At 38.7% G+C, this 72,089-nt stretch overlaps 3 protein-coding genes and 1 pseudogene across 4 annotated transcripts; 3 read left to right on the top strand and 1 right to left on the bottom strand.

Annotated features, from left to right (window-relative positions):
* The first annotated feature begins 11,038 nt into the window (after positions 1-11,038).
* On the top strand, positions 11,039-17,054 carry LOC104604728 (uncharacterized). Of its 2 annotated transcripts, none has more exons than XM_010269218.3 (8): positions 11,039-11,397; positions 11,859-13,110; positions 13,202-13,292; positions 13,431-13,588; positions 13,692-13,743; positions 14,848-14,927; positions 15,036-15,129; positions 15,266-17,054. In XM_010269218.3, exons 2-8 carry the CDS (start codon positions 11,932-11,934, stop codon positions 15,853-15,855), a joined length of 2,244 nt encoding a protein of 747 aa, XP_010267520.1. In that variant the 5' UTR covers positions 11,039-11,397; positions 11,859-11,931; the 3' UTR covers positions 15,856-17,054. The 2 variants fall into 2 exon arrangements, with proteins under 2 accessions (XP_010267520.1, XP_010267521.1); XM_010269219.3 differs by having other exon boundaries at positions 11,260-11,397; positions 11,850-13,110.
* A 4,005-nt stretch (positions 17,055-21,059) lies between these two features.
* Positions 21,060-21,758, bottom strand: LOC104604729 (nicotinate N-methyltransferase 1 pseudogene; annotated as a pseudogene).
* Positions 21,759-63,422: 41,664 nt separating this feature from the next.
* Positions 63,423-65,522, top strand: LOC148804489 (uncharacterized). Its single transcript, XM_088896142.1, has 3 exons — positions 63,423-63,697; positions 64,019-64,129; positions 64,212-65,522. The coding sequence occupies exons 1-3, from the start codon at positions 63,589-63,591 to the stop codon at positions 64,331-64,333; spliced, it is 342 nt and encodes a 113-aa protein (XP_088752268.1). The 5' UTR covers positions 63,423-63,588; the 3' UTR covers positions 64,334-65,522.
* Positions 65,523-66,116: 594 nt separating this feature from the next.
* LOC104604730 (uncharacterized) lies at positions 66,117-68,196 on the top strand. The gene is made up of 2 exons (XM_010269220.3): positions 66,117-66,433; positions 66,896-68,196. Exons 1-2 carry the CDS (start codon positions 66,301-66,303, stop codon positions 67,627-67,629), a joined length of 867 nt encoding a protein of 288 aa, XP_010267522.1. The 5' UTR covers positions 66,117-66,300; the 3' UTR covers positions 67,630-68,196.
* Positions 68,197-72,089: the final 3,893 nt, after the last annotated feature.

Raw genomic sequence — 72,089 nt, 5'->3', positions numbered from 1 at the left:
AAAAGTCAATAAACCGTTGACCTGGGCAGTCGAACTGTCGACCCGTTCAACGGTTTTTTATCGTTTTTTTTTTTTATTTTACTGTCAGAACGAGCCGTTCATTCGAACCGAATAGTTGGACCATTGACCCAAAAACCGATGGCCATAACGATTCCATTTCTAAGTCATTTTTTAAAACGTTGCTTTTTATGGGATTAATTAGACCTAGGTTGATTCATTATTTGAGCCTTCCTAATACTTGGGAACTTGTCTATTATATGATATTGAATGAGTGTGCATTTGCATTGGTAGGTTATTAGAAAGTTGATAAAAAAATTGCATTGGCATGTCAGATGGTATTTATTGTTATTAGCCATAGAGTGATTATTTTAATTTGATTGATTGTACATGCTACTTGTTTAGGCTCTTACATTGGCTATCTTAGTAATTAAGGCTGCCGTTGTTGAATACTATGATCACAAGACAGGAGCAAAGGTAGACCACAATGCAAAGTTTTGGAGTAAGCAAAGCAGTGCAACTGGAAGGAAAGGCCAATACTAGAGATCATATGGAAGATGCTCTTTTTATCATCTTTGTAAATACTACGTGAGAGTAATGAGAAATCTCCATATTTTCCTTTTGCCAAAATATGTGCACAACAATGTCATTTTCCTATATTAAATCAAAATATACATTATTTAAATAATTTGTAATTGCGCTATTAATCAAAAGTCTTGATTTGGTTTAAGCAAAAAAAGGGACTATAAACCCCAATGTTGCCACACAAATTAACTTCTGATTTTTCATCCAAGGATAATTTGTTTAAGGAAATCTCTTCTTAAATCCGGGACTATGTCATGGAACTTCTCATAATCCCACTCTTCCCCATCCTGGTGATTTTAGATATAGGGTTATCAAAATCCAAATCCTAACTCAAAATCCCCAATACGATCATATTCGAATTTTAGACATCAATCCAATCTAATTCAAATTTTACTGTCTCTAATTTGATTACAACCCTAATTTTAATTTGGACCCTTAACCATATCAATAAGGCATGGGAGAAGATAATTGTGGAAGAATTCTCCATATCAAATAAAGTTCTCATTCACAAATTACATAACTTTTATGACCTAAATTAAAAATCAAAATTATACTCTAAATTCATTGCATAAGCTTCAACCATACTCTAAATTAATACATGATTAAACTCTAATACAACCAATGTGAAATAACTCATACAAAGAACCTATTAAGAAAGAACTAGAACATATAAGAAAGTGTCATTAGTGAGGTTCTGCCAAATGCCTTTTTTTTTTATAAATCTGCTAAATGTTTTTGCTGACGTTCAATCCCCTTAAACAATATATAAAGACCAAGAAAAGAAATGAAAATACAAGTGTGATAATGTGAGAACAAGTAAAACTTTGAAGTTTGACATTTAAATTTTCTTTTCACTTTGTAATTTTAAGGAGAGAAACTTGAACATTTTAGTTGATTTTGAACTATGTCTATTTATTAAATAGAAGGTTTAAACTTGGAATTCTTTAAACAACCAATGGCTAATGTTGAAAATCAAACATCATCTTCTTAGCAAGCTTTCCTAGCTTGTATTCATGGACCTATTGGTTTACAGCAAATCCTTTACATGGAGATCACCCATAATTGTCTAATCGACTAATCCTTGGAAGTATTCTATAGAAAGCTTGAGATAAACAGATTTCTCTTTACCAGTTCATGTCTTAAGTGCACCATAGAAGCACAAAAAATCAAAACAATTCAGAAATCCTGTTATTTAATACCTCAAATGGAAGAAAAGGCTAAAAATGATGGTTATAAGAGCTTCACTTATCAAGCCACATGCAACAAACTATAACTATAAACTCAAGATAACTTTATAAATGTTTCACAAGGTTGTTGGACTAATGACTTTTAGTTGAAGTCCTTCATGATCTTTAATCTATCAAGAGGCTAGAAATTGCCTTGGACTTCATTTTTGGCAAATGCTTTCTATGGTTGTACTTGATTGGAAATAGGGGTTCAAAGCACCTGTGAAGAAGTTGCTCATGACACTACTAGATGAAACACTGTAGTTGTAATTGCTGATTTTTTTGCCTAGCAAAGGAGGGTAGGTTTAAGGTGAGCTCTTGAATTATGTACTGAGTTTACATGCTCTCTCTCCAAGGAATGTTGAGCAATATCAAGCAAGGCATTATACCATGAGAATTCCATACTAATGATGCCTGCTTCCTGTATGAACTAACCTCTTTGTGGTTGTCATTTTCAGGCTAACTTACATGTTTCTTCAAGTTGTTGCTCAAATGAAAGAGATTTTGAAAAATTTTTGGGAATTCTTTGAAAGTCCTTTAGGTTAGATGTTTTAAGATCCATCGGACACTTGTAATTCATGGAATAGGGATTTATGACCTTTAATTTCCTATACTAGATGCAGCAATTTTGGTGTATAACACTGATGAGGGATAATTTGGTCATCCCAATCGAATAATGACACGTGGCCTCCTATTGATACCTCGGTGCTGAGTCAGCAAACCAGCTTGGCAAATTAGCTCGGAGCACCTCGCCCAAGACTGAGCTAGTAGGCCTCGTAAAATTGCGATGACCTGTCCTAGGAGCCGGCCGAGCTATAGAGACTCAAGACGACCTACGAGGGAGAGCTCGCTAACCACCCCAGCAGTATGCCGCCAAGAGCGCCGATGCCCCGATCGTTAGAACGGTCCGCCGTGTCGCACACCTCGATTTTACTCGGGCATACCGTAACCTCTGCGAGGATCTCGCAACTGATGCATTAACGGACCAAATAAAACGAAAACAGCTCCACGAAGAGCTTAGGCCTGTTACCAAGAGGGCCCTGAGCACTGATGCCTATAAAAGGCACCTATTCCCACTTGAGAAGGTATGTGCACTAATACTCTAGAGCTCTCTCAATCTCTCAAAAAACTCTCAAACATTTTTTGATTTAAGCATGGGAGTGCCCTCCCCAGGTAAAAGACACCCGGGCACTCTCACGCTCTTCTCTTTGCAGCATACATCAGCTCGGTCATCTGAACATTAGCTCGGTCACACTTCAACTCGGCCCAGTTAGACAGACGTCTAAGTCGAGGTCCAAGTCACACTTCCAGATTGCGCGACATCAAACACCAAGGAAGCATGACCTTTTGGTTATTGGTTTAAACCTAGAATAGATGAATGATGACCAACAAATATTTTTCACTCTATCAGGTACGAAACTATCCCCCAGAACAATGTGTGTGCAAAATAGCAAGGATCTTGGCCATGGTATAAAGTTTTTTTTTTAACTTCTAGAGTTGAGAAGGAAAATCTCCAGGAGCAGGCTTTTGGTTTGGATGAATGACTTGGGTTTGAATTTTGAAATGCTATAAAACCAGAATATGTAAAGTGTAATTCAAGTAGATGAAAATGGTTTTCTTATTTTGAAGTAGAAAGCATAAACAATCATAATATTGACCTATTTTGTTGTAAAGAGCATACCTGGTCCGTGGTGTTGTCGCCGAATGTGTAAGATTTGCAGCAGTACTGTAGCAACGTCTGGTAGAAGAAGATGAAAAGAACAGGATAAGAGAGAGAGAGAAAGCCGGTGGTAGATGTTGGTGATTACCGGCAAAGACTACTGAAGTAGAGAGCGGGTAGAGGGTGGAGTTGTGGAGGCGGGAAAAAAAACAGGGAGAGTAAGGAGAGGGCTAGGACACGAGAGACGGGGGGAAAAGTAAAAGAAAACAAAATAGAAATGCAAAAGTTTGAAACACTCCCGTCAGCCTCCAAGCACTCCATTAAACCTGCAGTCCGGATTTCCTACTAACTTCTCTCTACTAATCCACTCAAATTAGGTCATCTGTCTTTATTTGCCCAACCTCCCAACAATTTATCCAATAAAGTTAACCCTCCGTTAAATTTATTTGCTATGGATTAAACTTTTGGGAAAATAGACCCCTAGTTACCCACGCCACATTGGAATCCTAAACTGGATAAACGTATAAGTGCTTTGCAAATCTGATTACACTTGCAGACAATACGCACAACGGACAAGACAAAACAAGTCTGATTACAGTTCTTTTCCTGCAGACAAGATCGGTGGATTAGAAACAAGCTTCATCGAGTTTAAAACGGTTACTCTTGCCACAGGTATTTTCCTCATCTTCATCTTCAGTATTTTTGCAAAAAGCGTACGATGCTTGCTAATATAGTGTACTCTTGGCCGCTTATTGCCGCTCAAGAGCATTCACAAGTGGTTGTTAATCACCACCATAATCTGTTTTCATATTTTTTTTTACTCCATTCTTATTTTCTTTTGTTTTTCCAAACATTTAATGCATTTATTTGTTGAAATGGGTGATAAGCCACCCTTATTTGGCCTCTCGAAGGCCCCTGCATCACTGTCGAGCGAATGATGTTTGGAGGCAGGTAAAGAAGGTGACAAATTACGAGTCGGGTCGGGTCGATTCCAGCCCGGCCATTACCACTAATATTAAACATCATTCAAACCGTTTGTTTTAACCGGTTTAAGGTATTTAAACCGAGTAAATTCCCAAGACAATTAATTACTGCTAATTAATAGCGGTAATTAATTACTAATAATAATTACTTATAATTAATTAAATTTTAAACTATTTTCATTAATTACTGATAATTAACAGCGACAATTAATTACTGATAATTAACAGCGATGATTAATTACTGATAATAATTGCTTATAATTAACAACGATTTTAATAATGATAATTATTAATTCCGATATAATCATTTAATATTTATATTAATTCATAATAATTATTACATAAATATATAATTAATGTTATTTACTAATATTATTATTATCAGTAATTATAATTAATAATATTATTATTATCCATTAATTATTTGATTTACTGAATGTTAAATTATAAAACTTTCAATTATTCAATATTGTTAACTAAATTAATTATAAAAGCAATTATTATTTCATTAATTATCTAAAAAAATAATTATAACAAATTTATTACTTAATATACACAAAATAAGTACATACATAATAAGAATATTATGTATGCTGACTCCATCTTCTTTTGAGGACATTCAGCTTGAGCCATCATGTATTCCATTGAAGACTTGAGGAAATTCTATGTATCCACATTGACCGCTCAGCAAACAATACCAATGCCTCTTGTTTGAAGAACTCAAATAGGTGAAATAACCCCCTAGTATATTGTCTTTTAATTCTTGCATTTTTCATTTTCTTGCTCCTTGCTGATAAATTAGTTCATTACCAAAAGAAAGGGGGGGGGGGGTCATGTTGATTTGAAATTCAAATAATGTACAAGAACAATTCTTCCATGAAATTTAAAAGGCTATGATCAATATTCTTTTGGTTGCTTTTGTTGTTTTTACCATTGTTCTTTTTCTTTTAGTTGGTTGTTTTAGTTCTTCATGTGAAACTGAAATGAGAGAGGCTCTAGCCTCCTTGGTTTTATGGCGCAATGACCAAGGATCCAATGAAATATCATGCATCAGAAATGAGCCAAAATCTCTATTTTCCGTCAATACTCTTCAATTGTACAAGTACACTGGTATGCAGCTACAATATGCTATGAATTGGGTGTAAGAAGAAAATCTAAACTTGTAGAATAAGCACAAATACAAGGTATTATATAGCATCATAAGTCTCCTAGTAAAGGTCCAGGGCACCATTAAAAATCCAAAGGGACTAGCTGCATCATACAGTTTTACTGTTTTCATGTGTAATCATATCAAAAGCTCTATTATTTTTATATGCATTTAGAGGAGTTGGAACTTGGCATTATTAATATGAGAACAAATAGATACAGAAACTTAAGCAATACTTCTATGGCATAGTTGTTGATGATGGACCTAGAATTCCTTTACAAGTTTGGTAAATGAACCTAGAATTTTTAGTGGATGATGTATTTGAACCCATTGATTTGGCTATGAGATAAAAACCACTAATTGAAAAAAAAAAAAACAATTGGAACTACATCTCTCTCCTAGTAATAAACAAAAAAAAATCATAAAATTTACAGAAAATCTTAGCATATCTTTAATATTTATATTAATTGTATCAAACAAAGAATGTGTGAAAAATGAAAATTATTATAATTAAATAATTTGGTCGGTGAACGATATTTAGGAGTGATTGAAGGAGCCATCCATGGATATGAATTGTAAAGCTCAGTGCAAAACCACATATAACTGATTTTGACAATATATACATAAAATTAAAAGGCATAAGTCAGAATTAATATGAAGAGACAGGATTAGTGGGTTTAGAGTAAGCAATTGTTAGAAGTTGGAAACATACATGTGGAGAAGGGGTGAGCCCACAAGAAATTAAATCAAGAAAAATCAACGGTTAACAGCCTTTGGTCCGCTGCTGCATTAAGGGTTTTAAAGTTTTAAGAGGAATAAAATATGATGTGGTCTGCTGCAGCCTGCGTGCAACTAGGAGACAAGAATCACGGCCAAACGTGGGAATGAACCCAATTCAAGATTTGTTTCTTCACTGAGAGACAACAACCCAGCCATATCTAAATTTTAATGCACGCTTATTGTTTTATTTTATTACTTCTATTTCCTTTCAATATTGTTGTAAAAATGTAATCCAATCCAATTGAATCCAACAATCATTTACTATGCCACAACCCAAATTTCCTACTCACTTCTCTCTACCCACTACTCATAATATAAGATGGTGATAATATGACGAATCCAGATCTTCTGTCCACATTTTTCTCTACCCACTACTCAAAATATTAACGATTATTAATATTATAAAGTTGATTGGAGCTGAAGAAATAAATAGGATTAAGAATTGAGTTTTTTTAAGAATGGAGTATAAGAGGACCGTCGTCAGCCTGTAGGCTGTAGGATGTGGACAAAGTCTTAAACATGGAAGCGACATTTCAGTTTACTTTTAAACTTTATTGCTATTAATTGTTATTGTTATTATAATACAGTGTTAGTGAATAAATAAATTAATACGACAGATCTAGAGTCCACAGTTCACCAGATTCGCATGAGGTGGCGGTAAGTGGATACCCCATCCCCATTTAGTTCAACGATGTACTACTGAGAAAATCCTCCAATTGAGGTTTAGGTGGTTGTTGGACTTAAACACCTACTTCTCTAAGAAGATTGGAACAAAATTCGGTTCACCATCTTAGGCCCCTCCTAAATTCAAATGCCGTCACCAAACATGCCACATGTCATATGGGTTTGATGCCACGTGTTCCATTAATAAAATATAATAACTTTGACCGTTGGGCCCAATAACATAGGCCCTTTAGAGCGTTTTAGGGGCATTTACTAGTTTACCCACTCTCATGATGATGTGGCATTCCCAAAATCACTCTCAAGAAATCTCAACTGCACAGTGCCAACAGTCAGTTTTTCATTTAATTTCAGATGTAGTGTTGAACAAAAATGGAAGGGTAGGCCAGGGATGTATCCACATGTCACTGTAGTACTTGCTACTAGGAGTAGGATAGATGCTCATCATCAATTTACAATCTAACCTGATATAACCTACTTAATTTAATATTAGTTGCCCTCATGGATTCATTCATTCTTATTCTTAAGTTAATACATAAATAAACACCAACAAATTCTGGGGCACGTTGATGCTGCGTTTGGTTGCTGTGATTGGAATGGAAAAATGAGAATATTTTTATAAGATTTTTATTTTTATACATTTCGTTATTGCGATAGGATGCGAAAATGTGATATATGGTTTCACAAAATTAGGATGTGGGGTTACGTTGATATGGTGTGACTCCGGGCTGTTTCGGCTGTGACTAGAGTCGTCCTCTCACTACCTCAACATCTTGACAACGGTCGAGTTTTCGACGATGTCTTAGGCAATATCTGGCCAAGGTAAAGCCAGATCTAACCCCTAAACCTTGGTGATTATTTCCTTTTTGGCTTTGTCACTCTCTTTCCCGTTCGTTGTAATACAGTCGTTTGCCGACTAAACACCATTGTTCTTGGTGGTATGAAGCTATGTTTTTTACAGATCTGCAACATTGTAGATCTAACATGTTTATCCACTTTTTTTGTTTGTAGGATTTAAGTATTTCCATTCAACTGTGGGAAGGTAAGAATTCCCTCTCTTTTTTTTAAGATTTATCGTTATGGATATTTGATTTACTTATTCCCCTACCTCTCTGGTCTGTATCTGATGCTTCTTCGGTCTATATCGTTATGGGTCTTTGCTCGTGCTTATTTGAATAAGTGTCTTCCAAATCTGGTTGCACATTGGGATGTATCGTTATGGGTCTGTATCGTCATAGATTTTTCCTATTAAATTTTCTTAGAAAACAAATACAAAAAAATGAATTTTGATCATTATGTTTCTTGGAAAACAAATACTGGATGCAAAAATGGAAAAAAAAATATTTCTTTTTCATCTCATTTTTTCTTGACAAACCAAACCGACCATAAAAAAATTGTTTGAATGGATTACTAGTTATTGGGGGCCTCACAACAACTACCCACAATATAAAATAACAAGGTATTTGAAATAACAAGTACGGGAAATCTAATAGTAGCAAAAAGGATGAAATCCAATCAAAGACAAATAAAACAAGAACTACAAAGAACACAAAAATTTATATGAATTGGCCTTACCGCCTATGTCCACGAGAGAAACGAAATATGTTTTTCACTATGAAAGAAAAATTGAGAACAATACAAGTATCTTGTAGCTTGTAGCCAAAATTAGCCCTTACCATATAGCTACTGTTTGTTGAACAGTTTGGGGAAAAAAGTAAAGAAGCCATCATAAAACTTATTTATGTTAGGGTGACTCTTTGGGTTAAACCTTTGAAGCTCTTTGAAGATTATTTAGTAGGAGACATCATTAGAAAGTGGGATGAAGTGGCTTGGTCAGCTCCCATGTTCACAGCTCTTAGATCTGTTTAGACTCCACTAGATTTGGGTTTCATCAAATTGAACTTCGATGGTAGCAGTGAAGGAAATCCAGGTCATTCTGGTATATATCTTCAGGGATGAGGAAGGTAGAATCATTACTATGTTCTAGGCTGGGGGGACTCATTGAGAGCTGAAATCTTGGCAGCTCTAGAAGGATTTAAAAGAGCTAAACAACTGAATATTAGTAAGTTGTTGGTGGAAGGAGATTCTCAATTAACTATTAAATAGTTGCAGAAGGAAGTGTCCAGCTTGTAGAAATTCTCTAATGAAAGAAAGAAAATTACTCAATTAACTCGGAGTATGTTTGTAAGGGTTCAATGGGCCAAGAGGTGCACTAACTCCATGGCTGATACCTTGGCCAAACAGGGGGTGGGAAGAACAAATCTTTTTTGGGCTATAATGTAATATGTTTTTTCAGTTTGTTAGGGAGGGTTAAGTCTTTTTACCCCTCCCTCATGGTTGTAATTTTTATATATCTTTTTATAAAATTTCTGTTATTGATAAAAAAACCTAGCCTTTACCCTTGTACACTCCCTCTCTTTTTCTTTTCAACCCGAAGAACAAAACAAGAAAAAAAGCCCACTCTCACATTGAGACCATTTTGTATTTTTCTTTCACATTTTTTTTTCTAAAAACCTTTACCCTATATACAAAAGAAAAAACTTTTATATGTAAAACCTCTTTAACTTAAAGAATAACCACACTAACCATTAGATTAAAATTAATCTAATAATTATAAAATAAAACACAATCCCAACCCTGATACCCTGATTGGTAAGATTTCCTGCCGGTGGTTGAAGCGGGAGATTTGGGATATAATCAGGGTTGGGGATACCGGGCCAGGATAGAGAAAAAAATGTAAAATGATTAAAATTTAAATTAATAGTGATTGAGATTAGATAATGACAGATTAGACTATAGAGGGTATAATGGTAAAGACAAAGAAAAGCCAGAGTCCAACCCTATGCCCTTCTCTGCTCCTTCCTACTTCCTACTCGACAAGTCAGTAGTACTAAAAGTAGGCGTGACAGCCGACGCCTTCCTACGTCCGCTTGCTACTCTGATCCAATCCCGACCGCTGACCGTCCTCTCATATCTCACGGTTTGCAATTTGCTTGTGTGATCTTCACGTCAATACGAGATCACATAAGGAGCCGCCCCACTACGCCCCACAGCACATTCCCGCCGTATATCGATGATGTACACGGCGGGGATGTGCTGTGGGGCGGAGATGTGAACTCCGTCAATACACCCAAAATTCAATTAATAAACCCGTAGGCCGTATCATAGATTTTTTGTCTCAATCTCTCCCTTTCAGTTATCATCTAATCACAATATTAATTCCAATTTCAATGACAAAAATCAACTTTAATTCATCTTCACGCAACAGAAATTCACGACTAATTAATTGTTGAATTATGGCCGTCAATATAGAAACTATTGGATTATATGCAGAAGCCAGAGTCCAACTTCCGGCGTTGACCCCGTCTTTACTGGTGTCTTTAGGTGCCATCAATACCCCCTAACTCTCAGTTATTTACTCTTTTTCTATATTATTGAAATACCCTTTTACACGCCCGCGGGCTGGAATAGTGTTATTACATACACTATAATGTGGTCAAACAAAAAAACAAAATAGGAGGTATTCTAGTAAATCTAACAGCATGAAGGATGTTCGTTTATGTATGTAGTGGAGTAAAGTTTACGTAGGTCAGGTGGAAGTGGAATCAAGTAGAGGCTATGGTGGGAATAAGATCCAACTTTGTACCCCTCTCTCTTTCTTCCCTATACAGTCTGCAGGTCTGCGTTACCAACTTACAATACAAGACGAGAATAATTTGAAACTTTCGTGGTGTTTGAAAGTGTGGATATATTTTGGGATCGATTTTTAAAAGAAAATGCCCATGCTTTCAAGATCTGTTTTTCATAAAAAAAACGTTTTTGTCACCTAACTGACAGATAAACATTACATAGGATACATATCAGTTAATCATTGGAAAAAACAGTTTAACGTTAAATTTTGTATTTTATATATCAATGGAGTCCTGATTTTTGAAATATGCCCGATTTTTTAATAATTGATTGAACCAAATAATAAGATACATGGGCGTTTGTTGAAACGCCTACGTGAGAGAGAAAGAGAGAAGAGTCCATCAGAGTCGGTGAAGAAGAGGAAAGAAAACCCAAATTGGATGAGATTTCGTTTATTGTTACAGAGAGAGAGAACAAACGCAGAGCACTGTACGCACGCACAAGACACCTCCCCTCTCAATCTCGTTTCTCGGGCCGTCTATTATTTACGTATACCGAAGTCTTTTACTCTTTGTGGTTTATAGTTCTTTTTTAAATTTAGTTTTAGTCTGTCTTTGGTTTCGAGAGAGAGAGTTGCAGAGCTGAAATCCCCGAAAGCCGAGATGAATGGATTTTTCGGGTCTGACGGAGATTTCATGGAAAGCCCAGGTGAGGGCAACAATGAATTTACCTTTCATTTTCCTTTCGGCCTTAACTTTCTTTTATTTTTTTTTCATTATCATTTCTGTCCCTTCAAATGATTAAATCTTGTTGTTTATTGGATAGGATTGTGTATTTGTTGAATTCTCCTTTTGATACCTTTTTAGTTCAAAAGCTATTATCTAATTTTTGTATCTTGTTATACGTTTTTTGTGTTTACTCTGCGGTTTGATTTGTGTGAACTTAGTGTTTGAGATTATTGATGTATTACAAACTAGGGTTTCTATTATTTCCCTTATTCTGAATTGTGATTTCTTTTGTTATCGTAGACATAATTAACTTGGATTAGGATCCGTGTTAATTGTTTATTTTCTGGTCTTCTTCTTTTAGTTTATGGGTCGATGATGGTGGACTAATCTTGATTATTGTGTTTTTCTTTTTTTGCCCCTTCTATCCTGGAGGAAATTTAGGACATAGCCTATGGTTTTAAAAAGATGGCCTTTTAAAGGTAGGCAATAGGCATTCATGGGTTGAACTCGAAGAATGATGGGGAGTTGCAGCGAAGAGGAAGAGGATAGATTCTTTGACTCCCGGGAAGACCTTACGTCCTCCGATTCCGGCTCGAATTGCCAGGAAAATTTTGATTCAAATCCCGGGTTTCTTGGTTTGGCCTCGGGTAGTTTCCTATACCATGTTTGGATTCAGAACCCAGGAAGCATTCACGAGCGCCGTAAGAAGTTCTTAAAATGGATGGGCTTAAGTTCAGATCGGACTGTCATGGAGGACTGTGGACATCCCTCTACCAGCAACATTGAAGTAGAGATGGATAGAATTACAGAAAATAGTGGGGCTGTGCTGAGGTACTCTGGCTTTGAAGATCGGTTCTCATCCAGTCGTTCTTCCATATCTTGTTGGTCTAATGAAGCTTCAGAGTTGTCAGAAGATGGAGTGTCTGAGGCAAATTTAATTTGTAGGATCAAGAACTTGGATGCTGGTACCGAGTTTATCGTGGATGAATTGGGGCGGGATGGTATGCTGAGCAGGCTTAATGAAATGGGCTCAAATCAGGTAGTTGCTGTAAAAGAGTTTCAGAGGGATCTTGGGTTATCCCCTCTGGCCCAGCACTTCATGCGTAAAGAAGTTGCAGGAGCAACCAACTCCGCACATATGATAAAGAGAGCAAAGAATGGCTGGTTGAGGAGATTAGGTGCTGTGGCTTGCATTTTTGATAAAGAGAAAGGTTGTAATTTGGAGCCCAGGGATCCTGATTTGTCTTTTGGAGCAAGGGTTCAAAGAGTTAGGGTTCGTCCTTATAGGAAGCGGTCAAAGGAATTCTCTGCTCTTTATATGGGACAAGAGATCCCGGCCCATGATGGTTCAATATTGACCATGAAATTCAGTCTTGATGGATGGTTTCTGGCAACGGCTGGTGAAGATGGTGTTGTGCGTGTTTGGCAAGTAATGGAATATGAGAGAACAAATGAGGATGATATTGCAGATATTGATCCTTCGTATGTATACTATAAGGTGAATAGTTCATCTGAATTAGCTCCTCTTTTTCCTGATAAAGAAAGATTGGCTAAGCTTAAGAGTATAGGTAGAATGTCAGAATCAGTTTGTGTCGTTTTACCTCGAAGAATCTTTCGGTTATCTGAGAAACCTCTGCACGAGTTCCATGGGCATAGTGGTGAGGTCTTGGATCTATCATGGTCGAGTAATAAGGTTAGTGATTATCTAGAGGCAACTAATTTCCTTCTTTTTTTTCCTTTTTTGACCATGCAGAAATACCTCATTGTCTTTATACTTTGTGCAGCATCTACTGTCATCCTCTGTTGATAAAACTGTCCGCTTGTGGCAAATGGGTTGCCACCACTGCCTTAAGGTTTTCTCCCATAATAACTATGGTGTGTTCTTGATGGCTTCTGTTTGATTTTCACTGGCAGTTACCCCTTGTTGGCATACTGGTTAAGATCAGTTTATTCATGTTCTCCTGTTTTGATATTTTCTCATTTATCTGTTTTGTTGGTTATTATATTGTGCAGTGACATGCGTTCAATTCAACCCTGTCAATGATAAATACTTCATCAGTGGTTCAATAGATGGAAAGGTACGCATTTGGGAAATTCCACATTGTCAAGTTGTTGATTGGACTGATGTACGAGAAATAGTCACTGCTGTATGTTATCAGCCTGATGGACAGGTTTGTCAATTTCCATGCTTTATTATCTTGGTTAATTGAAAATGCAACATGAGAAGTCAGAAAGGGGTTATCACTAAACAACCTGTGCACTTGATCCATTTAGGGAGGAATTGTTGGCTCGATGACAGGCAATTGTCGCTTTTATGATGCATCAGGTACACTTTGTACCAGAACAATATTTTGTTTTGTAACTGATAGAACAACCATGTGGTTACTTATAGTGATTTACTTCTGAAGATTGTATTGTATTGCACTGATAGCATTTATTATTTTCTAAAATTTATTCCCATTCTGTACCCATTGTATTATGAACTGATAATTTGTTTTCTTTCTTTGCTGCAAAATTATACATGGTATATTACTTTTTTGTATCCCCCTGCTCCTTGGATACAGTTTGATAGATACTTCTGCCTAGGCAGTTAAGATCATCGAGGAATGTTTTAGTGTGATGTTTCCATTTCTGTAAGCGAGCACATTGAAGCACCAAACAGAGAAAGGTATCTTTGCATGGTTTTCTGACATCCTGTGTCACCTCATATCTTTGCATAATGCTAATCAGGTGGCTAACTGAAATGAACTAACATATTTATGATTAAGACTATATAATCTCGTCCCACAGTCTCTAGTTTATTTGCAAATTTTGATGCATAAGTAGCTATGCATCAGTTCGTTTCCACATTCCAATCTTATGATTTCATCCAATTATTGGGATTCTATATATTCATCTCAAGTTCTCCCATAATTCTGAAATAATAAAAATTTATAAGACTGGGTGGAAGCATATGTGTTATTCTCCTCTTTTGCAAACGATAGCACTTAAACATTCCAGGTTGAAAAGGAACAAAGCAAGAAGCACAAATATCCATGGTGCAAAACTTCATATTCTGAATAGAATGGATGCAATGCCATGGTACCAAACACCCACGTGGTAACAAGAAAGGTGAGGTGCACCTAGGTTCAGGTTAGATGCATGTTACAAAATGCACCTTGCCTGTGAGTATAGGCACATCTTTTAAAACTCTGATTTTATATGAAGGTGTTATTATGTCCATTCTATACATGAGGATTATAAATTCAAAATTTTGCATTACCATCAAAATATCAAATACATTCCTGTAATGCTGATTGGGTGAAATAGGAAATCCGCTTGTTGCTGAAGTCTATCTTAATTTTTTGTGTTATCCTGTTGGTTTGTTTTTTATTTTTTAGCAAGACTTCCCTGTAGAAAACCAACTCATTTATGCCCTTTAATGGACCAGATAATCACTTACAACTAGTGAAGCAAATATGTTTACAGGGTAAAAAGAAATCACCTGGCAAGAGGATAACTGGCTTTCAGGTAGTCCCCACGTTTGTTGTATTCCTTGTGAGTTCTCTACCATTTTATTTTTTAGATAATTGTAAAAATTTAATGATTTGCTGTTGCTTTATATCTTCTGCTCTTCAGTTTTCCCCAAGTGATCCAACCAAATTAATGGTCACTTCTGCTGATTCACAAGTCCGAATTCTTGATGGATTTGATGTGATCTTCAAGTACAGGGGTGGGTGTTCTACTCCTATATCGTGCCATTAGCAGTTTTGGAGCTGCCTGTTACAATCTTGATTGTTGCTGAATCCATGGTGTTGGACACTCATAATCATTTTTGTATTCCTTAACATTTATCTTTCTGTCCTCAGGCCTACGGAATGCAGGAAGTCAGATATCTGCATCTTTCACATCTGATGGGAAGCATATTGTTTCAGCAAGTGAGGATTCTAACATATATATCTGGGACTACATCAGTGAGGATGGACCTGCTCCTTCCCAAGCAAAAAGCATTTGGTCTTGTGAGCGCTTCATCTCTGACAATGCATCTGTCGCAATTCCTTGGTGTGGTGTTATGTCAACCACAATGGAAACTCAATCAACCTTTCAAATTCCAGAAAAATCGGCAATAAGTAGCCAAGGAAACAAATGGCAACATTACCCCTTGGATTGGAACTCACATAATGTGTTGCCTCTGTCTTCACCTGATCATTTTTCTCCAAGTCATGGGTTATTCTCGGAGGCCTTACCCAAGGGTTCCGCAACGTGGCCAGAGGAAAAGCTTCCCACATTGGGCTCATTGACTGTGTCATCTACAATGTGTAAATCTCAGTATAAATTTCTAAAGGCATCTTGCCAGGGTGCACTCAGTTCTCATGCATGGGGTCTGGTGATTGTTACTGCAGGCTGGGATGGGCGGATCCGATCATTCCATAATTATGGATTGCCTATTCGTCTTTGACAAGCAACTGGTTCAGAATATGGTCTTAGAGATGATCATTATTGGGCATTTGAACATGCTTAGTGTTCCTCAAGTTGAAATGGATGTAGCAACATCTTGTTGGTCTGGTCCATGCAAAGAATATGGTTTGCAGCTTGTTAAATCTGAATGTGGGACCTAGAGCATATGATTTTGGTTGGATTGGCCACAAGTCTGAGTTTCAGCAGTGTCTACTGTTACAGAAGGTATAGATTCATTAATTTTTTAGCATGTGCAGTGTGGATAAAGTTTGAAATTCTGGGTTCTCAGTTCTCTGATGGCCCTCTTCTTACATTTTGAAGTTGTATCATAATCAAATTACATCATGAAAGATGACAACATACAAGTGGTTGTGTACTACCACTACAATCTAGCCCTGCATGAACGATTGGCAGGAGTTTGTTTATCTGGATTTTGGATATCCAGCTGAATTATACGATTCTTTAATTTTTTTTATGAGAAGTTGATGGTTACCTGCTTATCAAAGAAATCCAGGGTTATGTGAGGGTATACTGAGATATTTATGCATATAATTGAGGTGCATGTGGAGCCTTCAGCGAATCAGCACATCTTTTTCTCATGACAGTGGGTGTCTTAGTGGCTGAGATTTATCCATTGAAAATATGGTGGGGTGGGGGGGGGGGGGTTCACCTTTCAATCTGTTGGTTGTCCTGAATGATCCAGTTATGTGCCTCTGAAGAATGTAATGAATCTCCTTGATGAGCTTTATGTGTAGTAGGTAATTTTCAAGTGAATGGATTCATGATTTCAACCGAAGGAACCCCATGTTTAGTCTGGGCTGAAAGTTCAAAGCTATTGTCATGCACCATAGCTTCTGGTCCTTGAGGATGATCATCTATTGGATCTGAGAGACCTTTAAGCTACTAGGGCCCTCCTATCATGGATTGCAGGTATATCCTCGTTCACTCTCACTAATGAAATTCTACATGCTATTTTGTTGTTATTATTTATTTCCAATTTGGATGATCTTGAATACCAGTGTTTATTACATGATGTCATAGTTCACGTACAGAAGGAAAGTTTCTGTTAACTATTTTCATGATAATGTGCCATGTTGCGGTTGCATATGTAATCTATTGGAGTGTTGGGATCTCAAAAGAAAAAAAAACACAAATGATGAATGCTACCACTCATTCTGTTGGTAGTGCTGTCTTCCAAAAGTTATTCCACCCCCCGCCCCCTTCTCTCGTTGCAAAATTCCAGGCTCTCTTTATTCAGATACCAAATCAGCCCCCCACAATATCCCACCGTGTATTGGAAACATCTCCCGATGATAATCCCAGAAATAATGATGTCATCATCGGGAGATGCTCTCAATACACGGCGGAGATGTGCTGTGGGGGGCAATCTCATGGGGGGCTGATTTGAACTCAGCTGGAGACAAAATCACCAGTTGAACTACCTATCACGGGTGAACACGCCAGTGCTCACTGTGGACCCATCTGAGACCCAGCTGTGCTCAACACTCGCGTGTTCAACCGTGATAGGCAAGGTTTTAAATTTCGTAATGTATCGGCCGATACGTATCGTTTCGGAAGAGTTCCGATACATGGAATATGTCTAATTAAATGGTTTCGTATTTTTTCGTCCGTATCTAACCGATACAGGTCCGTACCGGCTTTGTATCGGTCCGTTTCGGGTATATATCGGCACGTTTCGGACGATACATACCCGAAACGGACCGATATGCATTATGTATCAGCTGAATTTAACTTCCCTCTCCTTTTTAAATTTAAATTTAATTTATATCTTCTCTCATTAATATCATTTTTAATTAAGCCTTAAAGTTTGAGACCACTAAATGCTAATATAATTTAATTAAATGCTCATTTAAGTTACCTTTAATTATAGCATTTAATATGTCATTAAATGTTATTTAAGTTAAATAACTTGTTAAAAATCACAAACCAAAGGTAAGAAGTTTTGAACCCAAGTCATTTGTTTGCAACACTAATTAATTAACCATTATGCCAACCTCAATTACTTATTAAAACATGTCTTTTTATACTTAAATGGACCTTTCTTGCCTTGGTGGATGTTTCACAACAAATGCTATAAATTTGATTATTAATATTTATATAATAATAAGATGGATACAAGTTAAATTTATTTATTAAAAATTAAGGAATATATTAACTTGTATACATAATAAATGTCATCTAAATCTATATATAATAAATATTAACTAATAAATGATTTCAAAAAAATATTAGTATATATACACATACATTTTAGTTCTATTATTTTTTAATGGTTTCTAATTATATCCTAATATTTCATATAAATCATTAAAGAATGATTTTTTATGTTTAAATAAATTAGTTATAATCACATAAAACACATTTTTATTATTGTTCATATGTTTTGGATTTTTTAGTGTATTTATGCGTATCTTGATTTTTCATCTATATCTATACGTTTCCAAAGCGTATCTTGATACGTCTCTTAAAATTACCTTTCCGATACAATTTGCATTTCCGATACTTTCAACCTTGGTGATAGGTAGTTCAGCCGGGTGTGTGTTTTTGTGTTCAGTTCAGCTAATCTGCTTCCCTCCTTATTAAGGGGGTGTTTGCCAATGTGCATGATTTTATTTTTAGAACAAAAACAGATGCCACATCAGCTCATGACACCCCTAAGCTGGTCCATATTTTGTGTTAACCAACTAATCTGAGCCAATGAATCAATGTGATTAGTTTATATTAGACTGAAGGTATATACTTTAAATATATATATTAGTTTGAACTTTGAAGGCAAAGACGTCTAGCCGGTGATATTATTTGGGTTCTCACCGATACTATGGCACCTAAAAAAAGTCCATATTCAATGGTTTGACACTGGACCTTGGATTTGGGCATTTAGTTTTAAATCCTAGCTTTAGCTACAAGCCTACAAGCACAATAGGTTGTAGGTGTAGACAATACGTCGGGCACTCGAGATTGTTGATGGAAAGAAAGCACAGCATTGCTGTGGTGTGGGTTCAATTACCGTATTTGTGCTGGGCTAGGCCTAGGCCCAGGCCCAGGCCTAGGAGCACTTGAATCACTGTCGCAAGGGGGTATGGGTGGTGTGTGCATTGTTTGTTCTTCCTGCAATAAAATCACCTTGATGTTCTCGAATTAAAGTTTCCACTTCCACCCCAAGCTGCATTATCTCTATTCGATCCATCAACGTTAACTTTGATGATACAGATGTGATGGGTTACTGAATATGCCGGGCATGTTATTTGATCTCTCTCACTTCTCAGCACCTGGGTCTGTTGAAGAGATTTGGGGTTGGGGCAGCACGGATAACTGAGTGAGGATTAAAGATTTTCCTCTCAAAGACGACTCTCTATTTCTTTCTTACCAAATGTTTCATGACATTACAGAGCTCTTAGAAATCAATGTGTTGGCCATCTACATGTGGCAGCATGAGAACGCTCTAATATTATGTCATATGCTCTTAAAATGCAACTGCTTCATTAAACACTTTACATGGAGGAAGATTCTCGGTTGGATCCCTTTTTAGGCTCCACAACTTTTCACGTGTAATTCCAGGCCAAAGGGAGATCGGCTTCTATCAGGACAAAGCTGTGCCTACACCGTTCTAACAGCATTTTTCATCCTTGCATTGGGAATATCTCCCCATGAAATAAAGAACACAATTACGGAGATATTCTCAATGCGCTGAACTCGGCCAAAGATGAAGAACTAGGCCGAGAGCAGACAATCAACTTATACCCCGAATTACAGGTGAAATCACCATGAAGGGTTGGCATGCAATTCGATTTATCTGAGTTGTTTCCCAAATCGATCTCAATTCTTGTAATACTCGTGAAACCATTTTATGACCACTAACCCACCATCCACGTGGTAAATCTTGATGGAAGACCAAGGTTGTATTTGCTACCATTGCCATTTCAGGAGAAGCAATGACATTTCATGTGCTCTGTAATGTGGAAGCCATTTCGGCATAAGTACCAATAAAAGATGTGTTTTTCATGCAGTATTTTGTTTGGTATTGGAATTGTTACCTATAATGTTTTATATTTAATGTGATAGTTGCACCACCTTACTAAACTCATCTTCATCCAATGGTCATATGGGCCTTGATTCCGGGCCTATGGGATCAAATGATAAAAAAAAAAGTAATTTAAATATTCATATTTTACAATTTACACTAAGGATGCATTTATGGACCTCGGCTACACCAAGCTTGGCTTGACTTTGAGCCAATGGCAAACTTTATGGGCCTCAACATGGTTGTCCGCCTACCAATACTTGAACAATGTGGGACAAGGAACAGTGACCTAAGTATTAGAGTGAAGGCCTTGCCTTCCTCTATGGCTCTATAAAAGGCTAAGCAACTCTAGAGAATAAGCCGTTCTCTCTTACATGATTGATTCGAGTGTTGATTCAATGATTTGTCAAATTTGATAGATGTTATACTTATACAATAGGGTAAATTACAGATAGGTACCCTGAACTTTCAATTGTAACACTTAAGTATCTTAAACTCTCAAAAATAGACACTTGGGTCCATCCGTTAATATTCTTTCAGTTAACGTTATATAATACCAAAAATATCATTCTCGTGTATTTTTAAATCATTTTGTGGTGTAAAATCATCAGCAGAGAATGCCATCGTCGGAAATTTTGAATGTATTATTTATTGTCCATGCGAGAACGTCATCGTGGGAAACATTCGGTTACCTGAGAGGGGTATTTTTAGTATTATGTAATGTTTAATTGACGGAATACTAACAGATGGACCCAAGTGTCTATTTTTGAGAGTTCAGGATATTAAAGTGTTGCAATTGAAAGTACAGGGTACCTATTTGTACTACCCTATGCAATATTATAGAATATATTAAAATATCTTGCAGGCTGGGCTGGGCCAGGCCAGGATTGAAGCTTTTGGGCCTAAGCCCAGCCCCAAAATTTCTGGGCCTGATGCAAGTCAAGACCAGGCCAGGCCTGAACACAAAATCCTAGGCCTAAGCCCAGAAACTTCTAGGTTGGCTTGGGCCAAGATGAAAATGATCAAACCTAGATCTAATACTTCTAGAAGCAAATAAAAAAAAAGGGTTTCTTGCAGATAAGGGCAACTTTTTGCCCTTAATATCAATAAAAAGTAATATTTTTATATAATAACTAAAATAGAGTAAATTTTTTGAAAAAATATCAAGAAAGGGCACTGTTGTTCATCTTCCTCCTTTGCTCTCTATTCATGCGAATGATCCTAACATTCCAACACTCCACCCCTTTGAACCCATCGTAGCCCTCCAATATCGCCTTCATGAATGACATGAACGGCATAGATACCTCGACATGGCCTTCTGCATTAGCTTGTTCATCTTTGGCTTGTCTCCGTAGTACGAGTACATTGGCTCACTGTTTGCCTTCACGAACAGCTCCTCTTTTGGGTCCACCACCGCCTCGTGCAGGATGGGCTATGCCTTCACCAGGACGTCCTGGTGGTGCTGTAGAACGTACGCAACGTACGATACCCTCCTCGTCGGTGACCAGGGTTTTTCCAATCTTCATCAAGGAGTACTTGTGCTCCAAGGAGTCGTCGACGATGTGCTCCAAGAAGATGTTGTAGCTGGTGACCATTTGAAGGATACACTGGAGGTTTTTGAGATCGCCGATTGGGAGGACACATGCTAAGATCTCGGAGGCGGAGAAAGGGACATTGGAACTACCTTGCTAGATGGCGTCGGGGATCTTGAGGCGGATGATGGCGTTGAGGGACATCGGGACGCTGATCATGTTGGCGAGCTCTAGTATGGCCAGCATAGCATTGTTTCGGGTTTCTGTTTTCTCGTCCGCCATAGCCATAGAGCTTTGCTTTTGAGTTCTCACTTCTTAGAGACAAATGCCACTGTTGTTGTTGGTTTTTGATAAGGAAGTGAGAGAGCGATACTATGTAACAACACTGACTGTCCACTGTTGTTTTAGGTTTCCATTGTTTCATTCGCGGGCATAGTTGTTGTTGATGACTTTAACCTCCCACGAATACAAAGCGAGAGGAGGAAGACAAGTAGTGCCCTTTCTTGATATTTTTTAAAAAATTTACCCTATTTTAGTTATTATATAAAAATATTATTTCTTTTTAATATTAAAGACAAAAAGTTGCCTTTATCTGCTAGAAGAATACCAGAATACATCTCTACACTACCATGTAGGATGCCAACCATGAACCAGGTACCATTTATTCAAATTGGCAGCTGATGGAGGAAACATTAACCCTACATTTTATGGTTAATGTTATATATATATATATATATATATATATATATATATATATATATATATAATTCTTAATTTTTTAATTATTATAACAAAATATATATAATAAAATTATAGAAAATAATATATATAATAAAAATATTATAATTATTAATTTTTTAAATATAATTTTTTTATATATAATTTTTATTTTTATAAAATGTTTTTTCTAAATATTTTTATTATAAAATATATAATAAAATATAAAACAAGCTGAGCCGAGCCGAGCTCGAGCTTATAAACTCTTGACTCGAGCCAAACTCGAGTTCAAGGTTCTGGTTTGAACCAAACTCGAGCTCGAGCCTTATAGAATAGTCTCGAACCGAGTTCGAGCCTGGAACTATTCGGCTCAGTTCGACTCGAATTCACCCCTACCCTTTCCTAATTTTTGTGTTTCAACTACTTCCAAAACACACACTACACTGAATACCCGTGGTTCCCGGCCTACCTCCACTCTCCAAAAAGCAAAAGCAAGCAAAATCATTATTCCCAACTATATTTATATTTGGTTACATGAATCCTATTTCTCCATTCGGTTGTGTTGTCTTTCAATTATAAGAATCCTATTTCATCACCCTTCTAGCTTCTGTTATGTTGTACAGTTGTATCTCAATTATAAGAATATTAGTTTCACCTTCCAAAAAATGTGTTCACTTCGTCTAAAGTTCTACTAATGGTGTAGGATCTATATCATAATAATGATCAATTTCTATAATTAATTTTTTTTAATTCAAATAAAAGGTTCATCATAAAGATTTCACACTGCTTTCATTTTTTAGATAAGGTGGATCATTAGCTACAAATTAATAATCTCCTAAATTAAATAGAAAATCATATATCAAAAAAATTGAATAGGGAATCAAAATAATGGATGTATGTACGTGACTGCACATCCCATATCTCATATGTAGTGAATAACTAGTTAGAGTATTAATTACAAGAGGAACCGCTAATTGCCACATGGATATATATAGACGTGACTGATTCGTCGAAAAGACTTTCCTGTCCTCAATTGGCTAATTGTGGGTAGAAAACTTTCACACACTGTACTGGATGTTAATTAAAACCACACCCATCCAACATTTAAATAATTTGTACAAAAACAAAGAGACGTGACCTTCCACCATACAGAGTCCAGAGGGATTGCACCTATAATTTGAAAGGACCAAAACCGTTTTTGGGATTTTTGGACTGTAATTCCCTTCAGAAATTGAATTTGCAGCCTCCTCCTAGTCTACTAGTAAATTTCTATGAACTACATCCTACCCTTGAATTTAGCATCAATTCATGGGCAGGATTCAGTCCACCCCTAGTCTAATACTAATAGTAGCTCCACCCAGAAGTGGACTGAACCGTAAAAACCCCAAAGTTTTTTACTCTTACTGGTCATCTATCATTAGAATTGCGAGTACTGTATGTACTCTTTCTTTTACTTGATTTTTTTTGGCACATCCTTTGTTTTTTGGAGTATTATTAAATTCTCTCTTGTCTCTCTCTCACTTTCTAGGTTAACATGATATTATAGCAGATTGTTCTCTGATTTCTTTTAGGTATTTTCGAATCTTTTTGTTTCTCTTTATTTTTGAGATTAGTTTAGGATTGTTTTAATCAACCCTAGAACCAATATATTATTATGTTCTGTGAAACCAGCAAGAGGAATCTTATTAGATTTCTCTTGGGACTTGGGAGATGTTGGTTCGTGATAAACTTTAGAGGGTGCGTTGCCTGACCCTATTCAACATATTCTAAAAGTCTCATCAGGTTTGAACAAGTGTAGAAGGTGTTCTATTCATCTCACTTGGCAGTATCAGGTTTTCTTTCTATTTCTAAACCATGTCTGCAATTTTTGACTTGTTTTCAGTGGTTTAGACATTTCTTCTTAATTAATTGTAAGGGATTCTATCTCCTCTCTCTTAATTTTAGAAAATCCAATGGCATCAACTATACACATTAGAAGTTTCACTTCTAATATCTTATTAAAGGGAAAGGTTTGTGGAGTTATATTGATGGTTCTACAATTATTCCCAATGCTAATGATGCTAAGGGGTTGAAGCAATAGAAGATAAGAAATTCACAAGTTGTATTTTGGATTTTTGGATTTGTTACTGTCGATGTTACTATTTCGATGAGGGGACTCAAGACTGCTCAAACATGTTTGAATACCTAGAGAATAAGGGTGTAAATGGATCGAATTCAAATCGGATCAAGCAATATCTGAATTCGAATTCAACTAATTAATTATTTTAGGTAATTAATAAATATATAGAATAAGTATTTTATTTATATAAAGTATATAAATATATACATTATCTATATAATTTAATTATTATATAAAAATGATATAAGATATTTAAATATTTTATATATTATATATAAGAATCAAATAATCGGTCGAATTCGGATATTTATCAAATCGAATCATGTCATATCTGAATTCGAATTCAATTAACTATTCGGTATGAATAAGATATCTGAATTTGACCAATTAGATATTCGAATTATCTGAATTCAATTCGATTATGTTGAATCTTGAATTCAAAATCGGATTTTCGAAGACTGTTGACACCCCTACTAGAGAGGGTCTATCAATAGGTAAACATGTCTAGCCAGTACCAGATTGAGTTAGGCATTTTCTTAGGGTGAAAAAAGAATTCAAAAGTACTATGCTAGTTTTGTAAATCTTTGGACTACATATGAGATGGTTCATCTAGGGGATTTATACACAAAATGTTGTAAGAAGGAAATGAAAAAACATTTTGACAAGAGGAAAGTTATGCATTTTTTAATGCACCTTCAACTTGATTATGAAGCTATCAAGTAAAATATTCTCACTAGGGAAGTAATACCAGATTTGGATATTATTCATGGTGAGCTATTGATAGAGGAAACCCAACTTCTTATTCAGTCCTCTCTTGATGGTAAGAGTAACATGGTTTAGATACAATTTTCCTGACTACAAAGCAAAACAAGAAAAAGATTTTTTAAAGATACAATGTTATGAGTGCAAGAGATTTGATCATATGGCATCTAATTGTAGGAAAAAAAAAGAAATTGTGTACCTATTGCAAGAAATTGGGATATATTATTGTAGAATGTCCCACTCAGCCTCCTAAGAAAGGACAATTTAAAGCTTATCATACTATAGATAAATCATCTGATATCTCATCATCTTTTACTTCAACTCCTAAGGTAGATGTTGGAAAATAATAAAGAAGGCAGAATGAAACTTATCAGTAATCACTTTCCAAACCGAGAACTTGCAGAACTATGAATCTGAGAAATTGCAGAGAGAAGGAGGGCTGAGTCGTGCCACTTGGTCACTCTCCTTAAAACCGCATTTGCCCCTATGGTGCAGCTGGGTGATTGCAAATTGGTCGCCAAGATAAAACAGCCCACAGGTCACTGGTAAGCGTGCACTCGCTTACCAGACCTCCGCGAACCACAAAGAATGATGCTTAGAGAAGAACGATAGACAGAGAAGAAAAGATTGTGTTGTAAACTGGTGTGTCTTTCTAGCTCGACTAACACTCCTTTTATAAAGTGTTCTCAGTCACCCGAATGGACACAGAAGTGTCATTTCAGAGAGATGTCCCTTTAGAACAGTACACCTATTCGAAGAGACATGAAAAGGAAGAAGAAAACATTTAAAAATAAATTTTGAAATTCAAAAGTTAAACTGTTTAAACCGGTCAAAACCAAAACGATTCGGTGTAGCGTGCGTATACACGTACATGTACCCATGCCCACGCCCCAACCCGGCTTGGCCCTACCCGGCCCAACTTGACTTGGCGCACGCGTGTGAAAAACACCCCCAACCCCCCCCCCCCCCATGCATTTAAATGAGGGAAGAGGAAAAGGCAAAACCCGAAGAACACAAGGGAGGGAGGAGAGATTCTTGAAATTTTGAATCTCCCTCCAACAATCCCCCACAAGATTCAAAATTACAAGATGATCGAACAATCTTAGCATCGCGATGAGAAAAGTATTTATGGTGATGTCTCTTTTGGACTTCAATCAACACTAGGTATGACAGACTATGTTACAGAGTACGAGTGGAGTCAGACTCTTTCAACCTTTCCTCTTTTTCATAACTAGCTAACCTGCCAACCAACTCAACTCACTAGTTACTTAGTTGTTCTTTTGTTTTTGGAACATTTCGGCCTTGTTCCCCTCTCGGAATCATGAATGTTTTAAAGAGTTAGCCCTTAGATCTCTCTTAGAAGTGGCCAAACTTCACACTCACTTAGGTCAATTATTTAGCGTGCACTGCACACATTATTCTTAACTGATTAAGAGCCTTATGCTCAACCTCCTCAAACTGCAGTGAGCACTATTTTACTTCGGCATTTGAAATGGGGCACAAAATGATAGTGCTTTCCCAAGTTATCTAGCAACTCTTTTTTACTCATTCAACCTAATTCCAAGGATCTTTCACATAGGTTGGGTGTCCATCATTAATGAATTATGTAACGGGCTTCATCTCCATTCCTACCAATGCCTCATAAACCACTTTAGAAGTCTGTGGTTTGGTTAATGAATCTGCAAGGTTCTTTTCAGACCTCACAAAATCCAGACTGATTGCATATTTGCTGAGGTATTGTCTTACTAGGTTATGCCTTAGGCGAATATGCTTCCTTTTACTGTTGTAAGTTTTGTTCTTGTCTTTGGCTATTGCTACTTGGCTATCACAATGGAGAGATATAGATGGAACCGGGTTATGCCTCACAAAATACAGTTTGGTTAATGAATCTGCAAGGTTCTTTTCAGACCTCACAAAATCTAGAGTGGTTGTACATTTGCTGAGGTATTATCTTACTAGGTTATGCCTCCTTTTACCGTTGTAAGTTTTATTCTTGTCTCTGGTTATTGCTACTTAGCTATCACAATGGAGAGATATAGACGAAACTGGTAGTGTGCCTGGGATGCGTCGTCAAACACCCGAGACACTAGTTTAATAATTTATATTTTTCCAATCCTCAAAACTAAATAAAGAACATAGTTTAGTGGTGAGGAAGGGGTCAAATCCTCAGGGAGGCAAGGCTAAAAATTATTATTTTGTTCCGGACAAATAAGAAAAAGAAAACATATTTGAGATTTGCAGAAAATAAGAAAATAAAATTTATTAAAGCTGAAATTAAATATTCATTATTGACAAAGACAAAAAATAAAATTCAGAAATTAAATAAAACTGAAATTAACAATAAAATAAATAAAAATATGCTGAAATTCGGATCCAGTGGCGGTAGCTTTCTTGGAAGATAAACTGCAAGCTGTTCCTCCTCCGTTCAGCCCTCGAACCCTTCGAGACACCTTAGCCTTGAACTAGGCAAATTCAGATCTGCAAAAGACAAAGAGAAACAAAAATTAAATCAAACCAAAATAAAAAATTACAGAAATTAAATTGCTAGAAAAACTGAATAACAAAAAGAAAGAGAATAAAACAAAATAAAAATGGTGGATCAGCTCCAGTGGCGGCATTTGCAGGTTGGACGAACTGCTTACAGGAACCCCTCCTAACAAGAACTAGGCGTCCTCCTTCCTGTAACCCTTGAACCCCTAAAGAAGCCTTCGCCTTGTGAACTGGGCTAACCAACCCCTTGGGGTCCTTTTTATAGAGAAGGGTGGACAAAACTGGGATTAGAGAGAAAGAGAGGGGTGGCTAGTGGGTTTATGCAGAAAATGGGCACCCCTAGGGTTTAGGAGTGGAGGGTTAGGACTAAACTAGAGGGATCCTATGGCTAGAGTGAAAAGGAGAGGGCGCCTAGAAGTATGGAGGGATGGGATTTAAGCTCATAGGATTGAATGGTGGAGATTTGGGCGCCTAGGGTTGACGGGTGGAGATTAAAAGGAGTGGGTGGCACCCTAGGGTTTGCTAAGGAGAGGTGAGTATACTAATACAGTAGGAGGGGCGCCTTTATGGGTTTAGCAGATAGGAGGCACCCTCCTATGCTCAGTTTTTCACAGAAACACCCCCTCTCTCAGCTGAAATTCTCACTAGCTTCCCAAAATCTATAGAAAACTCTATAAATTTCCTAGTTTTTACCTAGAATTTGCACAGGGACTCTCAGAGGTCACAACATTGAATTTAACTGGAAAAATGGTACAGATTAGTCAGTCTAAGATCTAAAATACCCCTAAAATGATGCCCTTAAGGCATCAAAATACAAAGTTATCACACCCCCCAACTTAACCATTGCTAGTCCCTTAGCAATGTAGCCTTAAAATTACATTAAGTAAAGAGATCATTCTCATTGCAAGATCATCCCTGACAAAATTAGCCAAGTATCATAATTCCAAAATTCTCAAACTTTGTATAGATTAGTATTAGGTTTAAGGGGTAAAATCGTCCTGCTTTGAACATTACAGAAACTTGGCTTAAAAATCTTATATACCCTTTCATTTATATCTCGATAAGCTGAGATTGATTTTTAAAATCAGGCACATATTCTTCTTATCATTTCTGATAGTGGATTTCTAACCCTAAACTTGATATGCACACATTTTTATTGATACCTTCCACCGTTTGACACGAATCTTGACACTTGACTTACGTGAAGAAACCCAGTTACTAAGTGTTAGGTAAGTGTCTTTGGCATTCCATTTCTTGTTTGACGTGAATCTCAACACTTAACTTTGGTGAAGAAACCCGGTTACTAAGTCTAGGGTGTCCATTGACCTTTTATTCTCTTTTTTTTTTTGTTGCTGTGTGTAAAATTCAGCATTGTTCAGGGTAGTCCACAGTGCAAGGATTAAAGTATTGGGGTAAGTGTCTTTGGCATTCCATTCAATCTTTCTCTTCTTATCTTTACAGGGCAAGGATTAAAGTATCGATATCGGGTATCGTATCGGATATAACTCGGATACGGATACGCTTTGAAAACGCATGGATATGGACGAAAAACATAAAGACACTTGGATACGCTAGGAAAATGAATATTAATTCCATAAATATATTACTAACAATAGTTTTAATGTCAAAATAGCTACAAATAATGTATAAATATATAAGAATTGTACATTTTGATGGTATATATGAAGAAATATATTACAATTAATATAGTAGAATGTGTAGATATCATACAATTTTATTGATATGCGTTAATTAAGATTCAAAAAAACATATTATATAGATTTTTACAAATTAATACACGCACAAAGCCATTATTATCTTATTTTATATTAAAGTCCAAGGCACAAAACATACACAACTATTATATTTCAATTATTATATCATTTTTTCTATTTTACCACTTATAACTTTTAACATTGACAAAAATGTTAATTGAAAATTAATTCTCAAAATTTTGGTAAGCAATATATTCATTTTTGTAAACAATAAATATGTTATTATAAAATGAATATGAAAATTAACAAATTTTAATTACTACAATAGTTATTTAACTATTAATATTTTTATTTTTATAAATTTCTAAAATAAAAATAAATAAATTTTTAATATAGATTAGTGGATTTGATAGGTTGAATTTATATTACATTTTTAAATATTTTATAAATGATATTTTTATTTTTGTAAATAATAAATACATGGTTATTTAATGAAAATTAAAATATTAATTAATACTTTATAAAAAAGTGGGATATATATCATGTGCAAATTAGTAAATTTTAAGTATTAAAATAATTATTCTATTATTAATATTTTAAAATTTCTTTGAATTAAAAATCAACTTTTTGATATAAATGTGGATTTGGTTGATTTTTTATTCTATTGGTTTATAAAATATTAATTTTGAATATTATTCTTTTTAATTTGTAATTGGAGTTATTGAAGATATGTGTATGTTGGTTGTTGAGATTTTATGTGAATATTAAGTGATAAAAAATTTATTCCAGTTATTGACATGAAAGAAATGTTGTCTTAGTGGCTAAGGATAGGTCGTTAATTGGAGTTAGGCAAGATGCCGTCTTGGGTTCTCAATCTTTCTCTTCTTATCTTCACAGGAGAAAACTTGGGAGTATTTTCAATTTGTAAACGGTTTCAACAATATTCAAACAAGACCAATTTAACTCCTGTCACTTGCTACCAATCTCTACAAAATTCAATATTCTTTTATTAGTTTCCTTAACTTTTTCTGTTCAGGAATCTCTTTTAATGGAAAAAAATTTTAAAATTTTCAGTGAAATTTTAATTCTACATATTTAAAGGCTTAACTTCTCTATTTTTTTTTATTTTTCTGTCAATTTTTCAAAAATTTCTCTCTTTCCTCACCCCCCAACTTAAATGCCACTGTCCCCAATGGCATGACTAAAATGATGCAAAAGGAACTTGAGCCAAAGGGAACAATGAAGATGTAAGGATTTAATAGGGGTTCAGGATTTGCCAACTGAAGTCTAAAACTTATTCAAAAAGAAAGACAAACTCTAACAAGGCAAATAAAATAAAACTTCATCGGGTTGCCTTCCAAACAACGCTAAGTTTTCTGTCTTTAGTTGGACACCATTCATTCTTTTAAAAATGTTGGGTTACCTCCCAACCAGTGCTAAGTTTAACGTCTTCAGGTAGACACATTCATTCACTTCTCACATCTACACTTCCAGACTCGCTTTCTTCTTTACACAAACATGGCTCAGATTAGACTAATCAAAGGGTAGACAGGGCATCTACAAGGTTGTCCACTACATCTACTTTGAACCCATCTTCCCCTAGGTTTGGATACTTAGTGGCACTAAATACATTTAATTGGACTTTCTGCTCCCCAAATGAAATGTCCATTTCTCCCGATTTACAGTTGATGTTTGCATTGGTAGTTTCTAGAAACGAACGTCCTAAGATTATCGGGTTATGGTTTAGTTCCTCAGTTGGGGTCATGTATAGGATGATAAAATCCACTGGGAAGTACCAATCCTTTACTCTGACAATGACGCCCTCAATAACACCTCGAGGAGTCTTGATTGACCAATCAGTGAGTTGCAGAATCATTGGGGTAGGTTTTAATTTGCCAATCCTGAACTTTTCATAAATAATAGAGGGGAGCAAATTTACATTGACCCCAAGATCCAATAGGGCCCGATCGGAAGTGATTCCAGAAATGACACAACTTATTAAAGGAGCACTAGGGTCTTTCATTTTTCAGGGGAGTTGGTTTAGGAGAATTGCACTAATATCTGCCTAGAGCATCACTTTTTGTGGGGCCGATCGTGGCTCTCTCTTTTGAGTATACAACTCTTTCAAGAACTTGGCGTAAGCCAGGACATGTTGGATCCCATCGAGGAGAGGGATGTTAATATGTACTTGTTTGAATAACTCCCTAGTCTCCTCGTTGCGAGTCTCTTTCGTCTTTCGCAACAGCCTGGCTGTGAATCCGGTTGGAAAGGGAACTACAGGTCGCTTCACTATAGATTCTTCTTCTAAATTTTCCTTTCCTTTTTCTTTCACAACTTATGGTCTTCTTGCTCATTTTCTTCTTCACTGATGTTTTCAAATTTCTTTTTCTCATACGGGTCCTCTAAAATCCTCCCACTCCTTAATGTCATAATAGCCATGGCATTTTCAAACTGAGGGTTCTTAGGAGGTGGTTGAATCTACTGTGGAGGAAAACCCAATGGCTGATTTCTATGATTCGCAACTGGTTGACTCAGTAGTTGTCCTACTTCTCTCCTCACATTGGCTTTGACTAACTGTCTTAATTGGCTCTCTAATCTAGCTATGGATTTCTACTGAGTTAGAATCAGCTGCTGAAGTTGCATGAATTTTTCATCAACTGTACTGGTCTGAGGAGGTTGTGGGTAAACCTGATAAGGTTGGACCGGCTAGTTCCTAGGGCAAGTCTACTGGAATTGGCTCTGCACTTGTGGCTTTTGAAATTGTTGGGCCATGGAGTTAGATGGATGGTACTGTTGGGACTATGTGTTAGGTTGATGTGTCCTCCAAGAAAAGTTAGGGTGATTTCTCCACCCAGGGTTGTAAGTATTTGAAAATGGGTAATTACTAGGCCTCGAGAAACTCTGGGCAGCTTGAACCTATTCTTGGATAAACGGCGGAAACTGGGCCGCCGTTGGACAATCATCAACTTGGTGGGTCGGGTTGGCACAAATGGAAAAAACTTCAGGATAAGGTGTGGATGGGCTCGGTTGCTGGTTATAGGTGAAGAATTGATCAAGCTTTTGGGCTAGAAGATCTACCTTGTCCAATTTTCTAGAGATTGCATTTAGGTTCATTCTTGCATCAAGCTCTATATTGTTCCTGACTTTGTAAAACCCTATCCTCTTTGAGGGTCCCACCGACCTCTCATAAGAATATAATGATGCATTATTGATGGAATTTTCACTCAATGTTTCAAAAAGAGCATTCGCTTCATCCTCGCTTTTACTCATAATTGCCCCTCCACGGGATGCATATACCATTTGCCTGTATTGATCAGTTAAACCTTCATAGAAGGCTTAGACAATTTGCCACTTGGATAGGCCATGGTGTGGGCACTTTCTTAACAACTCTTTCATTCTCTCCCAAGACTCGTGAATTTGTTCACCCGGTGTTTGGGTGAATCTAGTGATGGCTCTTCTCATGGTGTTGGTTCATCCTATAGGGTAGAACTTTCTAAGGAATTCTTGCTACATTTCTATCCAAGTTCTAATAAGTCTCCCTATAGTTCCCAACCAGTGCTTGGCCTTGTCTTTCAAGGAGAAGGGGAAAAGAGTTAATCTAAGGGCATTGTCATTATAGTTTTGGATCCTTACAGTGGAACAAATTTCCAGAAACTCATATATGTGTTTGTATGGGTCCTCACTCGGGTTCCCGTAGAAAGAGGGGAGCAACTGGATTGTGCTTGATTTAATCTCGTACTGCAAGGCTTGGGTATCCGTCAAATTTATGCATGATGAAGGGTTATACTGGGTTAGAGTTAAATACTCCTTCAGCTTTCTGAGTTGTTCATCATCGATCCTAGCCATTTGGTTGCGTTATTGGTGATGGAGGTATCTCTCTATCTCAGGTATGGGTTCTACTATTTCTCTCCTTAGAAATCTCCTTCCCAACATACAACTTAGAAGTCCATTTTTCTTCTTTTTTGAAATTTGAAATTTAAAATTTTAATTTTAATTTCAAATTTAGATTTTGAAATTTAAATTATGAAATTTAAACTCAAATTTGAATTTTTAAAATTTTGTTTTTCTCTTTTTTTATTTGAAATTTGAAATTTAAATTCCTGAAATTTAAATTCAAATTTGAATTAAAAAAATGTAAGCATTTCACACATGGCCTAGGGACTGACCTAAGGCTTCCTAAACTAGTGGTTCAACCAATGTGAATCCTCTTAGGTTCACTTGGAATTACACCACTTCCTTTGGTTAGCCAGGTAAGAGGTGGGAATGTAGGAGGCTCCCCTTGCTCTCGTAAGGACCTAATTAAGTAACCACAAAACCCGCTTAGGCTTAACCGGTTAACCTCTTTCCCTAGACACCAACCACTGGTTATGGAAAGTAATTACTAGCTTCCCTAAAATTCAACACACTTTTGAACCAAATGTGTGGGGCCTCCTAAAGGATCTTGCTATCCAAATTTTAAATTAAGGTTTAGGGTGAACTGCACGTGAAAGGGTGGTGGTTTTGGGGCCAAGGAAGGGTGATGAAATCCCCACCTTATCTTATTTAAATTGGATTTCCCTTAAACGGAATAACGGAAAAATACAATAAACAAAATAAATGCAACTAACTACAATGCATGAACAATTATTTCTAATATGCAATTCAGCAATAAAATAATAAAACAAATTAATTCAACAAAGAGAGCAATAAAAAAAATGAAAAAACCTAACATATTAACAACTAACAAGATGATTTCAGTAATTAAATAATCCTATATGATGCATGCTCTAGAACATATCAAACCCTAAATGCTGAAAACTTTGAAAATATTATTTTTTTTTGAAATTCAAAATTTGAAATTTAACTTTTAAAATTTTAAAATTTTGAAATTTTGAAATTCAAATTCAAATTCAGATTCAAATTAAAATTAAAATTTTGAAATTTAAACTCAAATTTGAAATTTTGAATAATTTCCTAATTAACATTTAATTACTCATTTAAATAACTAATTAGATCTAAAGACGAAGCAAAAGAAAAAAAATCCTAAAAAAAATATAGCCGAATATATTAAGAAATAAAAATAAAAATAAATAACCAAAGATTCAAAAACACTAATCTATGAAGATAAATTCGAAAATAAAAAGAAAAATCAGAAATAAGTTGGGACGATCACACCTGAATCACAAACGAAATAAAGAAATAATGTAAATAGATTCGAAACAAAGAAATAAAAATTTTAAATCCGTTGCTTCCCCGGCAATGACACCAAAAACGTGGTGCGCCCGTGACGCTTTGTCAAACCCCCGGGACACCAGTTTAATAATTTATATTTTTCCAATCCTCAAAACTAAATAAAGAACGTAGTTTAGTGGTGAGCAAGGGGTTGAATCCTCAGGGAAGCAAGGTTAAAAATTGTTATTTTGTTCTGGACAAATAAGAAAAAGAAAACGGATTTGGGATTTGCAGAAAATAAGAAAATAAAATTTATTAAAGCTGAAATTAAATATTCAGAATTGAAAAAGACAAGAAATTAAATAAAACTGAAATTAACAAGAAAATAAATAAAAATATGCTGAAATTCGAATGCAGTGGCGGTAGCTTTCCGGGAAGACAAACTGCAAGCCATTCCTCCTCCGTTCAGCCCTCGAACCCTCGAGACACCTTAGCCTTGAACTAGGCGAATTCAGATCTGCAAAAGACAAAGAGAAATAGAAATTAAATCAAACCAAAATAAAAAATTGAAGAAATTAAATTGTTAGAAAAACTGAATAACAAAAAGAAAGAGAATAAAACAAAATAAAAATGGTGGATCAGCTCTAGTGGTGGTAGTTGCAGGTTGGACGAACTACTTGCAAGAACCCCTCCTGACAAGAATTGGGCGTCCTCCTTCCTGTAACCCTTGAACCCCTCAAGAAGCCTTGGCCTTGTGAATTGGGCTAACCAACCCCTTCTCCAGGGCGCTTGGGGTCCTTTTTATAGAGAAAGGTGGACAAAACTAGGATTAGAGAGAAAGATAGGGGCGGCTAGTGGGTTTATGCAGAAAATGGGCGCCCCTAGGGTTTAGGAATGAAGGGTTGGGACTAAACTAGAGGGATCCTATGACTAGAGTGAAAAGGAGAGGGTGCCTATAAGTATGGAGAACTGGGATTTAAGCTCCTAGGATTGAATGGGGGAGATTTGGGCACCTAAGGCTGAAAGGTGAAGATTAAAAGGAGTGGGTGGCGCCCTAGGGTTTGCTAAGGAGAGGGGAGTATGCTAATACAGTAGAAGGGGGCGCCTTTTTGGGTTTAACAGATAGGAGGCGCCCTTCTGTGCTCAATTTTTCATAGAAACACCCCTTCTCTTAGTTGGAATTCTCACCAACTTCCCAAAATTTGCAGAAAACTTTGTAAATTTCCTAGTTTTTACCCATAATTTGCACAGGGACTCTCAGAGATCACAATATTGATTTTATCTAGAAAAATGGTACAGATTAATCAGTCTAAGGTCTAAAATATCCCTAAAATGATGCCTTTAAGGCATTAAAATACAGAGTTATCACTTGGCCGTGGCCAAAGTGGAATATCTTCTAATAAGTTCCTTAGCCACTTTGCCTCGGACCCTGCCAATTGTAATGCAATGAATTCAACCTCCATTGTTGAGTTAGTATTACAAGACTACTTTACCGATTTCCACGATACTACTTCATCACCTAGGTTAACAATATATCCATTGGTAATTGTACTATCTTTTGAATCTGAAATCTAATTTGCATTATTAAAACCCTTTAAAACAGGGGAAAAACTTGAGTAGTGTAAACAAAAAATTATAGTTCCTTTTAAATATTTTAATAACCTTATTAGAGCTTCCCAATGTCCATTTCCGGGATTATGAGTATGCTAACTTAATTTTGAAACAACTATAATTATATATGGTCTTGTGTAATTCATTAAGTTATAGATCCAATTATACTTGCATTGTCTTTTTGTGAAACAAGTTCTCCTATATATTTCCTTAAGTGAATACTACAATCAAGAGGTGTTTTAAAAGGTTTATAGTAATAGCGTCCAAATTTTCTAAGAATACTTTCTACATAGTGTGATTGGGAGAGAATAAAGTTTCCTTATTTTTTTATGGATTTTAATCCCTAAGATTACATTATCCTCACCCAAGTCTTTGGTATCAAATTTGGACATTAGAAACTGTTTTGTTTCTTTTACTACCTCTAGACTAGTTTCCATTATTAGTATATCATCAACATATAAACAGATCATGACTCTTTTATCATTTACAAACTTGTTATAGACGCATCTATCGGAATCGTTTTTGTTATGTCCATTTGTTACTAATACATTATTAATTTTTTCATGCCATTGTTTAAGAGCTAGTTTTAAGCCATACAGAGACTTAATTAGCTTGCATACTTTATTTTCTTGTCCTAGCATTATGAAGCCTCCAGGTTTTTTAATATATATTTCTTCCTCTAATTCCTCATTTAAGAAAATTATTTTTACATCAATTTGATGAACTACAAGTTTATAAATGGATGTTATAGCAAACAAGACTCTAATTATAATTAACCTTGCAACTGGAGAATAAGTGTCAAGGAAATCTACATATTTTCTTCTGTTTAAACCCTTTAGCAAATAATATTGCTTTGAATTTATCTATTGTACCATATGGTTTCATTTTTTTTAAATCCATTTACAATCCAATGCCTTAGTTCCAAGAGGGAGATCTACAAGTTCCCAAGTGTGATTAGTGGCTAAAGAGTCTATTTCACTTTTTATGGCTCTTTTCCAAAATACTGCATCAGGTGAAGTTACGACTTTCTGATAGGTTATTGGGTCCTTGTCTACCAGAAATGTGAGCATTCCGTCACCCAAGTTTGTTTATTTCTTTTATCTTTTACTTCTCCTTAAGTCTAGTTTTGATTCTTAGAATTGGTATTTTCTTAATTAAGTGAAGTATTGATTCCGTGAGCATTCAACTATTGTTGTTGGTTTCTGTTATGGACTTGGGAAGATTCCCTATTTATTATTTCTTTTCTCTATGGAAAAATGTGCTAAAAGATTTCTACATCTCGGGACTCAATTATTGTGTTATTTTCTACAATATTATCAATTTTTTTAATTACAATAAACCAAAAAATCGTACTGTTTTGTCCATATCCAATGAACACAAGCTTTCGGTCCCAATTTCTTCCTTTTAGGTTCAGGTATTCCAACCTTTGCTAAGCAACCCCAAACTTTTAGGTAGTTTAAATTAGGTTTCCTGTTATGCCACGGTTCAAAAGGTATTTGTCCTTTCTTCTTGGGTGGCATTCTATTATATAAATGACAAGCTATTAGGATTGCTTCCCTTCACAAGTTCAGAAGTGCACCTGAACTAATAAGCATAACATTCATCATTTCCTTTAATGTTTTATTAAGTTTTTTTGCAACTCCATTAGATTTAGGTTGATAAGGGGTTATGGTTTCATGTATGATTTCGTTTTTTTCAAAGAATTTTCTAATGGTTTCTCAATCATATTCCATCCCTCTATCTATTTCAAGTCTTTTTATTTTCTTTTTTAACTGATTTTCTATTTCAGTCTTGTAAGTTATAAAAGCTTGTTCAACCCCATCTTTTGATCTAAGTAAGACTACTTTTTCATATCTAGAAAAGTCATCTATGAAAGTTATATAATATCTTTTTCCTCCTCTAGGTTCATGAAACTTAAGGTCTCATAGATCACTGTGTATAAGTTGTAGTAATTCAGTTTTTCTTTATACACTTTTATGAGGTTTTTTAGTGAATTTTACTTTTACACATACTTGGCATTTTTCATTTGTAAAATCAATAGGAACATTCAAAACTCCAAATTTATATAACCGTTTTAAATAAGGGGCACTACGATGTCCTAATCTAACTTGCCAAATATCAAACGATTCAACAATATAAGCAGAAGAAAAAGCATTCTTATTCATAATAATATTAGAAATGTTCAGTACAAAATGTCCACCAACATTGTATCATTTTCTAATAAATACATTATTTTTAGTCAACACAGCCTTGTCTGCTTCAAATGTGAGCTCCAGTTCTACTTTGTTGAGGAGTGCTCAAATCTGATCTCTGGCACATGCAACACATCATTTAGCATTTGGATTTTTCTCGAAGTCAGTTTTAGGAGCACCTTTTCTTTCTCAGACTGATTTGTGTACTCGTAGAAAGACCTGCGGTCCCCACATATGTGCTTAGTAGAACTAGTGTCCAATACCTACTGCTTTAGTTTATTAACCAAGTTTGACTCAGTTACCATGGATGCAATAACATCCTTAGTCAAGTTGACTTTTGGTTTCTTAGAGTCTTTCTTCTTTTGGTACTATAGTCTTTCTTGTAGTGCATGGGTTTACCACATACATAAAATTTTCTTTTCTTTTGTTTCTTTTGTTTCTTTTTGATTATTTTTCACATTCAGATTCTTTTTGAATTTTGTAGTCGTTTCCTCAAACAGATTGGTTTTGGAAATCTGATTTTTCTCATCATCTTTCTTTTTATTCTTTTCTTTTATTTTAATTCAGACCACTACTTGATCCAAAGTAGTATCATTTCTCTTATGCTTCATACTTGTTTTGAAATCATTCCATGTATGTGGTAATTTCTCTATTAGAGAACCGACAATAAATTCATCTAACATCATGTCTTTCTTTGCTAATTCCCCACAAGCACCTGAAATTCATCTATTTGGGCAGACACGTCAATGTCTTCTTTCATGGTAAAATGCATAAAATTGGCAATTGCATATTTTTTATTCCTATCATTTTCTAGAGCATATTTGTAGTCCAATGCATTCCAAAGGCATAGGAAGAGTATACATTGTATAGTTCATTGGACAAGCAATTAAGGATATGGCTTTTGCAGAGGTGGTCAAGTCGTAATCCAATGTTTTGCAACAATAGAACGTGCTAGTTCCTCCATGTTTTGTGGGTTCAATTCAGTTAAAGCAGAGGCTACCCCTAACTACTCTAAGGCAGAAGGTGTTGTCTCCAACACTTGTAGTTGGTTCCATTGAAAGGTTCAATCATAAAGAAATTAGAAATTGTTGATAGTATCCAGTTCCTTATGAAGGGGTTAGCAGAGATAGGTTCTATAAATGTGGTTTTAAGATTGTTGGAAAATAATAAAGAAGGCACTGGTGTTGTGTTTCTAGATCGATTAACACTCATTTTATTGAGTATTCTCAATCACCCGAATGGACACATACACAAAAATGAAGAAGAAAATGTTTGAAGATAAATTTTGAAATTCAAAAGTCAAACTGTTTAAACCGATCAAAACCAAAATGATTCGGTGTAGTGCGTGTATACACGTACACGTATCCGTGCCCTCTCTCACGCCCATGGCCCGGCCCGACTCGAATCGGCGCACGCGTGTGAAAAGCGCCCCCAACCCTCTCCTCACATGCATGTGAACATCTATAGTGCTTTCCTCCTATGGGTCACTACCCATAAAGAGAACAAGTCTATAGATATACTCAAACTCAACTCGTTCCAAGCAATGTTGGACAAGGAGTCTTCCCATGCATTCAAAGGAGAGAAGAGGAAAAGACAAATCCTAAAGAACACAAGGGAGGGAGGAGGGATTCTTGAAATTTTGGATCTCCCTCCAATAGTAGATTCTCCTAGCTCTCTTACTGAAGATAAGATTCACCAACTTATGTCATCGGCTATTTCTTATACTTTTTTAGCTATTAGTTTGTTTGGTAAGTCTACCTACTTTTATTCTTCTCCATCACATATGTGAATCATTGACTTTGGAGCCTCAAACCACATGATTGAGGCTTTCTTTGGTCAACCCCTAAATCATGTTCCTTTGATAATCACATTGTTATTGCTAATGGTGAAAGCCTTTCTATTAGTGGTTGTGGTGGCATTTTTTTATCTATTTCCAAGTCATCCTCCTTTCATTTTCCCAAAACTTTCTCTGTTCCAAAATTAACTACTAACTTTGATTTCTAAACTTGCAATTATAAGCTCTAACTCAATCCACTATATGATACCAATTGAGGAATCTCTAAATATGAAATGAAAACACTCAAAAAGAATCAATAAGAGAAGAAATAAAGAGAATGAAACTTTATTGATATAAGATGGATTATAAAGAGGCAACAAGGTTTGGGGTTAACCAATCCAAAGGGGTTGGGGACTCACTCACCCAAGAGATGATTCTCTCAACTCTTAAGGCTGCATTTGTTTTTGGTGTAAATGTGAATCAACATAAAACTCCACTATCAACTCACATTTACATGCATTTGTTTTCAATGAAAATACAAACCAATGTAAAACTCCACACCTGGTCTGTATTCCATGTGTTTGTTTCCAATGTAAAGTTTACATTGAAAATCAATGTAAACCATCTAATCGCTTGACTTTTCCATCGACAATCGATGTAAATAATACATCAATTTTATTAATGTACATTTACATCAATTATCACATTAAAAATTCCAACGGTCCATTAAAATTTTAAACCAACCAACTGAGGTGTCATTTGGCAAGTCTTTTTTGAAAGATCTTCTGGAAGATCTGACATCCAAAAGATGTAGTGAGCTTTTACATAACGATCTTGGTAGCCCAAATTTGGTTAGCGTCTTTGCACACGAAGACGAGATTTAAGCAAGTAAAAAAGGTGATAAGCTCCATTTCTTGCTTCCCGAAATAATCTCAAAATGAGCTTTTCGCGTCTTTTTGGGGCACAATCTTTTAACAAAAAGATCTCCCCCAACCAAATGGAGAAAGACTGAAAAGTGAGCTATCGAGCTTCTAAAAAGCCAACAGCCCGTGCAGAAAGATAAGCCAAATGGGGTATCTCTATTTTGAGATTGCATGGCTTATATAGAGAACAAAAACTAATTGTTGGAGCATTTTATAAAACTAATCGTTAAAAATCCACTAATAAACTAGCTATTACAAATCCACTAACAAATTAGCTTTTAGAAACCCACTAACCAAATTGGCGAGTAGAAGCCCATTAGATAGTTCAAATGTAGGCCAACTTGTTGTCTTTTAGAAGGATTTAGTGCTTTTTGGGGCATAATCTTAAACTGCATTAAACGGTTAGGGGTATTTGTCGCAACGTAAAAGGTTAGGGTGGATCTTTGTCGCAAATGAAAGTACAAGGGGTATTTGTCTATGATCCCATAATACATGGTGGTCTTTATAATTTACCCAAAAAAGAAATGGGAAAAAACTAGCGGCAAGATTTGGTTCAGTTTTGCTTCAGATTTGACTGTCTTGTTTGTTTGTGATGAGCAAAATGATGCGGTTCCAGCTTTGAGAGAAGTAAGGTATAAACCTTAGTATAATAATTTAGATTAAAAATGATATAAATTTTATGTATTATTAATAAAATAAAAAATAATTTGATATTAAATATCATGAACAACATGAATTACAAATATAGTTTATAAAAAATCTGAACTTCACACATCATCATCCAAGCCTCTTTTTATGAACCCCAACTATATGGGATGGACATTGTATAAAACTTGAACTTATGGGTCTTTAATAAAAGGGAAAATTCCACTTTAGTTCCTTGAACTTTGGGGGTAGTGTCAAGTTAATACCCGAACTATCAAACATGTCACTACAGTACCTAAACTTTCAAAAAGTGTCAAGTTGGTCCTTGTCGTTAACCGACCGTCAGTTATTTGTTGAAAATGTCAAAACTACCCTTCAAAAGAAGAAATAACTAGATTTCATTAGTCTACAATCTCAAGCACCTCAACCGGTTTGGTCTCAAGGTAGAAGTAGGGATTTAAATATCGATACGATACATCCGATACGGGGCAATCATATCGGTATCGGACAATGCCAGTATGGGATACGCTACGAACATAAGCGTATCTCGTGAGTCATATGTATCGTAGTGATACAAATTCGTATCGACCTATATCGCATTTTATCGGCCGACACACACCGCACAGGCCGATACGCAGTGTTTCTTTACAAAAAATTACAGGCATGATGATTCGAACTCGGATCACCAAGAGTGCACCCAAAGCTTGCACCTTAAATGCACTTCTAAGCCACTAATCCACGTGTGCCCCTGTGATAATAAGTAAAATAAAATAGACTTTATTAGCTTCTGTCTATACATGTAATTTTTTCAATCTCTATTACCCCAAAAAAACTCTAACTAAAATTTTAAAAGAATAATATTCAAAAACAATATTTTATAAACTAATACAATAAATAATCTATCAAATCCATGTTTATATAAAAAGATGATTTTTAATATCAAAAAATTATACAAATAAAATATTAAGAATAGAACAACTATTTTAATACTTAACATTTATAAATTTACAAATGATATGCATATTAAAATTATTATATATTTTTACCAATTATTAATTTATATTAATAAGTAATAACAACATATTTATCATTTATAATAAAGAAAAATATTGTTTATAAAATATTCAAGACTATAACATTAAATTAAATTTATCAAATCCATTAATCTAAATTTATTTCAAAAAATTATTTTTCATATTAGAAAAATTATATAAATAAAATATTAATAAAGGAATGATTGTTTTAGTAATTAAAAATTACTAATTTTTATATGATATGTATATTATAAATTTTAACAAATTTGATATACTTTAAGTTAAGATTAGATTTTTATACATTATTAATTAATATTTTAATTTGTATTTGAGAATTTAATATTTAGTTGACTTTTTTAATGTTAAAAATTTAAAAAATAAAAAGTAAAAGTAAAAATAATTTATACAATAATTAAAATATAAATAGGTGCATATATTTAATTCCTTGGACTCTTGATTGATGCATTATAAATAAAGTTACATGATATCTATGCATCATGATATATTAATTATAATATATTTCTTCGTATATATCACTAAAATATACATTTCCTATGTATTTATCTACTATTTGTGATTATTTTGATCTTAAATTTAATTATATTATTGTATTTATAGAATTTATATGTATTTTCCTAGCGTATCCATGCATTTTCATATTTTTCGTCCGTATCTATGCATTTCCAAAGCATATTTGTATCTGAATTGTTCGATACGATACCCGATACCGATATTTTAATCCTTGGGTAGAAGACAATGAATAGCGTCTTCTTTTGAAGGGTAGTTTTGACATTTTTAATAGATAACTAATGGTCGGTTAATGACAGGGACCAACATGATACTTTTTGAAAGTTTAGGTACTGTAGTGGCACGTTTGAAGGTCCGGGTACTAACTTGACACTACCCCCAGAGTTCAGGGTACTAAAGTGGAATTTTCCCTTAATAAAATACAACATTCAAGCTAATTCTACCAATTTGCAATATAAAATTTAAGTATAGAATGAGATAGATTGGGGTAGATCTATGCCCATTTCAATTGTATTATATAGATTAACTAAAGGGAAGTATAAATGAGATCAACGAACTTTTCTCCTTTATATACATGCAAATGCCATGGACGTGCTAAAAACAAACAAACAAAGAGATACATAACAAGAAAAAGGGAAAATTCCCAATAGGTACTGATTGAGTGCGATTTGGCTGCTCCCAGCTGGAGGTGACCTGGCTTCCAGATGGACGGTGGACTGAACCTGCAAGGATATCAGAGAACCCCGGGATGCTAACTTTGCGAGGTCATTCCGATGCTTAAGTCAGTAGGCTAGTAGCGAGCTAAAATTGCTTGAAAATGAGAGAGCTTGAGAGCAGGAAATCACGCATACCTTGCATCCCCGGGGGGTGAAGCCTTTATATAGTGGAGTCCTCGCGAGTTTCGCGGAGTGGTTCCGGGATCCTCGACACGATGAGATCCGTTTCCGCGATAATGGGGATAACTGATGGGGCTTATCGAGTCCACCCAAATCGGTCGGGAGAGATAACGCTAACTGTTACGCGGCGTGATCCCACGAGGCCCGGAATCTGATGGCAAGATCTTCGGGGTTGCCACATAGTGGATTGTTAATATTACCCGAGCTACCACTCTTTAGATCCGGCCTGGGGTGAACGCCGAAGTGCCTTGGGATCGAAGTGGTCCTGATTCGACCTTACACCGAGGTGAAGTCGTCCCGAGGTGGTTTGATTATCCGAGCTCGATCTGTTGCGGACTTGGCATGTCGGGCTGAGCTGTCATCTTACTAGTTAGGCCGCGCCCACGTGTCCCCCTGTTATTAGGTCGGGCCAAATCGCCCTTCATCAATTGCCCCCCACTCCCCGAGCTGGTGGTCCCGACCCGGTGCGGGGATTTCATGACGAGTACAGGTGGATTTGGCACAAGGTTTAAGTGATCTGTCGAGCGGATCATCCGGTCGGACCTGTTTGAACCTCCGGTTTAACCAGTCGTAGCCCAGGTCGCGTTGAGTGTACGCGCGGGTGTCACGCTATTTATGGACTTCGCGGACGTCAAAAACGCGCTCAACCAATTGAAGGGATGAGAGATCCATCGTATGGATGCCCAAATTTTGCGGAATAAGGTGAGCAAATTTCAAAAATTTCTCTCCCTTTCAACTGGGAATTGCATTCCCTATTTAGAAAATCATATTTTCAAGGATCAATCTTGAACCATAAACTGAACAAAATCTGAACAAAAGTAGTAGGAGAGGATTATACCTGATACGGAGAAGTAATATCTCCCAATGGAGGTGTTCATGCCCAAGGAAGGATCCAAAGACTGCTCCCACTGAAGATGGCGCAGTGCAGAATCAGCAGTGTTCTTCTCCAAGAACCTAGTCCTTCGCAAGAAATAGCAGGATGGCATGTGAGCACAGCTTCCTATCAGTCCATTCACAAGGAACTGATATCAAGATCAAACATTGACTTCTCCCACTGATCTGGAGATCGAACTGGTAGGGTAGGCGGTAAGAAGAAGGAGGCGGCAAGAAAAGAATTTCGCAGGGTTGCTTAATTATTCCTTTTGTGATTTCAGCTCTAAAGAGGATGTGAACAAGTGTCTTCTAAAGGCTGCCGCCCCTTCTTTCTTTTGTAACCCTAAAGGATCAGCTCCTAATCCCATTAGGAGTTGCTGATCCAAATCATAATTGGATCAGACATCCCTTTAGGTGATAAGGATAAACCTTTATCTTATCTGCAAATTGGATCAGCCTTCTCCTAATCACATTAGGAGGTTTCCAGATCTGAATCACATTCAGATCTGGACTCTCTGAGTGGAAATGGTTAAGACCCTATCTTATCTGCTAATCCGTTCCTAGAATTCGCCCCATATTTAACTACTTAAATTAGCCCAGTCCGAAATGGGCTTTAGGCCCAATAAAGTTATGTGCTCACTTAGCCTTCCTAACTGCTGCCCAGTTGGGCTTCCTTGTATGGCGTGGGACCCAAGCATTGATCTACACAACAGCCACATGGGTTCAGCCCAGCCTCTGTTACAAGGCCTGGCCGAATACTCTATTATGGATAGTGCACCCCCTGAAACCCATCAAATGGTCTCTATGGGCCCAACACTTACCCTAAGTGGTCCCTGGGCCAAACCACCTTGTAACACCCAGGGACTGTGGGCAGATGCAAGATTAGCCCATCAGGTATTATCCTTAATGGTCTTACACTTAACCTTTCAGCCCATAATGATCAAACACTGCCTGACAAGAGAGGACCTCTCCCTCGGCTGCAAGGAACAGTGCTGCACCCTCAGCTTATATGCATCCCGGGAATTAAAACATTTTGCAAACATTTTAGAAACCATAATATATATATACTTTTATGTCTAATATAAAATATATTTTGCAAGACAAATCTCAACGATTGAAATCGGCTGCCGGCAGTCTTGGTTTCCATCAGAGAGAGTGCATCCCCGATCATTACCTTTATCCGACAAAGGGGCTGATCCTGTCACTATGATCACCCACTCGGATGAATTCTCAGACTGTTCCAACATACCCAGGTTTTGACCCCCGCTAAGGATCTCACTGATTGGTACATGAAAGATAGCCCAATCCGACACCTAGTGCAGTATCATAATCGAGTATAGGGGTTGGGTGTAACTTTCCAGTTTTGCCCATTAATTTCCAAGGTCCAGGGCAATACTGGAAATCTGGTTCGGTTCAAAGATTCAATTGATCCTACACTGTCTATACCTAGGGCTCACCCTGGTGGCCGAGACAGGCCATCCCAACTGACTTGGTGACACATCAGTGTCAGCCTTATCAGGATAGGCCTCCCCAGACCGACCCACTGGCTGTGAACATTCTAAACTAACACGAGTCTCATTGAGTGTCCAGTTTAAGGGTATTACACAGAAACATACCAAGAGAACATGAATCAAATATGTATAAACTCATAATGTACATCATTCTGATTGAAGCTAAGGGCATACAAAAAACTGTCTAACAGCTCCCATTTGCACTTAGGTCCAATCAGGTACAAGTCGGAGTCCCATGCTTTCTACGTGTTTCTCAAACACTTTCTGTGATAGTGGCTTCGTCAATGGGTCTGCTACATTTTCCGCTGACGCTACCTTCTGAATCAGGACGTCCCCTCTACCAACAATCTCCCGTAGTACGTGGTACTTCCTCTCGATGTGCTTTGACTTCGAGTGGGCTCATGGCTCCTTAGCCTGAGCAATGGCTCCATTGTTGTCACACAACAATGGGATGGGTGATGTGCTGGATGGAACTACTCCCAACTCGTGAACGAACTTCTTCATCCACACGGCTTCTTTGGCAACCTCGCTTGCGGCAATGTACTCGGCCTCGGTCGTGGAGTCTGTAGTAGACCCCTGTTTGCTGCTTTTCCAGCAAATAGCACACGATCCTATCGTGAAAACATATCCAGATGTAGTCTTTCTATTATCTGGATCCGACTGGAAATTGGCATCATTTTACCCTTGGATCTAAAGTGAGCTACCATCGAATACCAGACAAAACTCTTTTGTCCTTCGAAGGTACTTAAGTATATTTTTCACAGCAGTCCAGTGCTCCTGCCTTGGGTTGGCCAGGAATCTGCTTACCACACTCACTGCCTGAGCAATGTCAAGACGAGTGCACAACATGGAATACATGATGCTCCCTACGGCAGAGGCATAGGGAATGTCCTTCATGCCCTTAATCTCCTTAGAGGTCTTGGGAGACATCTTCTTGGAGAGAGTGACTCCATGCCGGAAAAGAACATTTCCTTTCTTGGAGTTCTCATCTTTTGACTATTTTGTTAATGTAAGCAGATTGGGATAATCCTATTATCCGCTTCGATCTATCTCTATAGAGTCGAAGACCCAATATATAGGAGGCTTCTCCAAGATCTTTCATGGAGAATTGCTGTGAAAGCCATATTTTCACTGTAGTCAACATTCTCACATCATTCCCAATGAGTACAATGCCATCTACATACAGAACCAAGAAGGTAACCTTATCCCCACTGTACTTCCTGTAGACACAGGGTTCATCTGGATTCTGCTTGAAGTCAAACAATTTGACAGCAGAGTCAAAACGGATGTTCCAACTTCTAGAAGGTTGCTTAAGTGCATAAATGGATCTATTAAGTTTACATACCATGTGTTCCTGACCTGCAGCAATGAAGCCTTGCGGCTGCTGCATATAGATATCTTCAGAAAGATCTCCATTCAGGAATGCAGTTTTGACATCCATTTGCCAAATCTCATAATCATGGTATGCTGCTACAGCTAGCAACATTCTAATGGATTTAAGCATGGCCGCAGGCGAAAAGGTTTCCTCATAATCGATGCCCTCTTTCTGAGTGTACCCTTTCGCCACCAGACGAGCTTTGAAGGTCTCAACTCTACCATCGGGGCCCTTCTTCCTCTTGTAAATCCATTTGCAACCGATTGCTTTTACCCCGGAGTGCAGATCTACTAGAGTCTAGACTCCATTGGTCTCCATTGAGTCCATCTCAGCTCTTATCGCCTCTACCCACTTCTGAGAATCTATGTCCAACATAGCTTCGGCGTAATTCACGGGATCCTGCTCACTAGTCAATGTTTCCACCAGGTAACTATCCTGGTCATAACCATAACGGACTGGTGGCCTGGATACCCGAGTGGATCTTCTAAGTTGGTCATTACCTGGAACTTGTGGGACATCTTTCACTACTCCTGCGCTCTCCTCATCAAGAAATATTTCCTGACGAGGGGTGTCCAAGATGTAATCGGTTTCCAAGAATTGTGCATTTCGGTTGCAGAACACCTTCTGCTCACTTGGGTCATAGAATAGGTAACCCACAGAGCCTTTTGGGTAGCCTACAAATAGGCAACGGCTGGTCTTGGATTCCAACTTGTCTGCACTCGTTCTTTTAACGTGTGCTGGACAACCCCAAATCTTCAAGTGTCTGACACTTGGTTTCTTTCTGGTCCAAAGTTCATATGGAGTGTTCGGAACCGATTTGGTTGGAACCCCATTCAGCACGTAAATCGCAGTCTCTAATGCGTAACCCCAAAAGGATGTGGGTAACTCTGAGTGTATGAGAAGTGACCGGACCATATCTAATAAGGTCCTATTCCTCCTCTCTGAAACATCGTTAAGTTGTGGTGTAGCGGGAGGAGTCAATTGTGATATTATCCCATTGTCCTTTAAGTAGTCCTTGAATTCGTTAGAGAGATACTCACCACCTCGATCTGATCGAAGGGCTTTAATTTCTCTCCCTAACTGTTTCTCGACCTCCTGTCTAAACTCTTTGAAATTTTCAAAGGATTCAGACTTGTGTCTCATTAGGTACACGTAACCATATCGTGAGAAATCATCTGTAAATGTGATGAAATACACGTGTTGATTCTGTGTCCTAACACTCAAGGTACCACATACATCAGTATGTATAAGGTCAAGTGTGCCTATACATCTTTCAGGCTTACCGTTAAATGGCCGTTTTGTCATCTTACCTTGTAGGCAGGCTCACTAGTGGGAAGATCTTCTACAGTTAGAAAATCCAAAGGACCATCCTTTACCAACCTTGTGATTCGGTTAACACCGATGTGGCCAAGTCGGTAATGCCACAGGCACGTGGGATTAACTGTATCACAGACTCTTTTCTTGGGGATTTCAGCCGACGTAGTTCCGGTTATGTTAGTTTCTAGAGAAGGATGTAGAACATAGAGACCGTTCTCCAGTTCCCCGTATGCGATGAATCTGTTATTTCTTTTAATAGTAATCGTTTTACTAAAGAAGACAGAATAACCATCCACACACAATTTTGAGACAGAAATCAAATTTCTCCTTAAATTTTGTACATAAAGACAATCTTTCAGTACAATGATTCCTTCTCTAAAAATTAATTCCACTGTTCCTATGGCCGCGGCTGCAACAGTTGCAGAAGTCCCCAAGTAGAGCGTAACTTCTCCTTCACTCAACCTTCTTCTTACCTTGAACCCCTGCAGTGAGTTACACGCATGAGTTGAAGCCCCAGAGTCAATACACTAGGACGCAGAAGCTACTAATAAATTGGTTTCTATAACACAAGTTTCAAAATTACCTTTCTTGGATTCCGGGTAGGCAGGACAGTTCCTTTTCCAGTGGTCGGTCTTCTTGCAGAAGTGACAGGCATCCGATGCCTTGTCCTTCCTCTACTTCTTGGGTTTGGCAGCCTTCTTCTGGGGCTTTCTCTTTGCCTTCCTTTTCATGCCCGATTTTCCAGTTTCAACAAGCATGGCAATGGGCTCATCCTTTTTAATCAATTCTTTGACCCTCTGCAACATATTGCTGAGTTCCTGCAAGCTGACGTTCAGCTTGTTCATGTTGTAATTCATGATGAATGGATTAAAGGATGGAGGCAAAGAGTTGAGAATAGCATCGATCTGTGTTACCAGATCTAGCCCGGATCCAAGAGCCTCCAGTTCGTTGATATAACCCATCATCCGAAGACAATGGTCATGAACTTGTTGGCCCTTGGACATCTGCGCGGTCATGAACTGCTTCAAGACCTTCTGCCGAGTAGAATGATTCTGCTCTTCGTACATTGTCTTGAGACTGTCCAATATGTCCTTGGCAAGTTCGATCTGATCGAACTGCCTCTGTATTGGGTTGTCCAAGGAGGCAATGATATAGCAGCGGGCAAGGGAGTTTTTCTCCTCCCATTCTTGGTATTCTCTTTTTCGGGCCTCAGAAGCCCTATCTCCCGGACGATCCAGGGCAGGATTCTTGACTACCTTATCCAATTTTTCAGAGGTTAAGACCAACATAAGGTTCCTGTACCAGTCGGCATAGTTTGGGCCCTTCAGCTTGTTGTCATCAAACAGCTTTGCAAATTATCCGTTTGCCATTTTTTGATAAAAGAGCAAACATCAGTCCACAACCTAATTTGATTCATGTTCATTACATAGATATGGATTTTAATCTACGTTCCATTCCCATTTATTCATCTTTGAGATTTCCCTCCTTTCTCAGTGACGGAGACTACGGGTTGTCTCTGGAAATGTGGGAAATCACATAGAGCTTTCCCTTTGGCCTCTGTCAGACAAGGTTCAGAGCCGTTTCCAGGTAAACCTTTCTGTCCAGTGAGTGCTTACCCATCATATTCGTGAACGCCAAGGTACCGTGAGAGAGTTCCCATTTTCTGGTGAAGCCCCTCCCACATCAGTCTATGACGCCCCTATCATCTTATGAAACACTCAGACAAGCCCAACAGCAAATGGATAACCCATTTTCTGGTGCGTTTCCTCATTACTGAAGGACCCATCCTCATGCTAATGATGGAGGCCTTTAGAGAGTTCATCATATGAATCTCCCTATCACATGCACTCATATTAGCTGGAGGGAACAGTAAATTACGCCCTAGTTTGATCTAGGTCAAACCAAAGTGGCTTCCACTGACTTTCATAAAGCTAGATTTCGGTGGGCCCAAATCGGCTAGGGTTCCGCACGTAACCTCTCCATGAGGTGTGGGGCCCACCACTGAGGAAGGTCATCCAATGACCAAAAGGGACACCAAGGAAATGATGTGCATTCAACCATGGTGTGCACAAAAGCCACTATTCATTCAGCATGGGCCAAGCACTTATGGCCCATGTACGTAGCACATCACACATCCATACATCACATGCAAGGATAAATTGATCCAATCAATTAATTATCTGTAAAGCCCATTTGAAGCCCATATTTAATCCATAATATTAACCATTAATATTATCTAGGTATATGGGCCGAATTAGGGTTGATGGGTTCGGCCCATATAGCTTTATCCGCAGAGTGGGCTTTTAGCAGTTTCAACAACTTAAAACTGGGCCTTTACAGGTTGGGCAAAATTAAGCATTTAATTAATTATCAATCCTCAGGCCCATAAGTGGGAAAAATAGGACTGATATTCAACCTTGATCGAACCCTAGATTCGGTCCAAACAATTTGAACCAATCTTGGTTCGAATGAGTCTAGGGTTTGATCTTTAATTAAATCTTTAATTCAAGAAAATAATATGAAATTAAATACTGATAAAAGAAAAACAAGAATCAGTCAAACAGGGCTGTTCGCACAATCCTTCCTACAAAACAGAGGTTAGATCACAGTTTGCAGTTTCATAAACTGCAAATCGCAGATTGCGATTCTCCCATCTACGAAATCTCCTTCTCTGCGCCACCATCTTTGATCCAAAAATAAAAATAAATAGAAAACCTAATTTCTATTAATAATTATATCAGATTGAATACCTATATATTCAGTCTAAAAAATAAAAAAAAAATATTTTACAAACCAAATGAAATAAAATAATCCAGAAACTGCAAAATCACAGGTTCCCTGCGCAAATCAAGATTTCGATCTCCTTTTGTACGAACAACCCATAAATCAAGAAAATCATAAAGAACAATTCTAAACAATAATCAGATTTATATAAAATTTAATTTTAGATTATTCGCCCATAATTTTGGGAACAATTTCCCAAAACCCTTATCTGTGCAAATTGGGTAGAATGCCTTCTGCCCATTTGCGTAAGTTCAAATCTGAAAAGAATTGGTTCAAGATTTGAACCATGGCTCTAATACCACTGAAGGGATGAGAGATCCATCGTATGGACGCCCAAATCTTGCGGAATAAGGTGGGCGAATTTCAAAAATTTCTCTCCCTTTCAATTGGGAATCACATTCCCTATTTAGAAAATCATATTTTCAAGGATCAATCTTGAACCATAAACTGAACCAGATCTAAACAAAAGTAGTAGGAGAGGATTATACCTGATACAGAGAAGTAATATCTCCCAATGGAGGTATTCACGCCCAATGAAGGATCCAAAGACTGCTCCCACTGAATATGGCGCAGTGCAGGATAGAGCAGAATCAGTAGTGTTCTTCTCCAAGAACCTAGTCCTTCGCAAGAAATATCAGGATGGCACATGAGCACAGCTTCCTATCAGTCCTTTCACAAGGAACTGATATCAAGATCAAATCTTGACTTCTCCTACTGATCTGGAGATCGAACTGGTAGGGTAGACGGTAAGAAGAAGGAGGCGACAAGAAAAGAATTTCGCAGGGTTGCTTAATTATTCCTTTTGTGATTTCAGCTCTAAAGAGGATGTGAACAAGTGTCTTCTAAAGGCTGCCGCCCCTTCCTTCTTTTCTAACCTTAAAGGATCAGCTCCTAATCCCATTAGGAGTTTCTGATCCAAATCATAATTGGATCAGACATCCCTTTAGGTGATAAGGATAAACCCTTATCTTATCTGCAGATTGGATCAGCCTTCTCCTAATCATATTAGGAGGTTTCCAGATCTGAATCACATTCAGATCTGGACTCTTTGAGTGGAAAGGGATAAGACCCTATCCTATCTACTAATCCATTCCCAGAATTCGCCCCATATTTAACTACTTAAATTCGCCCGGTTCGAAATGGGCTTTAGGCCCAATAAAGTTATGTGCTCACTTAGCCTTCCTAACTGCTGCCCAGTTGGGCTTCCTTGTATGGCATGGGACCCAAGCATTGATCTACACAACAGCCACATGGGTTCAGCCCAGCCTCTGTTACAAGGCCTGTCCGAATACACTGTTATGGACAGTGCACCCCCTAAAACCCATCAAATAGGCTCTATGGGCCCAACACTTACCCTAAGTGGTCCTTGGGCCAAGCCACCTTGTAACACCCAGGGACTGTGGGCAGTTGCAAGATTAGCCCATCAGGTATTATCCTTAATGGTCTTACACTTAACCTCTCAGCCCATAATGATCAACCACTGCCCAACAAGAGAGGACCTTTCCTTCGGCTGCAAGGAACAGTGCTGCACCCTCAGTATATATGAATCCCGGGAATTAAAACCTTTTGCAAACATTTTAGAAACCATAATATATATATATACTTTTATATCTAATATAAAATATATTTTGCAAGACAAATCTCAACGATTGAAATCGGCTGCCGGAAGTCTTGGTTTCCATCAAAGAGAGTGCATCCCCGATCATTACCTTTGCCCGACAAAGGGGCTGATCCTATCACTATGATCACCCACTCATATGAATTCTCAGACTGTCCCAACATACCCAGGTTTTGACCCCCGCTAAGGATCTCACTGATTGGTACATCAAAGACAAACTAATCCGACACCTAGTGCAGTATCATAATCGAGTATAGGGGTCGGGTGTAACTTTCCAGTTTTGCCCATTAATCACCAAGGTCCAGAGCAATACTGAAAATCTGGTATGGTTCAAAGATTTAATTGATCCTACACTATATGTGCCTAGGGTCTCACCCTGGCGGCTGAGATAGGCCACCCCAACCGACTTGGTGACACATCAGTGTCAGCCTTATCAGGATAGGTCTCCCTAGACTGACCCATTGGCTATGAACATTCTAAACTAACACGAGTCTCATTGAGTGTCCAGTTTAAGGGTATTACACAGAAACATACCAAGGGAACATGAATCAAATATGTACTTTTATTCATTTACAATAAACTCATAATGTACATCATTCTGATTGAAGCTAAGGGCATACAAAAAACTGTCCAACACCGATTTCGTCCTCGGGCATCGTGCAACCGGTTTTCATGAGAGCCATTGGATCGAGCAGATCTCAGCCGTTAATCGTCTCGCGGTGAACTATAAATAGGGGGCCGAGGGACCCTCTTTTTCGCCAAAAATTCTGTGATTGAGCTCTCCCGAGGTCGCGTCGGAGTCTTTCAGCTCGCTCTGTCTTTGTATTCCGAGGTCGTCCTTCTTTTGGTGAGTTCGTGTTTTCCTTCGTTCTCCTTTGTTTTTTAATCATGTCTAGCTCTAGCATAGATAGGTGATTCTAGTGAGGTCGGGAGCTTCGAGGTGCAGTCCCCAGCCCCTGCTGGGGAGTTCAACTCATCGCTGGGCGACTCCCCTCTTCGGTTTTAGAGGGAGATTCTATGCTTGAAGTTGGGCCATCTCGATCTGGCAAGCCCAAGGCTCGGAAGGAGGGACTGACCTCTAGGACGGAGGTCCCATCTTCTTCCCGGGGTCAGGATCCGGATGACTTCAGTCCTTCCACCCTGACCTCGGATAGGTTAATGTACTTAGTAGCCCGCTATCGTCTTCTTGATAGGTTAATGTACTTCAGTCCTTGGGATCACGACCCTTATGAGCTCCTGGTTTTTGAGGAGCAGCTTACTGTCGGGCTACGCTTCCCGCTCCACCCCTTCATTATAGAGATAGTCAAATTCTTTAACATCACCATTGACTAACTACACCCGAACTCTATCTGGAACATAGTAGGCACCATCTCCCTATTCCACGAGTATAACCGACCTCTGTCCCTAGACGTCTTCAGTTCGATCTATTCAATCAAAAAGAATTTCGCTTGTTTGTGCGGGGACGTCAGACAAAGTTACTACATCTCTCCTCGGCCCAGGTTTAAAATCCTGTTCGGCTGACCGAACAAGGTTCTGGCCTGGAAGTGGAGATGCTTCCTTGTCCAAAATCCTAAGGGATGGTCTTTTCCAACTAATTGGATGGTGGCTATCAAGGATCCCAGGGTGAGTTTAGATGTGGAGACTAGGGCAGTTATCAAATCTTGGAGGGACCTCGGCTTGGAGATGAAGAATTTCTTGGCCAAAGTCCGCTCCAGAGCCGATCTCTGCTGAACTCCCCGAGGAGGGGGTCCGCCCTCATGAACTCCCCGAGGAGGAGGTCCACCCTGAACCCATTGCAGTGGACTTGGACGAGGACTAGGAGGAAGACCTTAAGCCTCATGAACCGGAGAGCACTTCCGCGCCGGAGCCCGAGTCTCCCAAGGAAAGCGTAATGACACCTCGGCTCAGATTGCTCAAGAGCAAGGGTGTCGTCTTTCCTGCTGAGGTCGCGGAATGGGCTGACATGCCTACAAGCTAGCTCGGAGGCCGGGCTGCCAGCTACTGCATGGTCATAAGTCCGCGGAATGGGCTGACATGTTTCCTTGTCAAACTTTCAAACGTACTTACCTCAGTTTTCTTTGCTAGGTGAACTCCACCATTCATTCGTTGGTCTACCAATCCGAAGTCTGCCTGAAGAGAGCTCAGGAAGCTGAGGAGAAGGCGCAGAAGCTTTACCGCGAGCTTGACATAACTCGGGGTGAGGTTCTTCGGGCCAAGAAGGGAATTCGGAGCCAGCAAGAGCTGATCATGGCCATGACCGAGGAGAAGGCGAAGCAACAGGAGCTGATCATGGCCTTGACCTCGAAGAACGCGAAACAATAGGAGCTGATCTCAACGATGACCGAGGAGAAAGCGAAGCTTCAACGAGAGGTCGAGAACCTCGAAGCAATGATCCAAGAGCGGACTGAGATCTTCGAGACTGCCATCCAAGAGGCGCGAGTTGAAGAAAGAAACCACGCCATTGACCGCTTCAAGGAATCCTCAGAGTTCCACGATCTCCAGGTCGAATATGGATCGAGCTCCTATCGTTCAGGCTTCAAGTTGTGCAAGTACTTATTGCGGTAGAAATTCCCCAATCTTAACATCAAAGTCGTCTCTATGTCTGACCTTATTTCCGAGGTGGCAGAGGCGATGAACGAAGAGCCTGGCTCGTCTGAAGAAGAGAGTGATGACGAAGTCCTAGAGGCGGGCCCATCGGGTCATGAGTACGCGGAGAAGGATATGGAGACTGACCTGCCTGGCAGTTCGCATGCATGATTCTGGCTTTTTCTTCTTTTTACTATTTGGATGTACACCCCGAGGCCACCGAGCTCGGGTTATAATGAGATCTTTGTACTTAAAAATCCTTCCATCAATGAAATACAAACTTTTTTGAGTAACCTTGTGCAAAAATATTCTAAGTATAAATGACTCCCAATCTGGCGATCTAAACCAGACAGAGGTAGGAGTAGGTGATTAGGTTACCCTGAATTGTCAGGCTACCAAGCTAGACAACAAGTAAGGATAACCAAAGTGAAAATTTTTCTAAGTGTTTGTCACCCCGAACTGTCTACTAAGACTATTAGTAGGGGCAACTTTACATAATGTACGCCGAGGTGGGTGACATTGCAGGGTATATACCCGACCTGTCCGTGCACGGGCTACTCATTTAAATGTCGGTTGTCCCTAACAGGCCCAACCTGTTGTTATATGCCGAAGTGGGCTAGACATCGTAGAGCTCACACCCGAGCTGTCTATGCCTTAGGCATTAGAGGTACTTTGCTTATGCCGAAGAGGCGACTAGGACTTATATGCCCATGCCGAGGAGGCGACTGAGACTAGTTCGCCCATGCCAAAGAGGCGACTGGGACTTATGAGGTGCCGAAGTCTTTTGTCAGCTCGACACCTTAACCCTTAGCCTTTGGGAGCGACTCACAGTTCGCTCTCCTTACCCTTGGTTTTGCCCATGCCGAAGAGGCGACCGGGACTTGTATGCCCATGCCGAGGAGGCAACTAGGACTTATCGTAGCACCAAGGTCTTTTATCAGCTCGGTACTTTTAGTCCTTGGACTTCTGGGAGTGATTCGTAGTCCTCTCTCCAGTTCTGCAATCACAAGTAGTATGGCCTTAGGTAGCCGATGTTCCACGCTCGAGGTACCTGCTTTCCTTTTAAGGTTTCGAGCTCATACGTACCTTCCCCGAGTACCTGTCTTACTCGGTACGGACCTTCTCAGTTCGGTCTGAGCTTACCGACACCGGGCTCAAGTACCATGACTTTTCTGAGGACCATGTTGCTGACACGGAAGTGTCATTTCTTGACTCGGGCATTATAGTACCGAGCCACCCTTTGTTGGTAGGCTGCAGTCCGAATGTACGCTAGGTCCCGTACTTCTTCCACTAGGTCGAGGTTGGTACGGAGCTCGTCATCGTTTGCTTCTTCGTCGTATGCCTCTAGGCGTAATGTAGGCACCTCGATCTTGGCTAGGATTACCGCTTCCGTGCCATAGGTGAGTTTGAAGGGGGTTTCACCTATGGCGGTCTTGACGGTGGTTCGGTAAGCCCATAGTACACTGGGCAGCTCGTCTACCCATAGTCCCTTAGCTCGGGCTAAGCGGGCCTTTAGTCCACGGAGTATAGCTCTGTTCGTGACTTCCTTCTGCCCGTTTGCCTAAGGGTGTGCCACCGAAGTGAAGTTCTGCTGTATCCCCATCTTGGCACACCAACTCTGGAACTTGATATCTTCGAACTGCTTACCGTTGTTAGAGATAAGCACCCGAGGTAGCCCGTAGCGGCATACTATATTCCTCCAAAAGAAGTTTTGTATGCTTCGGGCTGTGATTGTTGCTAGGGGTTCCACCTCCACCCACTTCGTGAAGTAATCCACTGCTACCACCAGGAATCTCCTATGTCCTGTCACTAGCGTGAATGGTCCAAGAATGTCGATTCCCTACTGTGCGAAGGGCCATGGGCTAGTAGGTCGGCAGCAGGTCGGTGGTGGATGTTGGCGTACCTTTGGCATTTATCACACTTCTTGACAAGCTCGAGTGTGTCTGCCATCATTGTGGGCCAGTAGTACCCCTGTCGCAACGCTTTCTGGGCGAGAGCCCTACCCCCCAAGTGTCCACCACACAGGTCTTCATGAGTGTCGCGGAGAACGAGTTCGGCCTCTGAGAGTTGCAAGCAGCGCAAGTAGGGGAGCGTGTAGGATCTCCGGTACAGCCGTCCGTCTATCATGACATACTTGGCTATCTGGCGCTCTACCCTTCTGGCCACATTGCGATCTGCAGGGAGGGTCCCGTGAAGCAGATAGCTCGCGAGTGGGTCAATCCAGCTCGGCTCTGCTTGTGCAACAGGAGCGACCTCTTCTGCCCCCCCCCCCCCGAGAATTCTGGGCCAAGGTAAGTTCTCTATATACACGGTCCTCATGGTGTTGATGCTCGTGCTGGCTAACCGGGACAAGACATCGGCCTCAGCATTCTCGGACCTTGGAATCTGCTTGATGAAATAAGATTGAAAGTTGCGTAGAACTTCCCTGACGTTGGCTAGATAAGCAGCCATGGTGGGGTCGCGAGCCTCATAATTGTCGGTGACCTGGTTGACCACGAGCTGGGAGTCACTGCAGATGACGACGTGTTTCGCTTGTACTTCGTTCGCTAGAGCGAGCTCGACTATCAATGCTTCGTACTCCGCTTCGTTATTAGATGCTACAAACTCGAACCGAAGTGCGTACTCCAGCTTCACCCCACTCGTACCGTACATAATAATGCCGGCTTCTCTTCCTTGTTGATTAGATTAGCCGTCAACGTGGAGGATCCAGGGCTCCTCATCCCAGGTCGGCCTTGCTCTAACCGGGACTGGTGTCGCGCTGGTTGAAGCTTCCTCTCTATGCTCAAGCTCGATCAACTCAAGGACTGCGGTGCGGAAGGTGCATTCTACAACAAAATTGGCCAAGGCTTGGGCCTTAATCGCCGTCCGAGACTTGTACCAGATGTCGTACTTGCTGAGTTCGATGGCCCACTTCATCAGTCTGCCAGATACCTCAGGCTTAAGTAAGATTTAAGAGGTTTGTTGGTGAGGACGACGACGGTGTGGGCTTAGAAGTACGGACGAAGCTTCCGAGCTGCTATGACCAGCGCGTACGCCAGTTTCTCGATCTCTGGGTACATTGTTTTGGCATCCTGCAAAACTTTACTGACATAGTAGATTGGACGTTGGACCCGATCCACTTCCTTTATTAGTACCGAGCTGACTACCTCATCACTCGCGGAGAGGTACAACTTTAAAACACCTCCCTCCTCGGGTCAGGTCAGAACCAGGATGCTAGCTAGGTATTTTTTCTGCTCGTCGAAGGCGAGCTGGCATTCTTCGGTCCACTCAAGGTCCTTACTTTTCTTAATTGCCTTGAAAAAAGGCAGGCAGCGATCTGCCAACTTAGACATGAAGCAGCTCAGAGCGGCTATACGACCGTTTAGCCTCTGAACCTCCTTCAATTTACGAAGTGGCCTCATATCTAGGATGGACTTTATTTTTTCAAGGTTGGATTCAATACCACATCGGTTGACTATGTAACCCGGGAATTTACCCGAGGTGACATCGAAGACACACTTGTTAGGGTTTAACTTCATATTATACTTGCGCAAAATTTCAAAAACACACTACAAATAATTTATTAAACAATTTGAAAACTGGGTCTTGACGACCATATCGTCTACATAGCACTCAACCTCATTGCCGATCAACGGCTCAAATAGTCTGTTTACAAGTCTTTGGAAGGTCACCCCGGCATTTTTTAGCCCAAAGGGCATGACCTTGTAACAGTACAATCTTAGTTCGGTTATGAATGTCATTTTTTCCTCGTCGGTAGGGTCCATCCGGATCTGGTTGTATCTTGAGTACGCGTCCAGGAAACTCAACAACTCATGCCCTGAGGTCGCATCCACTAGACAGTCGATCTTAGGGAGTGGGAAACAATCCTTCAGGCAAGCTCGATTCAGGTTGGTATAATCGATGCACATGCGCCATTTACCATTGGCCTTTTTTACCAGAACTGGGCTAGCCACCCAGCTCGGGTAATGGACCTCCCTAATGAAATCGGCTACAAGGAGCTTCCCGACCTCCTTGTCGACTATCCTCCAGCGCTCCGGGGCGAGGTTGCGTTTTTTCTGTCTAGCTGCCCTGACTAAATGATCAATATTCAATTTGTGAGTTATAATACTATGATCTATTCCGGGCATCTCTGCCGTGGACCATGCAAATATGTCTAAATTTTTAAGTAAAAAGCATACCAGCTGATAACGAAGTGGTTCCTTGATCGATGTGCCGATTTGGAGAGTTCTAGCTGGATCTTCCTTCGAGACCGGGATGTGGATCATCTCTTCAGTTGGCGTAGCTTGCTCCTCGGGATACTCCACAGGTCGCTCGAGCTCGATATCAGCCGCTAGCTTGGCCTTCCCTTTGAAAGCGGCGATATAGCACTTGCGAGACTCGAGTTGGTTGCCTCGCACTACCCTTACTCCGTAATCCGTAAGGAACTTCATGGCCACGTAGTAGGTGGAAACCACTGTGCGAAATGCGTGGGTAATCATATTGATTTTGCTAGCTTGGCCTTCCCTTTGGATCTTCGAGCCTAGGTCGCTTTGGTGGATTATGCTCCTTACGTTCTAGTTCGCGAACCGAGGCTTTCCCTGCTGCTGAGGTGCAGCCTGCGACAATGGACATGCCAATAATCATATTGATTACTCCGTAAATTGGTCTCTCTTCAGGCAGCTGTCTCTGCGGCTGCTCACTCTGTTTGCTGCTGGACTCAGGAGCATTTCTCCTTTGCTCCTCGTACCAATCTGTCTAGTTTTTGTTTTCTTTTTGTACAAATTTTTTTAAGTATCCGCAACGGATGAGTTCTTCCATCTCATCGCGGAGATTTCTACAATTCTCGATACTTTGACAGTGATCTTTATGAAAATGACAATAAACATTTATGTTCCTAGTGGCGAGATCTCCCCTCAATCGAGGTGGCCACTTCACATAAGAGGCATCCTTGATCCCCATGAGGATTTCTCCCCGCTTCCTGTTGAGGGGCATATAGCTCGTCCTTTCAACCGGAGGAGTTCGGGAACGTTGATCTAACTTGTTTCCTCCCCTGGTTGGGGACTTACTTTTTTTTTTCTTTTGTTGCCACTGTTGTTCGGGTTGTCATCTTCCCTTTTTCTCTTCTCCGTCGGGGCTTCAGTCTTCTAGTTCATCTCCTCTTCGGTCCCGATGAACTGATCGGCGAGCTTGAGGAATTCAGTGATGTCTTTGGTCTTGTTTGCCACTATGTGCCACTTGAATTCCCTGTGGGTAATACCCTTCTTTGCTGTCGTGAGTCTTATAGCGGAATCCAAGTCGGGGATCTGCAAACAAGTGTCATTGAAGCATTTAATGTAGCTTCGAATCGACTCTCCTTCTCTCTGGACTATGTTAAGGAGGCTTTATTGTGACCTCGGACACTTCTTGCTGGTGATGAAGTGCAAGGTGAACATCTACACGAACTGTGCCCAACTCTTGATCATCCCGGGCGTGAGGTTCCTGTACCATGTGTGAGCTAGTCCTTTGAAGGTCGTAGAGAAGGCAACGCACATGCAAGATTCATCAGCCCCAGCTAGGTGCATCTGGGACTGGAAGGAGTCTACGTGATCATTTGGGTCGAATGACCTGTCATACTTATCCAGCGGAGGTACTTTAAAGTCCTTCAGCATTGGGGTGGCCAGGAGCTCGGAGGACAAAGGAGATGACACGGAGAGGAGAGGAGAGGTCTTCGTGGCTTCCGAGCTCGCCTCCTCTTTTCCTTTAGGCTGCTCGGGTTGACTAGGTCCAACGAGCTGGCTTGGAGCTACTGCTCGACGTGCCTTAGGACGCCGCCTTTGCTGCTTCTTGACTGGCTCTGCATTGGTGCTACTGACCTCTGTGTTGTCGGGCAATGTCCTGGTATGGAGAGGTTCAGACTGTTGACGCTGGCTGCTGGGGACAGAGGGTCCTCGTCTGGAGTCCGCGGCTAGAACCCCGAACCGGTTCCCTGCAAGCGAACTTTCTAGTTGCGAGGGCCGAGGTGAAGTAGCTCTGGCGGGCTGAGTGTCTCCCGACCTATTCACTTGCTGCAAGGCGGGAGTAGTGACTTACCTTTCCCTCCTACCGCGGGACGAGACCTGGCTCCGGAGAGGATTCTGGATCTTGGAAGTCTCTCCCCGACGAGGAGGGCATTGCATTTGAATAGCCCGCACGCAGTGTACCAGGTCATTGAGCTGATTCTGTCCGACTCCAAGGGGAACCACAGATGGTTAAGCAAAGGTTGCACCCACTACAGAAAGAAGTGGGGCGTTCACGGGCACAGTTGCTTGAGGCACAGTCAACGTTGGGATCCCACCCGTGGAGAGCGGTATGGTGAACTGACCGATGCACACAATTGGGATCTGAGGTTGCCCCCTGGAGACGTTCATTTCTCCGTTCTGTCCGGCGTTGCTGGAGGATGCCATTGATTCTAAGTTTGAGATTTTTGGTGGAAAGAGGCTTCTAGTAGCGTTTCCCATAGACGACGCCAATTGATTGAGCGTGATCTGGCTGCTCCCAGCTGAAGGTGACCTGGCTTCCAAATAGACGGCGAACTGAACCTGCAAGGATATTAGAGAACCCCGGGATGCTAACCCGGCGAGGTCGCTCCGATGCTTAAGTCAATAGGCTAGTAGCAAGTTAAAATTACTTGAAAATGAGAGAGCTTGAGTGCAAGAAATCACGCATACCTTGCACCCCTGGGGGGTGAAGCCTTTATATAGTGGAGTCCTCGCGGGTTTCACGGAGTGGTTCTGGGTTCCTCGACACGATGAGATCCGTTTCCGCGATAATGGGGATAACTGATGGGGCTTATCGAGTCTGCCTGAATCGGTCGGGGGAGATAACGATAGTTGTTACGCGGTGTGATCCCGCGAGGCCCAGAATCTGATGACGAGATCTTCGGGGTTGCCATGTAGTGGTCTGTTAATATTACCCGACCTACCGCTCTTTAGATCCAGCCTGGGGCAAACGCCGAAGTGCCTTGGGATCAAAGTGGTCCTGATCTGACCTTACACCGAGGTGAACTCGTCCCGAGGTAGTTTGATTATCCGAGCTCGATTTGTTGTGGGCTGGGCATGTCGGGCTGAGTTGTCATCTTACTAGTTAGGCCGCGTCCACGTGTCCCCCTGTTACTAGGTCGGGCCAAATCGCCCTTCATCAGGTACCGTGTACTTTAGGCTGAGTGCTAATTTAGTACCCGAACTTTAAAACGCGACAATCTAGTACCCAAACTTTCATTTTGCGACAATCTAGTACCTAACATTAATAGACCGTCAGTTATATATACCACGTGACTTCATGTGCGATTTAAGATTTTTAAAAATATCAAAATTACCCTTGAACATTGTTCATCATCTCCTCAAGAAAATGAAAAAGAGGCAAACAATTGCTTCAAGCTCTAGCAAACCTCCTAGCACCGGACAGAAAGCATTTTCCACTGGGTTCTCTAGCTAACCTCCAAGCACAGGATTTGGTAACGGCAGATATGGTGGTCGTCCTCTGGGCTTATCTTCATCTGCGTGGTCGCCTCTACAGCAGCAGCCTCAAGCTGGTTCGGGTATGAGTGCCGTTTTCCTTGGAGGCTCCGGTACAAGAAGGGAGTGTAGTGGAACCAGTGTCTTCTTGCCTCGTAGGATGGGTAGCCCAGTTGAATCCCGGAAAAAACCAGGTAATTTTTGTTCCCTTCTAAAGCCTTTGTTCCTTTTCTCTTTCTATGAGCTATGTCTTTTACAGGGGCGTTGTTCTCATTGATGTGTTGTTTGTTTGATGTATTTGGTTTTTAGTGATCCGTTTTTTTCCCATGCAATTTCTTTTTAAGTTGTTCGGGGCCTGTATAAGTTTTTTTGTCCTTTCATCTGGATGTCTGTTACAAATATTGGGTTTGTATTTCAGTTCATTTTGATGAGTTGTTTTTGGGTGGCCGGAGGTGGTAGTATTTGTTTTGCATCTGGGTTTTTCATGGGGTTAACTTGTGTTTTTTGTATATCAGCGTGTTCGACAGTTCTACTTCCTGCAAGAGTGGTGCAGGCCTTGAATTTGAACTTCGATGGCATGGGTGCTCGTCCACGCATCCATGGAGTTTTTGCTGCAACTGAAAATGGTAGGCAAGTTATTGAGTTTCCTCAACTCCCTTTTCAAGTTAGTGACACATACACCTAACGTAATTTTTGTTATGTGGGAAGTTGATAATGCAGATCCGGTGACTGCTCGGAGTAATGCTTCCTTGTCTCAACAGAAGAGGAGCTCCCGCCCTCAGGGATCTATGAACTATGAGATACGCCTCCCCCAAGATTGGACGTATTGACGAGTCCAATTACAACAGTCTTACTAATCTACTACTGATGTTGCAGTTCTGCTGGGAATAATGTAGAAAATGAAGAAAGAAGATAAGAGGGAAGTTTAGGAGTTGAATATAGTGAAATTTTATTTTTGATAGGGAAAAAGAAGATATTACTGAAGAAGAAGAAATGGTTTTTTGTCAGCTAGTAGGGGAAACAAATAAATACGAGCCTGTAGACATCAGTTGTTGCCGTTTCTCTGGTAAACAGTAGAACAGGGGTCAGTACCATCGGCGGATCCCAGTTTTGGATGAAGCTGTGAGCGATGGAAACGGCATGTTTCAGAAGAGCAGAAGAAATTCCAGTGCAGTGCAGTATCCCAAAGAACAACAACAAAAAGGTAATGGTGAGTGAGAAGAAGCAAGCAGAAGTGCTTGAAAAGGTTTCTCTGTCAAAGATAAAAGGCAAGATGATGAATAGGCGGCACTTGATAAAGAAAATTAGATGACACTTGAAGGGCATTTTTGTTTTTTTTGCATGTCACTTAACGGTTGGTTAACGCTGGGTATTAAATCATCACGTTTTAAAGTTCGGGTACTAAATTGTCACTCAACCTAAAGTACATGGTACCTATTGGGAATTTTCACTAAGGAAAATGTTTTAAATTTTACAACCTGGACGTGAAGCCAAAGCTAGTATTGTCATCATATTGTAAATAAATTTGACAAGTTACAAGGGTGATTTGGGAATTTTGGATTTAAAAATAGGGTAAATTACAAAGACCCCCTATATCATGAGGTCAGTGACAAATATCCCCTGAATTTTCATTTGCAACAAAAACTCTTCTGAACTTTCACTTTGCAACAAATACCCTTTCATTAGAGTTCCACCAATTAACTTTGAAAAAATATTATCATTAGATTGTTTAATTTTTTAAATCCCCAAACTACCCTTATATTATTTATTTGATTGACTTATGATTCAATTAATTTTCTAAATATAACATTGAAGTTCTCTTAGTTGTTCTTGTAGATCCTTGTTGAATTTTGGCTGGATTTAATATTCAAGTGACATGGTAGAGGTTTCTTTTTTGATAAATCTAAATTTATGGTTTCGTTTGGGTTTTTTAATTTATTACAGAAAGGAGTGAATAATTTTTATATTTTAAGAAGAGGAGTGTCAGTGAAATGAATCAAGAATTAAAAAAAAAAAACATTTTTTTTATTTTTGTTATTTTAGTTGGTTCCCTTTGGAGAAATGGAGGTATTTTTGGTCAATTAGGATTTAATAAAAAATGGCGAGGAAAAGAAAATATGGAAAATTTAGGTGAACATTTTGGTATACATCATCTCACTTAATAGTCAGGGTTATTTGTCACAAAGTAAAAATTTAAAGGGCTTTATCACAAATGAAAGTTAAGGGAGTATTTGTCACTGATCCCATAATAGAAGGGGAGGCCTTTGTAATTTATTACCCTTTAAAATATATATATATATATAAATACCACCCACCACATGGATACGCGAGGAATATTAGAGGGAAGATACAATGTGCAGTATATGGGAGAAGGGCAGATAGCCATGGAGGAGAAGGTTCGTTGAGCTCTCCCATCTCACATCTCACCTATACTCTAACCATATTTTTACATTGAGAGATGAAAATACTTATCTTGTTACATATAAAGAAAATATAATTGTGTGTGAAGGCCATTCGTTTCGTCACCAACCTAGCTGATGTAAAATATCACATTCTTATTCACGTAAAATAACTAATATTTTAATTCCGCCCCTCTCGGGTTTAAAAAGAGATCCAAGTTTCTGGTGCATTGTGCTCGTCCGGAGCATCTCTCTCTGTTCCTCTGCTTGCCTCGCTGTCTCTCTCTCTCTCTCTCTCCCTCTCTCTCTCTCTCTCTCTCTCTTCGTAATTTGTTTCCCCTCTCCCACTCTCCCTCTCACTGGACTGAATTGAAGTATTCCTGCACAAAATCAGTGAGATGGGAAGAGCACCTTGTTGCTCTAAGGTGGGTTTACACAGAGGTCCATGGACTGCTAGAGAAGATACATTGCTTATCAAGTATATTGAAGCCCATGGTGAAGGCCATTGGAGATCTCTGCCCAAAAAAGCAGGTATCTATCCCACCACACCCCTCTCTCTCTCTCTCTCCAAACTTCAAACAGTTGATGGTTTGTCTGTGTCAATTGTGTTCTAAATTTTGAGTTTTCCTCTTCCGAATTGCAAATTGAGCTACTAATACCAAGTCTCATTTCTCTCTTCTTTTCTTTTCCTTGGTCAAATATTTCATTAATGTCAACAGTGGAAGTTATTTGTTTTTTCCTTTTCTTCTTCTCCCCCATCCACCACCAAACCTCCACCGTAAGAGAATATAATCATGAAAAATTGTCTATATATGCTATCTATATTTAACTTCTTTTGCAGTACTTTCTGTGAATATCTCTACTTTCTTTACTATATATCCTTCTTCTCAATATCCAAACAAACTAATTAAGGCTGAGAATTTTTGTTTTTGTTTGTTTTGGTTTCTTTTTCGGCTTCTGCTTTGTTTTTCAAATTTTGGTTTCTGCATCAAGGGCTCCTAAGATGTGGAAAGAGTTGCAGACTAAGATGGATGAATTATCTAAGGCCTGACATCAAGAGAGGGAACATCGGCGCTGATGAAGAAGACCTCATTATCAGACTCCACTCGCTTCTGGGCAACCGATGGTCTCTTATCGCAGGAAGGCTACCTGGTCGAACTGATAACGAGATCAAAAACTACTGGAACACCCATCTCAGCAAAAGATTTAAGAGCCATGGAACCGAGTCGAATGTCAAGAAGAGGGCACCACGACCCACCGACCGAGACCCCAAGAAGAGGGAGAAGAAGAGCAATGGCAACGGCAACAAAAAGCAAAAGAAGAGCAGCAGCAGCAGAGGGAATGAAGATACAGCAGAGATCAAGGTCCATCTACCGAAGGCCATCAGGATCACCTCACTCCCCATCTCAAGGAACAACAGTTTCGAGTACAACAGTGTGTTAAGCGGGTCGCCTGCCAGCCAACAGGGAGGAGTTGATACAGAAACAGAAGATTTACAGGTTCCATGGTCATCAGAAATAAAGGACGCCGGGGGTGAAGGTGATTGCAGTGGTGTAGTTATTAATGCTGGGGATGAAGATCATGATCATGAAGGTGTGAATGAGTGTGAATCTCAGATACCCAAGGATAACATGTTAGAGAAGCTGTATAAGGAGTACCTGCAACTACTCAATCCAGAGGAGGATCAAGCGCAGTTGGATTCCTTTGCGGAATCTTTATGGGCCTAATGATAATGAGTTGAATGGGTCCAGCTGGTTGGGAATTTTCAAAAATAAAACAGATTGTACAACACAGAGTTGAGTTGAATCGACGACTTTTTCTTACCAACCTCAACCCCCAACCATCACAGCAATAATTCACGTGCTTACCTTCCTGCCTTGATGGTGTTCAGCAATCAGCATAGATACATGTAACTAGTTGAACAGTAGATCGATGCTTAATTATTTATAATATAGCTACAGTTCAGTCTAGTCTTAGTGCGCGGGGGGTGTGTGTGTGGTCACTGGTCATACGCAATTCACGCATAGAGATGGACAATGTGGTGGGAACCATATTCCGATAGATGGAGACCCTTGATTTAAGAATTAGAATGCATCATGATCATAGCAACACTGGACAATGGTGGTCACGTGCTATTTAATATGTGCATTATATGGGTGTCCATGTCTCTGTTGTATCATCTATCAACATGTATGTATGTATGTGCGAATGTGTGCTTGTGTGTGGATTGACGGTGCCTAGCTCACTTTCTTTGTCCAGCAAAACAATAAAGAGTATGAATGTTTAGTCGGTCATTTTCCTTTCCTCTTATTTTTGGTCAGAGTTAATTAAGTTCATTATATTCAAGTGATCCAATTGATAACCATATCAGTACTATAGATGAGTATTAATTAATCTTATAATCTATACAAACCCATACCCATATTCTGCATCATTCTTAAAAAAAATCATTAAAATCAGTACTTCTTATGCATAAATGGGATTTATCTTTGGTTTCATGCATGGTAAATCCATATGCATGCATATCTTTTTCCTTTACCATTTCTCAACGTTCTCTCATTAATTTAAACTTCACAGAAAACTCTATTATTAAAATGTCTTAAAATCCTTATTCATGGTCATTTCGGCATTTTGCATTTAATGGTGGATTAATGATGTGCGTATATGCATGTATGGGATTTATATGAGTTTTCATCCTAATGATTTTATTATATATGTTGATGCGCATTTTCTAAGTCAGCCCATGAATTTTAATAAATGACACCTGATTTGTTAGCACGTTTATGATTCTTATTGGTCAGTTGTTTTTCCCATATCATATATTTTCCATATCATAATGAAACCCTATGTTTTTATGTGTGGATGTTAGCTTTCGTGATAATATGTTTTTTCTAAGCCTAACCCAAGTGTATCACTTAGTATGTTGTTCAGGCTTTCTTAGTATGTGTTTGGTTCTATTGATGTTTATTGAAAAAACACTACCACATCAGTGTCACATAGGCATTGGCGTTTATTGCATATAAAGCAAAATGAAACAATTGTTTGGTTTCACCATTTATCAAATAAATGGTAAAAAATTGAAACACTTTGATTTTTGTGCATGGGGCATTTGGGGAAACGCCAAATTCTTGTTTCCCCCAACGCCTCAGCGTTTCTTAAAACCAAATGCTGATGTGTCACACTTTAATGTGTATTAATTTGAAGTGGAGAATAAAAACGTTTAAAGTGAAGCCCAACTAAACAACAAAAATAAGAAACATTTAAAGTGAAAAAGCACAAATAAATGACCACCCATAAATGTAAATGAAACCAAACACCCTCTTAATAATATGGGAGTTTGTATTACCTGGTAGAACAATTCAAAGAAAACGTATGAACACACCACCATTTGTAATTAATTCAAACACATCTTCGATCAGTTGATTTCTTTCTTTCTTTCTTTCTTTCTTTCTTTTTTTAATTTTGAACGATGGTATGTACACAATTCACTATGTTGCCATTGAATTGTTCTACGATTGTGTGATTGCAAGTTTGGACAATTCCACACCAAATATACGTGTGAACCGTTCTTTTTTTTTTATTTTGTAGAGTGCAAAATGTTGTTTTTTGTATTAATTTGCACTGTACATATTTGTATTTGTACTCCTTCCAAATTGAGCCTAAGGTTGCGCTTGGAAACGATGCAAATATGTAGGGTGTAAAATGGTTCATATAAATTGTAAGTTTGGGTTAGTATTGCACTGAGAAATTTACCTTCTTACCAAACAAATTTTTAGCTGTAATGGATGCAAACATAAATTTCAATAAAGCATATGTTTTTTTTTGTTTGTTTTTTTTATCAAAAGCTCACTTGAATGCAAATTCACTTCTTTTTTATTGATGTACTTTTACATTTTATTATCAATGTAAATATGCATTGGTCTGTCATTTGTCAATGCATAAATATAATATTGTCAAACACAGACAAAAATAAACCAAAATGCAAATTTATCATGAACCTGGATTTACACTCCATTTGCATCGTTTTCAATCGCAGCCTAAGTTTTAAAAAAATACAAATACAAATATGTATGATGCAAATACATACAAAATATAAGATTTTACGTTATACATATTTGCATTTATACTCCTTCCAAACTAAGCCTAAACGATAAAACATTTTTGTCTCAAGAAATCTTAATGAAATACAAATACATCATATCTGTGTTTGAAATAAAAAAAAAAAAAATTGATGTGATGTTCTGAATTTATGATAAATAATTACAATTTACGTTTTAGTAAAGGGTCTCTCAATTATCCGGCAACCAAAGTCATAGAAAATATACATATGAATTCTTATGCTGCCTAGCAGACAATCATGACAAAATAAGCTGTCAGCTACAATCTTGAGCTGAATCAACATTCAACAACATGAGCTTGACCTATACTCATATAATGCAATCTACGTAAAACTCCTCCATTGACGCCACAGCAATAAGTTGATGACCGTGATTCACAGTTTTAGCCTAATGCAACGCCAACAGGTGTGGCAGATTTTTGTTTCCTCCATCTAGAAAACTAACAGAATTTATATATATATATATATATAATTCATATATATATTCTTTTTTTTTAACTAAGCAAAATAAAATCTACAATGAATTTAGATTTACTTCTCACATAGCGTTCTTCACACTGATCTCATAGTATAAATCAACCGTGCATCAAGAACATCTCACATACCGATATTTATTATTGATGAAGAGATATATTCAAATACACGACTGATTTGTGATGTGAGATCGGTGTGAAGAAGAGATCTGAACTCCACAATAGGGGTATCCTTGGGATTCAAATTCAATCCTAGGTCTTCCCTAATAGCCTACAAGTCTACAACTACGTGGCACCTTCCAATCCTATATTTCTTTGTTCTTGCATGCGAGACTGGATCTACTGCAAACATTGACGTGTGAATCAGGCTACGTGGCAATCATAAGTGCATGTTCACTCATGATTGGTCATGTAACCTGATTCACACATTTATATTCACAGCATATTCCCATGCGTAGTAGCCTGTTTGGTCATGTGCGCATTTATCCATTCTTTTCTTGTTTATAAAATAATTTTTATTTATCTTAATATTTATATAATGAAATAAATCCAATAAAACAAAATAGGCAAATTTTCTATGAATAAAAACAAGGGAATCGTGCGTAAGGCATCTAATCAGGGGAAATTTTGTGCCACAGCCGTACATTGAGAGGAGAAATCTTCTGACCTTTCTTATTGCTATGTTTGGTTTGAAGGAAAAGATAAGAAAACTTATATAAAGTCAAGCGCCTGCCATGAAATGCGAATATACCAGCCATTTAAATAAAAACTCATATAATATAATGTATTAAATTTATTCAAAAAAGAAAAAAGAGAAAACTGGTGTTTTATGGGGATGGCAAACACTCACTATCTGGTAGATTTTATGTGGCTTTGCTGGGGGAATCATCTAGAAAGCAAATAAATAATGTTTGAGAATTTTATTTTTTTGGATTGGGTGTAAAAGGAATTTCAAAAGCTGAATGAAACAACACAATCCAAATAACCCTACCAAATCAAACTAAGGTGTATGACCAAGTAGTTTTAATTTCACAAGCTGAATGAAACAATACAATCCAAGTGACCCTACCAAATCAAACTAAGGTGTATGACCAAGTAGTTGTACATTATCACACATCACCATCTCCTATTAAGCCAATAAGGGAAATTCTCAATTCTGCACAAAACAAGTAGCTTCTTCAAATCAGCAGGCAGCAGTTAAATCAAAGTTTCTTTTGTAGGAAAATGGGGTTACTGTAATTTTGGAGGAGAAGCTCTGAGGCGCGTCTGAAGATACTGTCTTTAAAACGTTATTTGCCCCCACTCGGTTTCACTGAGTTTGTTGTTGGGTTACAGGTAAATCCGTTCCCAGGATATAATAGAGCCTTGGGCGAGAATCTACAACCAGCAAAGTTGAAGAATCTCCAAAGAAACCTTCTGTGAGACTGTAGCAGAGAGAAAGTGGATTTCAAAAATGTGTGTTTTTGAAGTCTGATTCAAGCTCCTTAAATAGTTAATGAAGATGTATGAAGAAAAGGTAGGTGCTGATTCAGAAAAGGTACCTTGAACAGTCACAATGTTTGAAAGTAGTTAAGTCCGTATCCAGGACTTTTGCCTT

This window comes from Nelumbo nucifera, chromosome 1, assembly GCF_055504915.1.
Source record: "Nelumbo nucifera cultivar China Antique chromosome 1, China Antique-T2T, whole genome shotgun sequence".
Lineage (NCBI taxonomy): Eukaryota > Viridiplantae > Streptophyta > Magnoliopsida > Proteales > Nelumbonaceae > Nelumbo > Nelumbo nucifera.
This window is presented reverse-complemented; position numbering and strand designations above follow the sequence as displayed.

What these genes read in the sequence shown, in the direction of transcription:
- LOC104604730 (XM_010269220.3), top strand. Translation starts at nt 66,301, where the DNA reads ATGGGAAGAGCACCTTGTTGCTCTAAGGTGGGTTTACACAGAGGTCCA. An exon ending in ATCTCTGCCCAAAAAAGCAG is followed by an intron (nt 66,434 to 66,895) that starts GTATCTATCCCA and finishes TTCTGCATCAAG; the next exon opens with GGCTCCTAAGATGTGGAAAG.
- LOC148804489 (XM_088896142.1), top strand. Translation starts at nt 63,589, where the DNA reads ATGAGTGCCGTTTTCCTTGGAGGCTCCGGTACAAGAAGGGAGTGTAGT. An exon ending in TGAATCCCGGAAAAAACCAG is followed by an intron (nt 63,698 to 64,018) that starts GTAATTTTTGTT and finishes TTTGTATATCAG; the next exon opens with CGTGTTCGACAGTTCTACTT. An exon ending in TTTTGCTGCAACTGAAAATG is followed by an intron (nt 64,130 to 64,211) that starts GTAGGCAAGTTA and finishes TTATGTGGGAAG; the next exon opens with TTGATAATGCAGATCCGGTG.
- LOC104604728 (XM_010269218.3), top strand. Translation starts at nt 11,932, where the DNA reads ATGATGGGGAGTTGCAGCGAAGAGGAAGAGGATAGATTCTTTGACTCC. An exon ending in TTTCTCCCATAATAACTATG is followed by an intron (nt 13,293 to 13,430) that starts GTGTGTTCTTGA and finishes TATATTGTGCAG; the next exon opens with TGACATGCGTTCAATTCAAC. An exon ending in TGTGATCTTCAAGTACAGGG is followed by an intron (nt 15,130 to 15,265) that starts GTGGGTGTTCTA and finishes TTCTGTCCTCAG; the next exon opens with GCCTACGGAATGCAGGAAGT.